This window comes from Oncorhynchus masou, chromosome 9 (genome assembly GCF_036934945.1).
Source record: "Oncorhynchus masou masou isolate Uvic2021 chromosome 9, UVic_Omas_1.1, whole genome shotgun sequence".
NCBI classification, from domain to species: Eukaryota; Metazoa; Chordata; class Actinopteri; order Salmoniformes; family Salmonidae; genus Oncorhynchus; species Oncorhynchus masou.
The window spans coordinates 37,143,503-37,215,591 of record NC_088220.1 but is presented as its reverse complement, the minus strand read 5'-3'; the positions used below and the strand labels follow the sequence as shown (position 1 = coordinate 37,215,591).

Below are 72,089 nucleotides of genomic sequence, written 5' to 3'. Positions count from 1 at the left end.
CCATCCATCCTCCCCTCAATACGGTGCAGTCGTCCTGTCCCCTTTACAGAAAAGCATCCCCAATTAATGATGTTTCCACCTCCATGCTTCACGGTTGGGATGGTATTCTTGGGGTTGTACTCATCCTTTTTCTTCCTCCAAACACGGCGAGTGGAGTTTAGGCCAAAAAGTTATATTTTTGTCTCATTAGACCACACAACCTTCTCCCTTTCCTCCTCTGGATCATCCAGATGGTCATTGGCAAACTTCAGATGGGCCTGGACATGCGCTGGCTTGATCAGGGGGACCTTGCGTGCTGTTGAAGGAATTCTAAATTCCTCTGTTTTAATTCCCAATCAAAATGAAACACACTGTCAATGCATTAAGGGTTTGTATGACCCTCATTTTATAAGAATGGACAGAGCCCCGGTCTTAAAAGTCAGGTAACAGCGTTTAATTCAAGAGAGTACTGCCTTCATACACATTTTACCACAGGTTATAAACTGAAAATGACGTCAGCGTTTTCTAAATGTTCTCTCTCTTCTTGACACTGGTAGAGAGGCCCTATCGTTCTCAAGCCTTCCCTCCTCGCCTAAAGGCAAGGTCAGTCAGTGTAGATAAGCATTCTAGACAGTCTGGAGATAGTCCGTCCCTGCCATCTGGAGATAGTTCATTCATTTGTACCAAGGCATTGTTCTAAACTCCTGACTACATTATATACAATTGGGAATGGCAGCAAGAGAGAAAATTCATACATGTACAGTACATAATAGCATTTGGACTAGTCAGTCCTGATTGAAATGTATACATAATTGGTCATCATTGATAAAAATTCCCTTAACACGTGCGCTGCAGGATTTTAATCAATTCTTTGAGACTGTGGTCCCAGCTCTCTCCCAGCTCGCTGCAGGATTTTAATCAATTCTTTGAGACTGTGGTCCCAGCTCTCTTCAGGTCATTGACCAGGTCCTGTTTTGTAGTTCTTGGGCTGATCCCTCACCTTCCTCATGATCATTGATGCCCCACGAGGTGAGATCTTGTATGGAGCCCCAGACCGAGGGTGATTGACCGTCATCTTGAACTTCTTCCATTTTCTAATAATTGTGCCAACTGTTGTTGCCTTCTCACCAAGCTGCTTGCCTATTGTCCTGTAGCCCATCCCAGCCTTGTGCAGGTCTACAATTGTATCCCTGATGTCCTTACACAGCTCTCTCATCTTGGCCATTGTGGAGAGGTTGGAGTCTGTTTGATTGAGTGTGTGGACAGGTGTATTTTATACAGGTAACAGGTTCAAACAGGTGCAGTTAATACAGGTAATGAGTGGAGAACAGGAGCGCTTCTTAAAGAAAAACTAACAGGTCTGTGAGAGCCGGAATTCTTTCTGGTTGGTAGGTGATCAAATACTTATGTCATGCAATAAAATGCTAATTGATTACTTAAAAATCATGCAATGTGATTTTCTGGATTTTGTTTTAGATTCCGTCTCTCACAGTTGAAGTGTACCTATGATTAAAAAAATTACAGACCTCTACATGCTTTGTAAGTGGGAAAATCTGTAAAATCGGCAGTGTATCAAATACTTGTTCTCCCCACTGGTGGAGTGCTGGAGTGGTTGAAAAACATGTTTTTCAACCACTCCACCAATTTCTTGTTAACAAACTATAGTTTTGGCAAGTTGGTTAGGACATCTGCTTTGTTCATGACACAAGTAATTTTTCCAACAATAGTTTACAGACAGATTATTTAACTTATAGTTCACTGTATCACAATTGCAGTGAGTCAGAAGTTTACATACACTAAGTTGACTGTGTCTTTAAACATCTTGGAAAATTCCAGAAAATTATGTTGTGGCTTTAGAAGCTTCTGATAGGCTAATTGACCTAATTTGAGTCAATTGGAGGTGTACCTGTGGAAGTATTTCAAGGCCTACCTTCCAATTCAATGCCTATTTGGTTGAAATCATGGGAAAATCAAAAATCAAAAAGCCTGGTTCATCCTTGGGAGCAATTTCCAAATGCCTATAGGTACCACATTCAACTGTACAAATAATAGTACGCAAGTATAAACAACGTGGGACCATGCAACTGTCATATTGCTCAGGAAGGAGATGAATGTGCTTTGATACGAAAATTGCATAACAATCCCAGAACAACAGCAAAGGACCTTGTGAAGATGCTGGAGGAAACAGGTACAAAAGTGTCAATATCCACAGTAAAGCGAGTCCTATATCGACAGAACCTGAAAGGCCGCTCAGCAAGGTAGAAGCCACTACTCCAAAACCGCCATAAAAAAGCCAGACTATGGTTTGCAACTGCACATAGGACAAAGATTGTACTTTTTGGAGCAATGTCCTCTGGTCTGATGAAACAATAATAGAACTGTTTGGCCATGATGACCATCGTTATGTTTAGAGGAAAAAGGGGGAGGCTTGCAAGCCGAAGAACCCATGTTGTGGGGGTGCTTTGCTGCAGGAGGAACTGGTGCACTTCACAAAATAAAATTACGTTGATATATTGAAGCAACATCTCCAGACATGTTAAAGCTTGGTCGCAAATGAGTCTTCCAAATAAACAATGACCCCAAGCATACTTCCAAAGTTGTGGCAAAATGGCTTAAGGACATCAAAATCAAGGTATTGGAGTGGCCATTACAAAGCCCTGACCTCAATCCCATAGAAAAGTTGTGTGTAGACCTGAAAAAGTGTGTGCGAGCAAGGAGGCCTACAAACTCAATTACAACAGCTTTGTCAGGAGGAATGGGCCAAAATTCACCCAACTTAATGTGGGAGGCTACCCAAAACGTGTGACCCAAGCAATGCTACCAAATACTAATTGAGTGTATGTAAACTTCTGACCCACTGGGAATGTGATGAAAGAAATAAAAGCTGAAATAAATAATTATCTCTACTATTATTCTGACATTTTACATTCTTAAAATAAAGTGGTGATCCTAACTGACCTAAGACGTGGAATTTGTACTGTAATTAAATGTCAGGAATTGTGAAAAACTGAGTTTAAATGCATTTGGCTAAGGTGTATGTAAACTTCCGACTTCAACTGTAGACTCGTTATTGTTATTTTATTGTTGCTCTTTTATTTTTTTATTTTAGTTTGTTTCATAACTATTTTTCTTATTGTCACGTTCTGACCTTTTTATTTCCTTTGTTTTGTCTTTATTTAGTATGGTCATGGCGTGAGTTGGGGTGGGCAGTCTATGTTTGTTTTTCTATGATTTGGTTATTTCTATGTTTCGGCCTAGTATGGTTCTCAACCAAGACGCAGGTGTCATTAGTTGTCTCTGATTGAGAATCATACTTAAGTAGCCTGGGTTTCACTGTGTGTTTGTGGGTGATTGTTCCTGTCTCTGTGTCTGCACCAGCAACAGCAACAGCAACAGATAGGACTGTTTGGGGTTTTTCACATTTCTTGTTTTTGTAGTCAGTTGTTCATGTGTACCTTTACGTATTAAAAAGGACCATGGACACTTACCATGCCGCATATTGGTCCTCTGATCCTCTTCGGAAGAAGAGGAGGAAATCCCTTACACTCTTATTTCTCTTAAAACTGCATTGTTTTAAAGGCTTATAAGGAAGAATTTAACCTGTTGTATTCGGCACATGTGACTAATACAACTTGATTCGATTTGAAACCAATGTTTCCCACAGTTGTGACAAGTTGGCTTGATGTCCTTTGGGTGGGAAACTGTTGAGAGTGAAAACCCCAGCACCATTGCAGTTCTTGACACACTCAAACCAGTGTGCCTGGCACCAACTACCATACCCTGTTCAAAGGCACTTAAATCTTTTGTCTGGCCCATTTACCCTCTGAATGGCACACATACACAGTCCATGTCTTAATTGTCTCAACAAAAAAATCATTCTTTAACTTGTCTCCTCCCCTTCAGCTCCACTGATTGAAGTGGATTCAACAAATGACATCAATGAGGGATCATACGGGGCTGCCCCCTGGCACAACCCCCATTGCCCCCAGGAAAATTGTCTTGTTTTAAAATACATTTCCTGCAATTCTACGTATTTTGACATGGTTTAGGCCTATGGCCATGGTGGGGAAAAAACACACACAAAATGGTCAGGTGTAGTCAGGATTCTTTTGAACAGTAAATGAACACTCAAAATTTGACGGCTTTGTTACTTTGAGATTTTGGGGGATGGAATTGAAAGTATGCTAATATATTTGTTTAAACTTTTTTTTGTGTGTTTCGAGACTTCATTCAGACAATAATGAATAGATAGGGAGATGGGTAAATGCTAGAAACAGTGGGAAGGTTGGAAGCAGGGATTGATCCCTGTTCTCAGGTGGAAAGTTGTATGCGAGGCTCGGGATCATGGGCACAGGATCATAGATTATAGTCTCCTTGTCCATAAACTGCTTTCAAGTGAAGGAAACAAACATTTTTTTATTTGGATGAACTCTCTTTAAAATAGGGCTGGAAGAAAATCCTGCTTGCTCTCCAGGAGTATTAGCCTCCCTTGATCTATATTTCTTTTTATGAAAATGTATTTCTCAAAATCACCCAACCTTCAAGAAAAATCTAATGAATATCAATATTCAGGTAGTTTATGCCTACTAGTTAAAGATCCTTGCCATCATCTTACTCTACATAGACAAAATGTGATGCCTTTATGAGTTGTGAGTCCCTCTACCATCTCTGCCTAGCGTGTGCACAATACTAAAATGTCAAAAATTATATTTGATTCCAGGAGCATTTCATATCCAATGCTTATTTGTAGGACTTATTCACGGTGGTGTAATGTACTTTAGTAAAAATACTTTAAAGTACTACATAAGTAGATTTGTTTGGGTATCTATACTTTACACTTTATATTTTTTACTACTTCTACGTCGACATTCCTAATGAAAATAATGTACTTTTTACCGCATACATTTTCCCTGGCAGACAAAATTACTCAGGACAGGAAAATGGTCCAATTCATTCACTTATCCCTGATCATCCTGACTACCTTTATAAACATTCTTCATTTATAAATTATGTCTGAGTGTTGGAGTGGGCCCCTGGCAATCCGTAAATTAGGGAAACCAGAAAATGGTTTGCTTAATATAAGGAATTTGACATTTACATTTTTACTTTTACTTTTGATACTAAAGTATATTTAAAACCAAAAACTTTTCTACTTGTACTGAAGTAGTATTTTACTCTGACTTTCACTTTTACTTGAGTCATTTTCTGTTAAGGTATCTTTAATTTTACCCAAGTATCACATGTGGGTACTTTTTCCACCAATGCGTATTCAAAACTGTCCATGAATGGCTACAAAGACACAAGCAGGAATATCAGATTTCAAATATGTTATTACACCGTCAACATTGGGAAGTGGAATAATAAAATACGTTTGGGGAATAACAGCAGTGTTGTTGCTGACAAACACAGTAATTGCTCATTTATTTTAGCCCATTGTTAAGAATGAGAATTGTTCCATTAATCAGACAAAATAAATAGATAATACAATCTCCTGAAGAGAAGATTCCTAATTAATCTGCCCCTACACCCTAACCAATGATTTGTCTATTTATTTCCCCACTCTAGAATCAAACATACACTTTAGGGTTCACAAACTGTTGAAAAATATATATATTTTCATAGTTACAAACAGGTCACCCGACCAAACTTCCCTGCTAAAACAAATGCCAATCACCAAAACAAGGGGACTAATGCAAGTGTGGATTAAATAGAATTCAATACAAAAGGCTGCATTGTACAATATATTAATGGACAGGAGTAACACCAGCCTAATTTTGTTGACAACATTTGACATAAAACAGCGTTACGGTGCTGCTCTATTTACAGTTTTATAAACTCAGCGGAGAACGTTCTCTCTCTCTCCATGCCTCCAATCCCCTTGATCCTTCAATAACTAGACCAATCATATGCTTCAAAGTGACGTAACAAGACAGGACAGAGGTTCTGCTCCTGATCAGCAGTTGCAGGCGCAGATTTAAAACAGATTTGGGACAGTTGAAAAGTAAATGAGCTGACTATACAAGAGACAAAGTAAAATAATGAAAGCGGTAGTTTTCATTGCGTGTGATATAAGAGGTGTGCCATGAGAGCGCGAGAAGAGGGTCAAATGCATGGGTTTCACAGTGTCATGCATAGGTGTAATAGGTGGCAGGGAAGTCAGGCGCAGGAGAGTCAAATGGAGTGTAAAATGGAGTCTTTTAATAAAGTCCACGGAGGATGCTCCATAACACTAAAAGTACATAACAAACAAACATGGGTACAAGGACCCGACACGCACCTATACAACAAACACACTACACTGACAATAAAACAATCTCTGACAAAGACATGAGGGGAAACAGAGGGTTATATACACAACAGGTAATGAATGAGATTGAAAACAGGTGTGTGGAAAATGAAAAAAGGATCAATGATGGCTAGAAGACCGGTGACGTCGAACGCCGAGCACTGCCCGAACAAGGAGAGGCAACGACTTCGGCAGAAGTCGTGACACACAGCCAATGCATGGGAGTTGGCAGTGCTGGTTCATAGCTTTCACCTGGTCAGTCTATGTCCCTCAAACTCAACTCTGAACCTCTAAGCCAGTTCCACTACATTTATTTCATTGTTCCCCTCTGATCAGGGACTGATTTAGACCAGTGACACCAGATGTGTGAAATTAATTACCAGGTAGAACAGAAATAGCAGGCTCCGACTAGTTGAGTTGAGTACACCTGGTCTATGTCATGGAAAGAGCAGGTGATCCGAATGTTTTGTATATAATCTGGTGTGGAATGGGTCATTGTGTGAGAGTAGACCCTGTAGAAGGACAGTGTGCCAATTGGCCAGTCCAGAAACACTCCTAGTCTGGGGGGAAGGAGGACAGGTGTCTCTGGGGTTGAGGGTTGATGAGGCAGGAAGCATATCATACTACTATTTTCATTATTGTGGAGTAATCATCCCATAGGGCAGCAGAACAGACACCAGAACTTGTCATATCCTCCAATGTGACAGGAATGATTCAATTATTTTCTGCCGATGTCTTTACATATGTCATTGCAACTTTAGCCATCCACTCTACCTCCCAGTAACAGCATCCAATCAAACCCTCTCTACACAGCACATTTTCCACTGAATCAAACCTCTCAGGATATGGTTGCTCTCATCTCGCCAACTCAACCTTTCTGTTCCCTTCAGAGAGAGAGAGAGGTTGGGATTTGCTGTGTTTGGGTCCAGTGTGAGATCACAGGCATCTGCAGATGAGAGGACAGGGAATTGACTACTTTGGATCTGAATGTGTGTTTAATGTGTTAATTTGTTGGATGCATTGATCAACGTTGATTGTTTGTAACTGGCACACATACATTTCTTCAGCAGCTGCGGTTCACCCAGGACTCATCCTTATGGTCAGAGAGTGAGTGAACAGACAGAGAGTGAGTGACACACTGGCTGTATGAAGTGAAGCCTAGTCTGAAAGGGTGACAAAGTAAGAGCTCTACTTCATATCAAGACCTTACTGTTCTCAGGCCAACAAGAGAAATCCAATTAATCTGTAATAAATTGGTTAGAAGAGTGTTTCCCATTCTTACTTGGTCAGAAAAAAAAAAGAAAGAAAAAATATTTTCATAGCAGAGAAGCACGGCCTTCATCTGTGACTCCACAGAATGATAGCTTGCAGAGGTCATCATGATTTCATAACAGAACATCTGCCATCTGGTGGTCAACTGAGTTTGAACAAACGTTTCTTATTCAAAGATCCTGTATTGCAGTGCAGTCGTCACTACAATGTTCCCCTGCTGTACTAATGTAAGAAACATATATCAATTAAGGATTTATTTAATCAAATCAGGTGTTCAGGTTAAGACAAGACAGATACAATTTGCACGGTCATTTAGTATTAACTGGATAACTGTATTTGTCACTTTAACAACTGAATTAGTTCCTAAACATTGTTAATCATCTCAAATGTACAGTCAAATTGCAGCACTAATATCCTGCAGTTATCTCACAAGGGTTAAACGTCACAGCAATGTGAGACTGAAATGTAATGACATGTATAACAGTATTTACACAGTATTTACCTTTATACGTGTATATTGAGCCAACTTACCGGCTACTGTAATGACGATGTGCTTTGACACAAAAGTATTAACCTCAGTTTTCCTAGTTCATAGTTTTTATCTCAGGCCAGCAGAGAGGAGCCTCACTCCTGAATCCTGCAGTTCCGGTTCTCTCAGGTGAGGACAGATTAAGCTGAGAGCTGAGGCTAACACTTCACAACATCTCTCTGTCAGATAACGTTTGTTCAGCCTAAACGGGGTGATATATTGTAACGTGATGAGTAACAAGTTGTAAATAAATGTTGGTAAATCCTTTTTTCTTTTTAAGTCGACAAAGTCAAATACACAATTACATTAAACCAGGTTCATCTATTTGGTTCATTTCACGTTATCGACCAAGAACGTCTATATGTCGAGGAACATAAAGCACATGATTCACTACATAAATGTTCTTGGTCTGCTAGTATTAATACCCAGTTATACCTGTAGGTATGTGTCTTTTGACCTAACTTCCAAGTAAAAACAATAATTTAGGAAATATGCATCCGAACATGCTCTACGGGTAACAAGTTGACCCTAACAAACTGTCCAACAACCAGTCATGTGAAGAACCCTTCAAAAGTACTATCCTCCATGTCTCCCGTTCAGTGTGGATGTTTAGTTAGATCACTCAGCATCAGGTTCGGACTGAAATCTAATTGAAGTCTGCTTTCATCCAGACCATCGAAGATGAGCATGACTTTACAGTCGGCATATTTATGTGTGTCGTTTTTTTTGTTGTTGTTCAGGGTGGAAATAATTTATAAGCCCATGAAGACTGTACTGCCTTTATTTAATCTATTTCATATTTTCGGAAAGATGAAATCAACATCCTGATTGGCTTTTCCTTCTGCCCAGTCATGGATAAACTTCTGCACAGAGACTGTTTTTTACGATGCCAGTGATTGCCCTTCATCGTTACGGTTCTGATTGGTCTCTCCATTTCATTCTTCTGTCCAGGTAAGGGTTTCGAGATGTCATGGCAGCGTCTGAGGATGTTTTTCTCCTGGAATTCTCCTCAATGAATTCAATCTGCCAAACCTCATGTTCGTTATTAACCCCTTTACTCTCTCCCTGTGTGATGTAGACCTGTATGTAGCGGCTTTTCACTCAGAAATCCAAACGTCCTCAGACTGGCTTTATGTTCCTCTTTAACTCTCTGTGTGATGTCATCCACTGGAAAGAGCAACTCATTTTAAAACTTGAAAAAGTAAAGCTACAAGAGAACTTTGTGTGTGTGTGTGTGTGTGTGTGTGTGTGCATTTGTATAGTGGAGCTTTTGATCACTGGGGAAATTACAGGGCTTTTATCCTAGTTTTACTTTGTAGTCAAAGGAATCTACTTTGAAACAAAGTATACACCTCACACACATGGTTGTGGCCTTTAAAAAGAAGACACCTATACCATGTCAGACATAGAGTTGAAATGTATTACATTTTGAGTTTGCATCCCAATAAATCACTTTATATAAATCACAGAAGACTGAAATATAACAAAACGTTTGACATTTAAACACCCGATTTCTGACGGGTACCTGAGAGAGACAGAGGAAACACTGGTAACACTGTGTCTGTGCCTGTGTCCTCACCCTGGTGCTACAACATGGAGATACAACTTTTGACGTGAAGCATTTCAGGGCACTCAGTCTCATCTTTGGTCCTGGTACATCACACCACTGTTTAGATTGCTACGCTCTTCTCTCTTCCCTTCAGTGTCCCCCTACTTTATCCCCTCTTCAGTGTCCCCCTACTTAATCCTCTCTTCAGTGTCCCCCTATTTTATCCCCTCTTCAGTGTCTGTCAGGATTTGGCCAGGGTTGTTCCGGGTTTTGGTCACTAGATGCCCCCATCCCTAGTATTCTGTGTATTCTTGTCGATTCCGGTGGATGCTCTTGTGGAATTCTGTTTTTGTTTTTGAGTATCTCTTGAGGCTTTTTTGTGCTATTCCTACCATCTTTTGGATTTGCCATTTTTGTATTGAAGGACTTCTCCTTTTTACTTTATTAAATACACCGTCTTAAGTACTGCTGTGTCTGCCTCATCTTCTGGGTTCTGCTGACTATTCGTGGCTCAGTTGGTTAAGTGACTGTTTCTCACTCCGGCAGACCCAGGTTCGTAACCGGGTCCTGACAGAAACACAGAGCCAAAAATGAACCCAGAGGCAGCCAGTTCCCAGGACCTTTTTGCCATGCTGTCCCACCACCAGGAGACTGTCCAACGCCACGAAGCCGCCCTGGTTCAGCAAGAGGTCTTAATGGCTAGACATTCTCATCTTCTGTCGGAGATGCTGACTTCCATTAAGCAAATATCTGATCGTCTTACCCCGGCAACAGTTCCCGTCCCAGTACCTCAGATTCACGTACCCATGGCAGTTAATCCCCTGGCTGAACCTCGTCTTCCACCTCCCCAACGGTTCTCAGGTGATCCAAGTGCTTGTAAAGGGTTTCTCACCCAATGTTCTCTCTCCTTTGAGCTACAACCCTCGTCGTTTCCCACCGACCGGTCTAAGATCGCTTATATCATCACCCTGCTGTCGGAAAAAGCCCTGGCCTGGGCTACTGCTGTGTGGGATGCCCATAGTTCCTGCTGTGCCAGCTACTCTGCCTTTGCTGAGGAATTCAAACGAGTGTTTCAAGGCCCAAGCAGTGGTTCTGACTCAGCCAAACAGCTCCTGACTCTCCACCAAGGTTGGCGCAGCGTGACGGACTATGCCATCCAGTTCCGCATGGTGGCAGCAGCAAGTGGCTGGAACAACGAGGCGCTCACGGTGTGCTTTCTGAAAGGCCTTTACGACACTATCCAAGATGAACTGGCCACTCGGGAACCACCGGACAATCTCGAGTCCCTGATCAAGTTGGCCTCACGCATTGACCAGCGTCTGAGAGAGAGAGAACTCAACCGTAGACCTCTAGCCCCTATCAGTCCCAGCTCCGAGTCCCCACCTTTATCCTCGCTGGCTCCATCGGAACCCATGCAGATTGGACGCATCTCCCAGGCTGAGAGAGACCGCCGGATGAGGGAGCGACGCTGTCTATATTGCGGCAAACCGGGCCATTTCCGTTCCACGTGTCCCGGGCTCCAGGGAAACGCTCTGTCCCGTACAGACCGGGGGAACTGTAACGGGAAACATAACCTCCTCCCATCCGTCCAACTCCCGTCTGCTCATTCCAGTCACCCTCTCCTGGGACAACCACAAGCTTCACCTTCAAGCCTTGGTAGACTCTGGAGCCGCAGGTAACTTCATGGATGGTGTCTGGGCGAAGGAGAATGGCGTTCCCTCTGAACCTCTAAGTGAACCCATGAGGGTCACTACATTGGATGGAAGCCCTTTGGGATCTGGACTTGTCACTCATGTCACTACCTCCTTGCGACTTTCAGTTTCACAACACCAGGAATTGATGAACTTTCATTTGATCTCCTGTTCCGAGTTCCCTCTCGTCCTTGGATACCCCTGGCTTCACAGCCATAACCCTCACATCGACTGGTCTGTGGGCACTATCAAGCAGTGGGGTCCTACGTGCCAAGCTACTTGTATTTTCCAGAAATCCCCGAGTTCTACTCCCGAGTCTTTAGAATCCATCGACCTGACCCGAGTTCCCGAGTGTTACCATGACCTCAAACTGGTGTTTAGCAAACAGAGGGCCACCATGCTACCACCCCATAGACCTTACGATTGCCCCATCGACCTGTTTCCTGGCACTTGCCCCCCCAGGGGTCGGATCTTTTCCCTATCTCCACCCGAACGAGCTGCTATGGATACCTACATCAAGGACGCTCTGGAAGCAGGCCTCATGCGTCCATCCACCTCCCCGGCGGGAGCAGGGTTTTTCTTTGTGGCCAAGAAAGACGGTGGATTACGTCCTTGCATCGACTACCGGGGACTCAATGCCATAACCGTCCGTAACCGTTACCCGCTACCCCTTATGGCCACAGCCTTCGAGCTGCTCCAGGAAGCAGTTGTTTTCACTAAGCTTGACCTGCGGAACGCATACCATCTTGTGCGGATCAGACCTGGTGACGAGTGGAAGACCGCTTTCAACACGCCTACTGGTCACTATGAATACTTGGTGATGCCCTTCGGCCTGACCAACACCCCAGCGGTGTTCCAAGCGCTCATAAACGATGTGCTTAGGGATATGCTTAACATATTTGTGTTCGTTTACTTGGATGACATCCTCATCTTTTCGAGCTCCCTTCAAGAACACACTAAGCATGTCAGACAAGTACTCAAACGCCTCCTGGACAGCCATCTGTACGTTAAGCCGGAAAAATGTGAATTCCATTCATCCCGAGTACAATTCCTGGGATTTGTAGTGGAACCCGGTCGAGTCCAAATGGACCCCAGGAAGGTAGGGGCGGTAGCGGATTGGCCCACCCCCAAATCCGTTAAGGAAGTTCAGCGTTTCCTGGGCTTCACAAACTTTTACCGCAAGTTCATCAAGAACTTCAGCTTGGTGGCAGCCCCTCTCTCATCTTTAACCAAGGGTGGCAATGCAAGGTTTTTGTGGGGAAGAGAAGCTGAGACGGCCTTCCAAGGACTCAAGCAGCGCGTTCTCTCTGCTCCCATCCTGATACTACCGACTACGGATGAACCATTTGTGGTGGAGGTAGACGCATCAGAGGTTGGTGTTGGAGCTGTCCTGTCTCAGAGGGGTGAAGACAAGAAGCTTCATCCGTGCGCTTTCTTCTCACACCGGCTTACCCCAACTGAGAGGAACTACGATGTGGGGATCGTGAACTCCTAGCGGTTAAGATGGCATTGAAGGAATGGAGACACTGGCTCGAGGGGGCTTCTCACCCGTTTCAAGTGCTTACGGACCACAAAAATCTGGAGTATATCCAGCAGGCGAAGCGGTTGAACTCTAGACAAGCTAGATGGTCTCTTTTCTTCAATCGATTCCAGTTTATCCTCACCTATTGGCCCGGGTCGAAGAATCTCAAACCGGATGCCCTGTCCCGAGTCTACGCTCCTGCCATTCGAGATGACACGGACATGCCTGTCCTTCCTGCTGCTAAGATTGTGGCTCCGATCTCGTGGCAAGTTGAGGATACCGTGAGACGTGCTCAAGCTAGCGAACCGGACCCGAAAGGAGGTCCTGCCAATCGGTTGTTTGTTCCCAAGGCAGTGAGGACTCAGGTCCTTCTGTGGGGGCACTCCTCTCCCCTCACCTGTCATCCGGGCGTAGGTCGCACCTTGGAGTTCATCCAGCGTAAGTTCTGGTGGCCTACCATAAGAGAAGACGTTGCCACTTTCGTCAATGCCTGTCCCGTGTGCTGCCAGGGCAAATCTTCTCACCTCCGCCCTCAAGGACTCCTTCACCCTTTACCTGTTCCCCACAGACCCTGGTCCCATATCTCATTGGACTTTATTACTGGACTTCCTCCATCCCATGGCAATACTACTATCCTAGTCATAATCGACAGGTTTTCAAAGGCGGCCAGGTTCGTCCCTCTGACTAAGTTACCTTCTGCCAAGGAAACGGCTGAGTTGGTAATTAATCATGTGTTCCGAGTCTTCGGCATTCCTCAAGATATGGTTTCTGACAGAGGTCCCCAGTTCACCTCAAGGTTTTGGAAGGCCTTCTGCCAACTCATGGGGGCTTCTGCCAGTCTATCTTCAGGGTACCATCCGGAGTCCAACGGCCAAACAGAGAGGATGAATCAAGAGCTGGAAACCACCCTCCGATGTATGACTCGTGACAACCCGTCCACATGGTCATCCTTTATTGTTTGGGCCGAATACGCGCACAACACCTTGCGCTCCTCTTCCACTGGTATGTCCCCGCACGAGTGTCAGTTTGGCTATGCTCCTCCATTGTTCCCGGACCAGGAGGCAGAAGTCAGAGTGCCTTCAGCCTTGAAGTTCGTCAGACGCTGTCGGCTTATGTGGAGGAAGACCCGTCTTAATCTGATGCGTTCCTCACAGAGGTACCAACAACAAGCCAACAGACGTCGCCGTCCCGGGCCTACCCTGCGCCCCGGCCAGAGAGTCTGGCTCTCCACAAGAGACTTACCTCTACGGGTGGAGTCTCGCAAGCTGTCCCAAAAATACATCGGTCCCTTCAAGGTTGCCAGGAGAGTTAACCCAGTTTCTTATCGCCTACACTTACCCAGATCCCTTAAGATTAATCCCACATTTCACATTTCATTGTTAAAACCTGTTGTTTTTTCTCCCCTTGTCCCGGCAGACAGACCTCCCCCTCCGCCTCGTGTCATTGGAGGCCAGCCGGCTTATACCGTCCATCGGATACTGGATTCCCGCCGGGTGCAGCGGTCCTGGCAGTATCTGGTGGACTGGGAAGGCTACGGTCCCGAGGAGCGCTCCTGGGTTCCTGCCAAAGACATCCTGGACCCTGACCTCATTCGTCAGTTCAGGGCCCTCCACCCTGAGAGAGCTGGTAGGAACGTCAGGAGCCGTTCCTAGGGGGGGATTCTGTCAGGATTTGGCCAGGGTTGTTCTGGGTTTTGGTCACTAGATGCCCCCATTGTGCTTTTTGACCTTATGTTTTTTCCCTTGTTCCCCATTATTATTTGCACCTGTGCCTCGTTTTCCCCTGATTGTATTTAAACCCTTAGTTTCCCTCAGTTCTGTGCTCTGTGTTTGTATGTTAGCACCCAGCCCTAGTATTCTGTGTATTCTTGTCGATTCCGGTGGATGCTCTTGTGGAATTCTGTTTTTGTTTTTGAGTATCTCTTGAGGCTTTTTTGTGCTATTCCTACCACCTTTTGGATTTGCCATTTTTGTATTGAAGGACTTCTCCTTTTTACTTTATTAAATACACCGTCTTAAGTACTGCTGTGTCTGCCTCATCTTCTGGGTTCTGCTGACTATTCGTGGCTCAGTTGGTTAAGTGACTGTTTCTCACTCCGGAGACCCAGGTTCGTAACCGGGTCCTGACAGTGTCCCCCTATTTTATCCTCTCTTCAGTGTCCCCCTATTTTATCCTCTCTTCAGTGTCCCCCTATTTTATCCTCTCTTCAGTGTCCCCCTATTTTATCCTCTCTTCAGTGTCCCCCTATTTTATCCCCTCTTCAGTGTCCCCTATTTTATCCCCTCTTCAGTGTCCCCCTATTTTATCCTCTCTTCAGTGTCCCCCTATTTTATCCTCTCTTCAGTGTCCCCTATTTTATCCCCTCTTCAGTGTCCCCCTATTTTATCCTCTCTTCAGTGTCCCCCTATTTTATCCTCTCTTCAGTGTCCCCCTATTTTATCCTCCCTTCAGTGTCCTCCTATTTTATCATCTCTTCAGTGTCCCCCTATTTTATCCTCTCTTCAGTGTCCCCCTATTTTATCCTCTCTTCAGTGTCCCCCTATTTTATCCTCTCTTCAGTGTCCTCCTATTTTATCCTCCCTTCAGTGTCCCCCTATTTTATCATCTCTTCAGTGTCCCCCTGTTTTATCCCCTCTTCAAAAAAATCTATATACATCGTGTGCAAAAGGCATGAGGAGGTAGGCAATAAATAGGCCATCGGAGTGAATAATTACAATTTAGCAGATTAACACTGGAGTGATAAATGATCAGATGAACATGTGCTGGTAGAGATACTGGTGTGCAAAAGAGCAGAAAAGTAAATAAAATAAAAATAGTATGGGGATGAGGTAGGTAAATTGGGTGGGCTATATACCGATGGACTATGTACAGCTGCAGCGATCGGTTAGCTGCTCAAATAGCAGATGTTTAAAGTTGGTGAGGGAGATAAAAGTCTCCAACTTCAGAGATTTTTGTAATTCGTTCCAAGCGCAGGCAGCAAAGAACTAGAAGGAAAGGCTGCCAAATGAGGTTTTGGCTTTAGGGATGATCAGTGAGATACACCTGCTGGAGCGCGTGCTATGGTTGGGTGTTGCCATCGTGACCAGTGAACTGAGATAAGGCGGAGCTTTACCTAGCATAGACTTGTAGATGTCCTGGAGCCAGTGGGTCTGGCGACGAATATGTAGCGAGGGTCAACCGACTAGAGCATACAGGTCGCAGTGGTGGGTGGTATAAGGTGCTTTAGTAACAAAACGGATGGCACTGTGATAAACTGCATCCAGTTTGCTGAGTAGAGTATTGGAAGATATTTTGTAGATGACATCGCCGAAGTCGAGGATCGGTAGGATAGTCAGTTTTACTAGGGTAAGTTTTGCGGCGTGAGTGAAGGAGGCTTTGTTGCGAAATAGAAAGCCAACTCTAGATTTGATTTTTGATAGGAGATGTTTGATATGAGTCTTGAAGGAGAGTTTGCCGTCTTGCCAGACACCTAGGTACTTATAGATGACCACATATTTTAGGTCGGAATCATCCAGGGTGGTGATGCTAGTCGGGCGTGCGGGTGCAGGCAGCGAACGGTTGAAAAGCATGCATTTGGTTTTATTAGTGTTTAAGAGCAGTTGGAGGCCACGGGTGGAGTGTTGTATGGCATTGAAGCTCGTTTTGAGGTTAAATAGCACAGTGTCCAAGGAAGGGCCAGAAGTATACAGAATGGTGTCGTCTGCGAAGAGGTGGATCAGGGAATCGTCCGCAGCAAGAGCAACATCATTGATATATACAGAGAAAAGAGTCGGCCCGAGAATTGAACCCTGTGGTACCCCCATAGAGACTGCCAGAGGACCGGCCAACATGATTGGCACACCGGAGCTAGTACATGTTTGCACAGCCTTTGGCCTAGATAACTGCTGAGAAAAAGCTTTTTGTAGCCATCATTGCCACCCACTCTTCAGCAGCAACCCAGCAAACATGCACACATTGGCATCATGTGGGCCCAATAATAATTTATGTATTTTATGTAGCACTTTTCATTACAAAGAGAATCTCAAATACACTTTAAAAACTAAACAAAACAAATGTAGGATACTGGCAGTGGCAGGTCTTGACGATGGTCTTCCACAGCTGACAGGGTGCTGAGGCTGTTCAAAAAAAGCAATAGTAATGCAGGGCGTGTCGATGATACAGGGAGGGAGAAGCATCAGTCGGATAGACAGGCCTGGAGCTCTTCATCGGGCATATTCGGCGTATCCTCCTCCTCCTCCTCCGTAGGTTGGCGGGATCATCAACCACTAAAAGTGTAACCTGAAGTTATCTTACAAACTAATATAAAAATAACCTTCAAATGAGTACCACATCCGTGGCTACATTTTGAGGTTACTATAACTATAAATGTCTTATGTAATCATATAAAGCGTGCATGTTCAAGAGAGCATGCATAGGTCGCCGCAGGTCTGTGGAGATCTTCACAATTGCTGTAATAATCTGTGCAGAATCTTGAACGGCATTGGTCACTTGCACCATGTGCTTTAATGTAATCTCAACTGCAATCCAGGTCATTTGGTTCTGCTTGCACAGTGATTTAATATTAAACCTTTGTGTAAATAAACAAAATAGCTGACATTGTATTTCCATTTAAACTTTGCTGTGCTTTTATATGGTTGAAAGCGCAGTGAAAGACATTTGGGTGACAGCTAAACCAAAAATCAGACATTGTTAATCGATAGGAATTTGGTTGTGCTTTTAGATAGTTGAAAGCATAGTGATAACACATTGGAAATTCAACTCACTTTTGGCTGTCTTTTTGAGTGGATTAATATATATTGTAATCTCATTGATCAATGTCACAACCAATTATTACCCAATTTTCCCATGTTGAAATGACGTGCTGTGCCCAATGGGTTGTGACAGAAGTGAGCTTTTCTCTGAGTTGTGGCTTCAGTCAAACTTTGACTCTCTGCCTTACTGTCACTGAGAGGAACAGGAAGTCGGTCAGTGATGGTTTCAGCAACACATTTCGAAGAAGCAGAGAGAAAGAGTAATAATAATATTCTGAAAAACGCTTTCATCAAAAATCTAAAAGAGTTATAGGGTTGGGGTTCATTTAAATGTCAGTTTACTCCTATTCTTTCCAGGTTAATTTAAATGTTAGTTTACTCCTCTTCTTTCCATACCATTTAACCTCCTGTCCAGTGCTGAATTTAACCTGAAAATATTGGTGGGGCAAAGTCAATCAACAAAGCTAATTTGCATTAAAACTAGTACACTGCACTGGCTACACATAGAATGCACTAATAATTCATCTCAAAAACTTATTTGGAGCCACACACACAAACGTTATAACATTTGAGTTATGATCAGTTTATGGCTACGTCCCATATCTTCAGCTCTTATTGCACGAAAGACCACGGTAGTCGAGCATACTTTTATAGAGTTAACTAACTAGTAATCGGTCTGTAATATTGTGACACAAAGGGGCCTGGTTAATTAACAATATGCAATGTTTGTAACACTATTCCCTCACCTTCATATATTGCACAGTTACAGTTCCATCAAAGACATTTATAACTAATCCTTCTTCTACATATGCTTCCATCGGTATTACAGTCTGCCATCAAACATCAACAATAGCCATTGCTCTATGATCCACCACCAACCACTCGGCTAGAATCCTCTTTTCCAGCTTGCTTTATTTTGAATGATAACCTTATTTAGGTGGCTAATTAGCACCAATACATTTTATCTCTACATTTCCTTTATAACACTATGTTTGAAAATCTTTGCTCTGAATTAGCTAAGCTAGTAAACATGTTTCAACTAGCTAAGATACCTAACTTGAAGACGTGGTAACAGTGTGTGGTAAACAACTAGCTAGCTATGAAGTTGACAAAGTTACCGGGCATTAGATGTTGATTTATCTGTGGCCAATGACAATGGGCCTTCTTGGATGGGTACTTCTACTGTAAATCAATGGAGCACCGAAGAGGGGCTTTTGCTAGCTAGCTCTCCCAGCAGGTGCTGTGGTGATGTAGTGTCCCCGTGAATGACAGCACCCTGAGCAAATCACACACAACCAGAGAAGATCAAAGACACCTACGCTCTGTACTTTCTCTGTCTGCTGCTCCACCACATAAAGCACTGAGCGAGGTTGAAACAGCTGCATTTTGGAGCTGCCTTACTCAACAAAAATTGACCAAAACAACAACCGACCACGTATGCTTTATTAGGTCAATCATTTTTTGCAGAAAATGTAATTGTTTTCTAACGCTAAGTTTGTTATTCCTCTGTACTTGGAATAGATGCCTGCCCTCAGTGCCTATGCTTCACTGCTCCTGCCATCTCTGCACCACTAGTTTCCATATTAGTCCCTTCGAAGGGACTGTTTAGCTAGCACATCTACTTCCTCGTTCCCTTCCACCTCCACCTGGGCTCGACATTGCCTTACTGGCTGCGCTAAATTTGTTTGGTTTTAGTTGTGTAGAGTAACACATGCTCAGAATATTAGGTTGTTTAGTGCACTGGAAAAATGTGTCCTGAACACAAGTTGCGCAGCCACGCCGTTGTTTTTATTGAGACAAAAATATGAAAAAATCCAAAACGGAGGCTCAGATACAAAAATACACATTATTTATTAGGAATGATTTATGATGTATTTATTTTGTTGTTAATACCCCAAAAGTACCAACATATTTTGACCCCTAAATGCACCAACATGGGTCATTTTTGACCCCAAATTGGAAATGATGGCAAAATTACATTTTCTGTCAAACAGTAACACTTGTTCTTTTATTAACGTTTTGTAACAAGCTAATGGTTTAAATTCCCCAAAATATGCATATATTTTTACATTTTCACACATTTATAGTCAAATTTAATGTTTAAAATTTTTAAAAATTGTCACGCCCTGACCTTAGTATTCTTTTTTTCTTTATTATTTTGGTTAGGTCAGGGTTTTCTTTATTATTTTGGTTAGGTCAGGGTGTGACGATGGTGGTATGTGTGTTTTATCTTGTCTAGAGTTTTTGTAAATCTATGGGGTTTTGGTATGTCTAGGTATATGTAGGTCTATGGTGGCCTGAATTGGTTCCCAATCAGAGACAGCTGTTTATCGTTGTCTCTGATTGGGGATCCTATTTAGGTTGCCATTTTACATTTTGGTTTTGTGGATTATTGTCTATGTGTAGTTGCATGGCGTCACAGTTGTTTAAGTGTTTTTCCTTAATTAAAGAAGAATGTATTCTTATCACGCTGCGCCTTGGTCTCATCATTACGACGAACCTGACAATTTTAGTATGTTTTTCATGTTTTAAACAGTTATTTTGATCAATAGAAGTTTAATTTCAAATTTTCAGAAATGTTGGTAAATTAGCTTTTATTGTCTAAAGAACTTATTCAAGAGATGGGTGTTTTTTCCACTGTCTAGTCATGGTACAGGGTTGTTATTTGTTTTAAATCTATCATGTTTTTTTCACAAAGTTTACTATTGAGTACACATTGTCAGATGAGCCACGTACAACTAGTATACAAAAAGAGTATATATATATGTGTATATATATATATATATACCACAGAAATGATATACTAACACAGAAATCATTGTCTATTTTCAAGTCTGTAACTAGTTGCATAAAAGGATTTATAAAAAATTATGAATTTACCCCTGATGCTTATAGGGTTCATGTAAAACTTTATTCCAGAAATGTGCAGCATGCATGTATTTTATACTGTAATAAAAATGTTTATAATAATAAGCAAATTATTATTTTTAAACACAGTAAGCCCATCTATTGGCCAATGATTACAATCATGTTATTGGTTGATTGAGAGACCAAAAGGGACTCCATTAGAAGAACTTGGTGGGGTCAGACTTGTCACACATCTGGACGTGGACGTGAGAAGTGATCCCTGGGTAGACACTTTGCATGGTCAACATGGTCCCAATCCTCTGGCCCTTCTTCACCATCCCAGAGTACTTGTCAGGCTTTACGTAGAACAGCTTAAAGCACAGACCTAGAAAACAGAGACAACCACAGTGTCAGTCAATCAATCAATTAGACAATTGGTTCAACCATTACCCAATTATATGCCACATATTCTTCCAGTATCCATTCCGCCATGTGACATATTAGTATACCTGAGCTTGTATACCTCAGTGACACAACAGAGCCAGAATATTGTGTTATGGGACAGCCTAAAAACACGCCACTTCAATACAGCCATGATCAAAAGTGGTTAGTGGTTCGGAGAACTTACACAGCAGGTAAGGAGATGTAATGAAGCAGGTTAGGAGAATGAAGTTAAAGTTAAGAAAAGAAAAGGAGTAGCAAATGCTTTCCTAACCTGTTACGACAATCACAGAGTGAAGTGGTTGGTTTTTAGGGAGTTCCATCGGAATACAGTGCATATTTACAAGCATAGCATTAACTTAACTATTTATCTTGGTTATTTAAAAAAAAAAATATTCAGGATAGACACTGACCCTCTCCACTGAGGTTTATCCCATCGTTGATGGCTGCCTTCTTCGGGTCTGTGTACACGATCACTTTCCCGTTGAGTTCCACGTCAAATGGAGCATACACTGTGGCCCCATCATTACACACAATGTCCAGACCCTGATGCGTACGGCCTCCTCTGGACATAGATAGGAAAGGGTATTAAAGCTGGGGGGTTCACAAAGTATTCAGAGAGTATCTCAATCGCAACACTATGGTATGTTTTCATTCTTGTACTGTATACAGTAAGAGCATTAATATTGAATGAATGGGTTTTTAGATTTCAATCATTGTCATGGAATGTGGTTAACATCTTATCAACTAAAGTATGAGGTAAATTGCGGACAGTAAAATAATACCAAACCAAACTGATATATCAAAATACCACATGATACATCAAATGCCACAAATACTACAGACACACACCCTTGCCATACCTGCTTGCGCCGTGGTGTCCTTGTCCCCATCTGTCCCCTGTCCTCCTCCTGTTACTGGAGTTGTCGCTGCACAGCTGACCAAACTTGACCATCTCACACTCTGACAACACAGCTAGAGATGGGATGAACCACAGATATATTGACTGAGGAGGAAAACCTGTTATGCTGATATTTTCTACTAAACTATTTAAGTGTATTTATATTAAAATGCCAAAATTATATTGAACACAAACTGCATCCAGAACCAACCAAATTGCATGTGCGAGCTGGACAGCTACTTGATTTGATATTGCATTGGATTGACCTAATAGTTGAATGAATATATGTCATTTTTGGTTATTCTTACCTATGAGCACCACAGTAAACAAAAGAACAGCAGTCTTCATGGTAAAGCCTTAGATGATGCGTTCACTCAAAGAGAAAATCTACAAGAAATTCTTGCTCAGCTTCCATCTGTGTTTCTGACTGCATAATGTCTGTGCTTAAATACCTGTTGAAGTTCAACTTTCCCACATTGCACACCCTTGTTTCACACTCTTTCATCAGAGTAGAAAACCCTGAATTTGGAAATACTTTGTTTACTTTGTGAAATCCAGAAGAAAAAAAAAAATTGGTAGAACAAAATGGTGGACAGCAGGGTAAACAAGTGGTGTTATGCTAAAATGTTTATTCTATTATTCTGGGTAATTTACTTTATGTTCAAAATTCTTATATTTTATAATGTTTTATTGTGGTTGCATTGTCGGGAAGGAACCTCCAAGAAAGCATTTCTTTGGACTTGAAACTTGAAGCCTGTCCCTGACCTTCACCAGTTTCTTGGCAAATAAGGTTTGTTCAGAATACTCTGATTGGGTTAAAAAAAAAGTACATAAAAAGGTGACATTTGGGTCAACTATCACTTTAAGCAATGAATATACTCCAATAGAGAATAAATGTAAATTTTATAACAGAAAAAGTGCCTAACACATGGTGTACATTATACAATAATACCAAATTATAATAAAGAAAAACACATAATGGCCGTCTTTGACCTGTTAATGTTCAAGTGTATTAGTTAGTATGTAAAGCACCTGGTTATAAGAAACCATCAAAGGTATCCCAAATCAGTTTTACATAATTGACCCTTTTGACCCTTGACCCTTGAAAAAAATCCTCATGGTTTCTATGGGCTACAGGCAGGGATACTTTTCCTTTCTCTGCTACAAGTGAACAGAAAATGGTAAAACGGTGTGCCTGGGGCACATGTAATACTGACAGTCTGTACCTGGAGAGATAAGAGAGTGGTGTCTTTTTTTATACCCTTTCCAAAACCCAAATCTAACGGAGAGAAGTGAAGGTTGTGGATAAAGCTTTGTGGTCATTCACAGTTGAACACAAGCAAGATAACGAAGGACACATACTTTTGCTCCAAGGTAAGCAACTAAGTGAAGTTAACCTTTTGCATAATGTGTAATATCTCAACATATTACAAAGAGAAAAAAGAAGCCAGCTACCACCTGGTTGAAGGGAAATTTCACAATTTTTCAACTTCATAAGATCAGTGTTCCCAATGACATAATGAACCAATTAGTAGACAATTTGTGGGCAATTCCACCGTCCAGGACACATACAGCACCGGATGTCACAGGGAGGCCAAATATGCCACTTTGTTTACATACTCATCTCATATGTATATACTGTATATACTGTACTCGATACCATCTACTGCATCTTGCCTATGCCGCTCTGTACCATCACTCATTCATATATCTTTATGTACATATTCTTTATCCCTTTACACTTATGTGTATAAGGTAGTAGTTTTGGAATTGTTAGCTTGATTACTCGTTGGTTATTACTGCATTGTCGGAACTAGAAGCACAAGCATTTCACTACACTCGCATTAACATCTGCTAACTATGTGTATGTGACAAATAAAATTTGATTTGATTTAGATCATCAAGGATATCAACTACCTGAGCCACTGCTTGTTCACCCCGGTATCATCCAGAAGGCGAGGTCAGTACAGGTGCATCAAAGCTGGGACCGAGAGACTGAAAAACAGCTTCTATCTCAAGGCCATCAGACTGTTAAACAGCCATCACTAGAACATTAGAGGCTGCTGCCTAGACATATACTAGAAATCACTGGCCACTTTAAAGACTGGAACACTAGTCACTTTAATAATGTTTACATATCTGGCATTACTCATCTTATTTATATAGTATTCTATACTATTCTACGGTATCTTAGTCACTTAATGATGTTTACATGTCTTGCGTTACTCAGCTCATATGTACTGTATATACTGTATTCTGTTAGGACCGACGCCTGGGATGAGAAGCAGGTACGGGGAGTCAAGCACTTTATCAGGAACAGACAAAACAAGACAGGAACAGAGCCAGCACATGGGTATACAAGGACATATGACAATCAATGCAGAAGAAGGGAACAGAGCGGGGAAACAGACAGATATAGGGAAGGTAATGACAAAAGGTGATTGAGTCCAATAATCGCTGATGCGCATGACGGGGGGAAGTGCGTAATGATGATAGCAGGAGTGTGGAATGCTGGAGAGGGGAAGAGCGGGAGCAGGCGTGACATTCTACGGTATCTTAGTCACTTAATGTTTACTTATCTGGCATTAGTAATCTCATATGTATATATTGTTTTCTGTACTATTCTATGGTTTCTCATTCCCTTAATAATGTTTACATGCCGTTGAAGTCGGAAGTTTACATACACTTAGGTTGGAGTCATTAAAATTTGTTTATCAACCACCACAAATTTCTTGTTAACAAACTATAGTTTTGGCACGTCGGTTAGGACATCTACATTGTGCATGACACAAGTCATTTTTCCAACAATTGTTTACAGACATATTATTTAATTTAGAATTCCCTGTATCACAATTTCAGTGGGTCAGAAGTTTACATAAACTAATCTGACAGTGCCTTTAAACAGCTTGGAAAATTCCATGAAATTATGTAATGTCTTTAGAAGCTTCTGATAGGCTAATTGAAATCATTTGAGTCAAATGGAGGTGTACCTGTGAATGTATTTCAAGGCCTACCTTCAAACTCAGCGCGTCTTTGCTTGACATCATGGGAAAATCAAAAGAAATCAGCCAAGACCTCAGAAAATAAATTGTACACCTCCACAAGTCTGGTTCATCCTTTTGAGCAATTTCCAAACACCTGAAGGTACCACATTATGTACCTTATGTACCATTATGTAGCTCATCTGTACAAACAATAGTATGCAAGAATAAACACCATGGGACCACCTAGCCATCATACCGCTCAGGAAGGAGATGTGTACACTCTCTTAGAGAGTACAACAGCAAAGCAGCTATTGAAGATGCTGGAGGAAACAGGTACAAAAGTATCTATATCCACAGTAAAACGAGTCCTATAACTACATAACCTGAAAGGCCGCTCAGCAAGGAAGAAGCCACTGCTCCAAAACCGCCATAAAAAACTTTATGTAAACTTCTGACCCACTGGGAATGTGATGAAAGAAATAAAAGCTGAAATAAATCATTCTCTCTACTAATTTTCTGACAATTCACATTCTTAAAATAAAGTGGTGATCCTAACTGATCTAAAACAGGGAAGTTTTAGGATTAAATATCAGGAATTGTGAAAACTTTTGGCTATTTGGCTAAGGTGTCTGTAAACCTCCGACTACAACTGTATCCTCCATTACTCATCTCATATGTATATAGTATATTCTATACCATTCTAATGTATCTAATGCTCTCTGTAGAGCCCTGATCGATTGTACCCTGATGCTCACAGGCCAGTCATGACAATCAATTATAAGAACTTACATAACTCATACATAACTACACAACTTAGTGCAATCACAAGTACAACGTTAGCAACAGAAGTCTGATTTACATATAATTTGACCCAGGAGACCTCAAAAAATATAACCTTAACAGTAAATGAATAACTGAATGAATAACACACTACATGTATCATCACTTTGCAATGTCCAACCTACAAATGCCAGAACTAGATTTTGAGATGACAATTGTGAAGCACAGGGTGCACGTGAAAAGCACAAAAAACAAACTAAGAAGTTTAAAATAGTACCTCTCAAGATCCCTAATTCCAGATTAGGAAACATAAACCGGATATGGTTTGTGGTTAAAAATACTTAAGGCTAGGCATAATACTGCCCCCTTTGGATGAATCTATAATTTCTCCGGACATTTTTGAACATGGCGTCAATGTAAACGGAGATTTATGGATATAAATTGCATATTATTGAAAAAAAACATAAATGTACTGTGTAACATGTCCTATTACTGTCATCTGATGAAGATTTTCAAAAGGTTAGTGAATTATTTTTCTTTTAATCCTGCGTTTGTGATTGCATCTTTTGTTCGACAAAATGGCTGCATATCGTCTGTGTCTTTGTGGTGGTTTGACATAAATATGTGCTATGTTTTTGCCGTAAAACATTTTAGAAATCTGACACACTGGGTAGATGAACAAGGTGTTTATCTTTCATTTGAGCTATTGGACTTGTTAATGTGTGGAGGTTAAATATTTCTAAGAATATTTTTGCATTCTGTGCGCCACCGTTTGAGTTGAGCGGGGGTGTTGGTCCCGCTGGGGCACCTGTACCGTTAACAAGTTTTTAACATGCTCAAGTCAAATTAAACTTTCTTTGTCACATGCGCCGAATACAACAAGTGTCGACCTAACCAACAGTGCAGTTCAAGAAAGAGTTAAGAAAATGTTTACCAAATAAATTAAAGTAACATAATAAAATAATGAGGCTATATACAGGGGGCACTGGTACCGAGTCAATGTGCAGGGGTACAGGTTAGTCGAGGTAATTTGTACATGGAGGTTAGGGTGAAGTGACTATGCATAGATAATAAACAGCAAGTAGCAGCAGTGTACATAACAAATGGTGGGGGGGCATTTGATTAATTGTTCAGTAGACTTATGGCTTGGGGGTAGAAGCTGTTAAGGAGCCTTTTGGTCCTAGACCTGGCGTGCAGCAGAGAAAACAGTCTATGACTTGGGTGACTGGAGTCTGCTGTCCAACTTCCAGCCACACATTCTTATTATAGGCTAGTCCTCACACACCCATGCACACAGACAGAAATCTGTATGGGTATTCTCAACCTGGTGTCAGAGAATTTCGTATTATTATCTGTGTAAGTCCGATACACTCCTTTAAGTATGATATATTACGTTTCGTATGGTATGTAATCATTTGTGGATGGCCATCAACCATTTTCTATGATTTGTTACAAATTACAATTTGTATTACTATATATGTTATGAATTTGCGAAACATATGTGTCACACCCTGTTTCACCTGTCTTGTGCTTGTCTTCATCCCCCACCAGGTGTCTCCCATTTGTTCCCGTTATTCCCTGTGTATTTCTACCGGTGTCTTCTGTCTGTCTGTTGCCAGTTCGTCAAGTCAAGTAGTGTGTTTTTCCGTGCTCCTGTTTTTCCTAGTCTCTGTTTTTCTAGTCCTCCCGGTTCTGACCCTTTGCCTGCCCTGACACTGTACCCGCCTGCCTGACCATTCAGCCTGACCTCCAGGACTCTGACCTGGTTTATGAACTTATGCTTGTCTTCGACCAGCCTCTTGTCTGCCCCTTGTTCTTCAATAAATATCAGAGACTCGAACCATTTGCCTCTGGTGTCTGTATCTGCGTCTCGCCCTGTGTCGTTATGATATGTTACGAAATCTAGCTAGGTGGCTGGGTGGCTAACGTTAGCTATCTGGCTAATGTTAACTAGGCTCGGGGTTAGGATTATGATTACATGTTAGCTTAAAGAGTAAAGGTTTGGGTTAGGGTTAGCTAAAAAGGTTCATGTTAGGGTAAGCTAAAAGTGTCACGACTTGGTCATTGTATTTTGTGTTTTCGTTATATATTTGGTTAGACCAGGGTGTGACATGGGTTATTGTATTGTATTTTCATATTGGGGTTTTGTAGTAGTTGGGATTGTAGCTGATTAGGGGTGTGTGTGTGTGTTAATTAGGTTGGCTGCCTGAGGCGGTTCTCAATCAGAGTCAGGTGCTTCTTGTTGTCGCTGATTGGGAACCGTATTTAGGTAGCCTGTTTTTCGCTTTGCATTTCGTGGGTGATTGTTCCTGTCTCTGTGTTAGTTTCACCAGTCAGGCTGTAATAGGTTTACGTTCTGTTTGTTGTTTTTTTGTATTTATTAAGTTATTTCATGTATAGTTCGTTTGTTTGTTTTCACATTAAACATGAGTAACTTACACGCTGCATTTCGGTCCGACTTTCATTCAACAAAAGAAGAACGCCGTTACAAAAAGAGTTAAAGTTAGGGTTAGGGGAAGAGTTAGCTAGCATACTTAGTATTTGAAAAGTAACTAAAATGTAGTAAGCAGTTGACAAGTTGCTAATTAGCTAAAATGCGCAAGTTGTCTGTAATGATAATCAAATTTGCAAACTTCGGGTTGCTAGACGTTCACGTTATACGCCCACCCATCTTCATCTGTTACTTCTGACAATGTCCTGAGAACATAAACATACAACCATGGAGGTGGAAACATTTGATGACATTTGTTTATGGATACCATACTGTTTCTGCTGCTAACCATAGATTTGTGCCTATACAGTAAGTACCTGCCCATATGTAAAACATGGGTTTCTTTGATACGTAAAAGTTGAAGATATAATGGACTTGCAACTGTGATAAAAAAATATCCTCTTGTGGTTGAATTGGTTATTACATGCATTAGATGTAAACAATGCATTCACGTGTAGCTCACCAGTCAAAGTTATAACTGCAGTAGACTTCTCTTCCAGCTTACTTTTGCCCTTGTCTCCAAGACCGCTGGAATAGGCTTGTCATCAATCTTCTTGCTCTTGGCTTGTGCCACTGTTGTGTTTCTATGTCCTGAGCATGCATTGAGGTAATCCTACCTGGCCTGCTGCATACAAATATAGGAAGTACCCATTTGGCAATGTAGGATTTCTGATTTCTGTCTTAATTCAACAGGTCCACCACTAATAAACTGAGCAGCTCAGTCACACATTGTAAATTAAGTGTTTGTTTACATCCATTGCAAAAAGATAGTTCCTCAGTATTTGAAAAATCTTTCCAACACTCCCGGCCTCGTAAATCACCAAGCCTCGGTGTGGAAGAGAAAAATATCATGATCTGATGATCCCATATATCCAGTTGGAAACAGCTGTCTGTCCTGAGCTGTCTGTCCCGAGCTCACTGGCCCGGGAAACTCCGAGGGCAGGTGAATAAGCTACTTGATACAATGTTGCAAGTTTGCTTGCAACTGCTTCGGTCCAGATCCAGTTTTGTATTTAATTTAACCTTTATTTAACTAGGCAAGTCACTTCACTAGCAATAGCTCAAGTCAAGACAGATAGAAACGGAGGCAGATAGGCGGAGTAGAGTGATGAATGTGATTGAAAGAAATTTTCATCATATTTTCTACTGTTTTTATTTGTTGGCTTTAGGCCTATGTATTTACTTAGTCGACGATGGAAGTTCTAGGCCTACTGCTGCATTTAATCACATAGGAAGTTCCATGACAAAAACGTGCCAACCTATACATATCAAAGGCCAAACGAGAGGTATGGCTGTGGTGGAAAATAGGAAACCACTAGACTTGTTTTTAGACGGAGTGAATTATGGATCAATGCTACTTGGGAAATCCATTTAGCATCTTCGAGGAAATTCTGGAATGAGTTGTAGGAAAGTGTGGAGTCGGTGAGAGTCACTGTCATGCCCTGACCATAGTTTGCTTTGTATGTTTCTATGCTTTGTTTGGTCAGGGTGTGATCTGAGTGGGCATTCTATATTGGATGTCTAGTTTGTCTGTTAATTGTTTGGCCTGATATGGTTCTCAATCAGAGGCAGGTGTTAGTCGTTGTCTCTGATTGGAAACCATATTTAGGTAGCCTGTTTTGTCATTGTGGGTTGTGGGTGATTGTCTATTTTAGTTGCTTGTGTCAGCACAGTTCTTATTATAGCTTCACGGTCGTTATTTGTTTATTGTTTTGTATAGTTTGTTCAAGTGTTCTCTGTTCATTAAATTCACGATGATCACATACCACGCTGCATTTTGGTCCTCCGATCCTTCCAACTACTCCTCCTCAGAGGAGGAGGACGACGATTGTGACAGCCACAAGAAGTGGTCATATTTCGATTTTTTTGTATGTCTGCTGAGCAGAATAAACGTGTTTTAAAAATCAAAAATATATCGGAGTGGAATGTTTCCTGTATGGATTTTCGTGGCAGGGCACCTATCAAGGGGGTTATTTCTGGGGTGTCGCAAGAAAAAAAGGCAGAGGATATTACTGAAGACATCGATGGAGTGGTTGGTGCACGTCAACTGACCTGTATGGTGGATGGAGAAAATACATTTGCTTCATCCATACTACGGTTCTTTGCCAAGGGCTAAAATAGAAGTCATTTCTATTTCTGACGCAGATTGCGCTGCAAGTCCTGCCTCTCCCATCTCCTCATTGGTTTATAGAAGCAGGTACCCACGTGCCATCTCCTCATTGCTTATACCCACGTGGGTGATTGAAAGACGAACTGTTTTGCCGGTCATCATGATAATACTATGAAAGTTTAGATGCCAATCACCATATAAGTTAAGAGATGAAAAATCCTGGAAGGAGTAGAGATGACTAGAAACTATTCGGTTGACCGTTTTATGTGTGGGTTAATTGTCGGAGGAGAGGACCTTGTGCATTTCAGGTAAAATAACAACTCAATGTTTATATCCCAGGACAAAATTAGATAGCAACAGCAAGCTAGCTAAATAGGACAAATTAGCTAGCAAGTGCAAGCTAAATTGCCATAAATGTTTCATGCTTTTCGACCTGTCCCCAAATTAATGTCATTGGTTCTTTACGTCCGTCGTTAAAGGAAGACCAAGGTGCAGTGTGGTAGGCGTACATTTTCTTTAATTTAAATGTTCCACTAAAAACAATAAACAACTCAACGAACGTAAAGCTATGAGTGCACACATGCAACACAAAAATACAATATTCCACAACAGAAAGTGGGTAAAAGGGCTGCCTAAGTATGATCCCCAATCAGAGACAACGACAGACAGCTGCCTCTGATTGGGAACCATACTGGGCCAAAAACAAAGAAATAGACAACATAGAATGCCCACCCCAAATCACACCCTGACCTTACCAAATAGAGAAATAAAACGGCTCTCTAAGGTCAGGGCGTGGCAGGTTCAGATTTTGTTTTGATATTTTAACCTGCATGTCGTGACCGCGTTTGGTGTAGGGGGACAAAATAAATGTATGCACGATGGCGTAAGCGCGGCCTGTTTGGGTTCCGTGTTAGGGTGAAGGAGAATGAGGTGGGAAGGGTAAGGAGTGTCCAATGTGTCTCCTATCTGGAGGAGATGTGAAAATTCGAAGGAACGGGTGGTGGGGAAGAAACATCAACCGAGGGATAATGAACTGCTTCATGTTAAAAAATGTGGAATTTGTATTATTTATTGCAATGATCACTAACTGTACAGCACAAGCAGAGAATACGTTTTTTTTTTAAATGGAATCATTGTGAATGCAGCTGAATTTCGTTGGAATCTTTGTGATTTCACAGCCAAGTCTGTGCAAGAAATCCTGTCGGTGGATGTTTCGCCTTCACAGGCCCCTGAGCCTGTGTAGAGAGGTATTTTGGAGTGGACTGGGATTGAAGAAGTGGATGGGTTTTGTGAATTGGTTTGTTTAATTTTGTTTTTTCCTGCAATGTTTGAATACCCTGTTCAGCTGGTGGCTATAATTCACAATAACATTGGATTCCAACCGCCATTAAACCCTATCAAATAAGAAGAATACATCAAAGGCCCGTCCAACTGATTAGTTTGGGCACCAACCCTTGAGGTGGCAAGCTTGTAGTGGACATTTCACCTTGGGCTCTCCAGAGTTCCATTGAAGGCCTTTTTGTCTGCTTCTATATGAGTATAATTGAGGTTTGTCTCAAAGTTACTGAGTACCTATTTTGGGAGTTCCCTTAGCATTATTACTGTGTGTTTCTCCATGTTCGCAGGAAGATAAAAGTCTAAGCTTGTCCGAGTTAACAACAGTAACCAAGGGGGGTTATTTTGTGAAGGGTTAATTACTGTAACAATACTGTGAGAATAATTTCACTGCTTCTAAATCTATTTTTCATGACATAAATCAGTATTACTTAATCAAACACCTTGTAGTTTAGGTTGTTGTTTTGGTTTAACAATACATATTTGAATGAAATGTGAATGCTGTTCAAAACATATCATATTTGCAGCATATACCTGCCGACATATAACACAGACAAATTTCATCAAGGAGTAAACTTTTGAAAGCGTGCTGTCCAGTTTAAGTTTAAGATTTCTAACTTACAGTGTTCACGTCCGTTTCATCATCACCCTCCTCCTCTTCCTCAGTGACATCTGTCTTTCTCTGGCTGGACACAAGAAAAGAGACAAACCACACATTAGAGACTTGAGTGCAGCTTCGATAAAATAAGGGAGTGACTATTTTCACAGACACGTATTGTTAGGCATATGACACCTAGACTGTGGAAAGCTGGAAACGTTTCAGTCAGACGATCAGAATAAAGTGGAACCACTATTGGAGCTTCAACTTGCAGTGTAACCTAGGCCTAACTTTACCCCGTTTCAGGATGCCCTGGGGGAGGATTAGGGGACTTCCTGCTGTCTTGCTCTTTGACATTGGTCTACTTGACCATGCTTGCCCTCGTCATGGTCCTTTGTCGGTAAACAGTGACCACTGCTCGGAGAGTGACCAGAGCACCAGCCATCACTGCAGTGGATATGGCTAAAGGGAGATGAGGTAGGACTTAGTACAAATTTCTACTTTGTTTGTCATGTTTTAGAGTGTTATGTGCTTAACTTTAGACAAATCGTCCGTGTCTGCGACCTCAGAATATGTGAACTCTTAGCCTTCTCTCACCGCCACTCATTGCGTCAAGATCCATTGTGCCGTCAAACAGTGCAAGTGTTTGGGGACTAGTGTCACCTGCGAAGGCTGCAATAGGTAAAAATGACAGGTAAGTCACAACGTCTTAACAGAGAGTCACATGATACATAACTTTACGACAAAGTGAAACTAAATGACACACACTGGATTTTTGTTGCATGACCAACGCTAAGGTTTATCTCCGTTTTTCAGTGAATGCATCAATAGCAGTGTCATCCTCCATAACAGAGTTATAGCAATAGTAATAACATAGGAAAGTACAAAAGGGAATCTGATCTTAAGTTGAACATATGACATCAGCTCTTTGCAGCCATATTCACGTCAGTAGGACTAAACACAGACCTGGCCTATGCTCAGGGCCCTGAATATGATCAAAATGTGCTGAATCTCAACTTCTCCACTAGATGTCAGGCTACACCACTTTTGTTTCTGGCATGTATTGGTTCTTCACCTCATTTCACCAATTAGCTAGATATTTGAACTACAACCAGTCAAACCAACTACAACCAATGACCAGTATTGTTTCTGTTACTCACATTATATTGCACAAATACTTACATAAGGGCCCGTGTTCATGATTTAGTGACAGAGAATTTGAGATGACATGACAGTTTAGATGTTCCGTTTGTATTACCACTCATTTCTCTACAATTGTATTTTGAGTCTCACTGACCACCACAAACAATGCATTTGTTTTCCTGAGTATACTGCATGTGTCACCAAACATATTTCACCTCAACAACCCTTACAATAGATCAAAACCTCATCCAAATGTCATTCAGGTTTCAGTTTAGGTTCCTGTGTTCAGACGCTGGGTTCTCTGACGGTTATTCTATTTTTCTAATAATCTTCATGAGAAAATAAATTACCTTTCAGAGCCTCTTTGGAGAATCAATTGAAATTACGTGGGGGAGTTACTCTGGGGGTGCTGTGAATTGCTAAACCTGATTGTCTGTGTTTTAATGGCCACACTAAGGCTTTCCAGACCATTAGAGGAAGAAACCATTAGCCTCACAGGTCATTCAGCCTCCATTTTGTCAGCCTACTATGAGGCTGGTAGTGTCTGTTATGGGTTTGCCAAAGCTAACCCTGTTGACATGGAGAAAGTCCATTGATTGGTCTAGTAGTTAAGTGTGTGCATCCCAATTGCTCTAATGCACATGCACACACACACGTACACACACAGCATGCATACGCAAAAACATAGAGGAACACTCACAAACATAGAGGTATGAATGTGTGTTTCTTTGTCCTATACATACTGTACAGAAAGTGCCCACACCGACATTCATACTCTTTCTCCCTCCCATTTAGTTACTGAGTACAATTAATAATTATTTGGCATTTGAACCAAACTTAACTATTTTGGGAAGCTCAAATGGGGCCATTACTTTTATAGATTTTTCAGATTTGCATTGTCTCACATCTATAGCTACCCTTCTCATCTTCCGTCCAGCTTCAGGAGACTGTAAAGATTTGGCATGAGTCCTCAGATCCTCAAAAGGTTCTACAGCTGCACCATCTAGAGCATGGTTGCATCACTGCCTGGTATGGCAACTGCTCGGCCTCCGACCGCAAGGCACTTCAGAGGGTAGTGCGAACGGCCCAGTACATCACTGGGGCCAAGCTTCCTGCCATCCAGGACCTCTATGCCAGGCAGTGTCAGAAGAAGGCCCTAGCAATTGTCAAAGACTCCAACCACCCTAGCCATACACTGTTCTCTCTGCTACCGCATGGCAAGCAGTATCGGAGCGCCAAGTCTAGGTCCAAGAGGCTTCTAAACAGTTTCTACCCCCAATCCATAAGACTCCTGAACATCTAATAAAATGGCTATCCAGACTATTTGCATTGCCCCCCCCCCCCTCCCCCTCTTTTACGCTGCTGCTTTGATTTTTGATTTGATTTTATTGCTGCTACTCTCTGTTATTATCTATGCATAGTCACTTTAATAACTCTATCTACATGTACATATTACCTCAATTACCTTGACTAACCGGTCCCCCCTGCATATAATCTCGCTATTGCTATTTTACTGCTGCTCTTTAAATACTTGTTCCTTTTATTTCTTATTCTTTATTCATATTTTTTTTAACTGCATTGTTGGTTGAGTAAGCATTTCACTGTAAGGTCTACACCTGTTGCATTCGGCGCATGTGACTAATAACATATGATGAGATGTGATTTGATGCTCAGCAATTGGAGAGGAAATAATGTCATGCTGAAGAGAAGTTTCTAATCTAATGTAGTTCATCTCATAGGTTCAACCGGTATGGCTGGTCTGAATGGATAGCTCGCTTTGCTTCTTTCAGTAAGCACAATACAATTCACATTGCTTCCTCTTCTATGTGCATAATGGGAATGTATGTTAGTGTTTAAAAAATATTAACATCATCAGCATAGCATCGTGTCTCTCTTGCTGTTTTCCATTATCAACGTACGGAATGTCATTCACCTATTTGAATAATGCAAATTCCTTACGCTTGCTGTTTAACCAATGGGCACACTCTTATCACATTCCTCTCCCTCAACCAAAGGGCATAAATCTTGGGATATGTTTGTATGTCAAACTTACCCATGTTTTCATACTTGCTGTGTCACAGCAAAAGTTACCGACAACCCTCCACCTCCCCACCATCACCACCTAAAACCTGTCATTGGAACCTCTCAATCCCCGAGGGGGAGATTTCAATACCAACTGCCCCGCATTAGGGCTCCCTGCCATCAAAGGATCAGGCTCTGAGGATCATCCCTCAGAGACGAGGCCTTTCCCCAAACTATTTTAAGAAGGGTTTATACTTGTATTTTGTCTCTGTTGTTCATTGAGCTCAACCTTAATCTCGATTGAATTAACCAAATCCAGGAAAAGGAGAACTTGGCACATTGCAAAAGTGACAGATGTCTAACCAAGCTATTTTCAAACGTACACTTACAGTGTTTCAGATGCCAAAGCCTTTGTGTATTTATTTTATTTTATTTTTAACAAATGGTTTTCTTTGCATGTCAGACTACGTCGTAAATTCAAATATTCCTTTATACACATGCAGATATTGTTATCAATATCGGTATTTTCAAAGTTTATGAACAAAAAACAACGTACCTAGTCAAATGTATTGGAATCCCAATGAAGACGAAGGTTATTATCCTGGTTTAGACCCACCCAACAGACGCTTCAACTGGTCATGAGTGTCACTCACTTATCCCCCCCCCCAAGACTGCTATGCCATGATACGCCTTATCACTCCACACATTTGGCAAAACGAAGGCGTTGGATCCACTGCTTGCTGGCACTTGATTACACACTCATAGGCTTTGTCTACTTGGTGTTACATTGATATTAATCCCTTTGTTTAAATAAGTGCACATATATAAACGTTGGTATTGTTGTTGAAAGATTAATTGTTCTTGATAGAGTGGTTTGGTGTTTCAATGTGTTTTGAGCGCCCAGATAAACAACCATTTACATGGTTGATAGTGGGAGCTAGTATTGATTTACTGCCACTGTGGAATGTTCCACAGCGAAGGCAAGTGCACTGTGTATGTCTTGGCTCCGGAATTGACGAGGAAACTTCCTTCTGTGTTTTGTTTTGGAAAAAAAAAACATTGTCAGTAGTTAAGCAAAGAACACATTTGTTTTCCACTCAAATGATGTCAGTGAAGTTTGAGAGAGTGTGAAAAAATACATTTGGGGTGATATATGTGTGCTTCAGCATATTATATGATATAACTCCCATTCCCCCCAAAAATTATAGCACTTTATTTTAGTGATTTCTTTCAATCTGTGAATATAAGTACAATAATAATACAACATACTTTCTTAGTAAATGCCAGCTGAATAAATACCAGTGGAAACAATATTGTAAAATACCAGGCCACCAGTTCAAGTATTCAAGTATAAACCAGCCTAATGTACATCAAAATCATTATTAATGGCTAAATTAAGGGTATATAATCCTGACGAAACCACATTATGATGTTTTGCTGACTCTATGCTTTACCTTAAAAACCCTCCATGATATACAATTTTTGAGGGAAATATCCAAAACTTGAATGTGTTCCAGACAAGCAGTCACAGCATGGTATGAACAAAAATCCATTCCAGACGCCGTAACCCATTTTCACATGGACATGCCTAAATTTGGCCAACACGTCTAAATGGGAAAAAAAAGTATGGCATCACTTAGAACGGCTTAATGTAAAATGCTGTTGTTGACCTCTAGGTACAAACTGTTCAGCTATTCCACGGACAATTGAAACATTTACCACAGAGCTGTAAGCTATGGAATAGGTCACCCTACCTGAAGGAATGTACCCCTGGATATTTGAGATAATACAATGAAAACAAATGTGTAATACTGTGTAGTAATGCTGATTCCATACTATGAGATATTTGTATCAATACATGTAGACAATGAAAGGGTTATACCCACACTGTATAGGCATTTCACCAAGACCAGGTATCCTCAAACTGGGGGTACGCGCAATGCCGTAAATATATATACACTACCGTTCAAAAGTTTGGGGTCACCTAGAAATGTCCTTGTTTTTGAAAGAAAAGCACATTTTTTGTCCATTAAAATAACTTCAAGTTGATCAGACATACAGTGTAGACATTTAATGTTGTAAATGACCATTGTTGCAGGAAAAGGCAGATTTTTTATGGAATATATACGTAGGCGTACAGAGGCCCATTATCAGCAACCATCACTCATGTGCTCCAATGGCACGTTGTGCTAGCTAATCCAGGTTTATCATTTTAAAAGGCTTATTGATCAATTATGTTTGCACAGTTGAAACCATTGTTCTGATTAAAAAAGCAATATAACAGACCTTCTTCAGACTAGTTGAGTATCTGGAGCGTCAGTATTTGTGGGTTCGATTACAGGCTCAAAATGGCCAGAAACAAATAACTTTCTTCTGAAACTCGTCTGTCTATTCTTGTTCTGGGAAATGAAGGCTATTCCATGCGAGAAATTGCCAAGAAACTGAATATCCTGTACAACGCTGTGAACTACTCCCTTCACAGAACAGTGCAAACTGTCCCTAACCAGAACAGAAAGAGGAGTGGGAGGCCCCGGTGCACAACTGAGCAAGAGGACAAGCATTTGCTGCCAGTTGAGGACTTGTGAGGCATCTGTTTCTCAAACTAGACACTCTAATGTACTTGTCCTCTTGCTCAGTTGTGCACCGGGGCCTCCCACTCCACTTTCTAGAGGGAGAACTAAGGTGACTTTTGAGTAGTAAGACATGTATAAAAGCAACAGATACCATTAATAAGAAGGGGTTAGAGGCGTCTTATATGGTGAGCTACCGAGTGGCTAGGACAGGCAAGCCCCATACTATTGTGGAGGACTTAATTCTTCCTGCTGCCGCAGATATGGCTGGGACAATGCTAGGGGAAAAGGCCAAAAAATTATACAGACAATGTCTTCATCAAACAACACTGTTTCACAATGCATCAGTGACACGGCAGGAGATGTTTTGAAACAATTACTGCTTCGCATACAAGCCAGTGAATTATATGGGTTACTGACCATAATTTTCACTTGTCTGATCACTTGCATGATGACGAGTTTCTCACACGACTGGCCAATCTGGGTGATGTTTTTTCTCACCTGAATGAACTGAATCTAGGATTACAGGGACTCTCTGCAACTATATTCAATGTGCGGGACAAAATGTAGGCTATGACTAAGAAGTTGAAGCTCTTCTCTTTCTGCATTAACAAGGGTAACACATAGGTCTTTCCATCATTGTATGATTGTTTTGTGTGCAAATGAACTCAAGCTTACGGACAATGTAAAAGGTGATATAGCAAAGCACCTGAGTGAGTTGGGTGCGCAATTACGTAGGTACTTTCCAGTTGTTTGTTTCATCAGTTTCAGAAAAGTACCTACGTAATTGAAAGTTATCCCTTTCATGCCCTGCCTTCAGTCCACTTACCGATATCTGAACAAGAGAGCCTCATCGAAATTGCAACAAGCGGTTCTGTGAAAATTTTATTTAATCAGAAGCCACTGCCAGATGTCTGGATTGGGATGCGCTCTGACTATCCTGCTTTGGCAAATCATGCTGTTAAGACACTGATGCCCTTTGCAACCATGTACCTGTTTGAGAGTGGATTCTCAGCCCTCACTAGCATGAAAACTAAATACAGGCACGGACTGTGTGTGGGAAATGATTTAAGAATTTATCCAATACAACCCAACATTGCAGAGTTATGTGCATCATTTTAAGCACACCCTTCTCATTAACCTGTGGTGAGTTATTCACAATTTTCGATGTACAAATAAGATTTCATATGTAAGATGGTTAAATAAAGAACAAAATTATTGATTATTATTATATTATTATGATTATTATATATTATTAACATTTGAGGGTGCACTGACCCTGGTACTAGAGGGGGTATGCAGCTGGAGGTTGAATGTTTGAAGGGGTATGGGACTATAAAAAGTTTGGGAACCACTGACCTAGACCGAAGAATAGGGACAACACACCCTGCAACTGTATTTTTCCCATTTTGTCAGATTTATAAAAGACAGTCCATTAATATAGATTGACTGTGTAATCCTGTATAACTCTAACGATACAAACCCTCATCTCGAAAACCAGACCATAGGCAACAAATGAAGAGCATTTGAAAATTGTGGGAGGCAAAGTGGATTTCTAAAGAGACTATTGTATCCCTGTATGATGATGATTCCTAAACACCTCCCTCCATTGACTGCATGTTTATGGAAATTGCACAGAATTTGCCATCCATTTTTTGTTATTCACAATATACGATAAAAGTCATTGGCTGTATAAATGAGAGTCTCACATAAACCAGAGGAACAACACAAGATTGAGTCTTCGTCTGATCCTAGTGCCTACACGTCTAGTTCTCTAATACCTATCTGCATGCTACCTCCCCCTCTGACGTCACCGGGCTCCGACTAGACTTGGACAGTAGTGTCACCTTTGACCTTTGCGTCCCCTTTGAGGTGGACGAATAGGACACCTGGTTCCCCGTTGTCGAGTCTCTCCCGTTGTCGTCGCGGCAACACAGCACCGTCCTGACCTTTTCCCTGAAGTCGTCAGAGACGTAGTAGAAGATGAAGGGGTCGATGCAGCTGTTCAACGTGCTAACAGCTAGGCTAACCATGTACGGCACGTACAGGTCCTCCCCGTCATCCACCAGGTAGGAGTCGGAGTAGTGCAAGAGAAGGAGGACGTTGCTGGGTAGCAGGCAGCCAACGAACACTACCAGCACTAGCACAGTGACGCGCACAGCGTGGGCGTAGCGCTGGCCTCCCGCCACTAGGGTGCGTATCACAGAGCCGTAGCAGTAGAGGACGACCAGCAGGGGGAGCAGGAAGCAGAGAAAGAAGAGTGTAAGAAAGTAGGGCAGGAAGTAGTTCTCATGCTCCTCCTCAGGCAACGCGTCGTGGCACGTGGTTATGCTCGGCTCGTCCAGCTTGTAGGACTGGCGGGAGACGAGGAGAGGCACCATGGCGGCCAGCGCCACCACCCACACGCCCAGGCTCATGTAAAGGGAGGTGCGGAAGCTGCGGAGGGTTTTGGCCCGAACGGGTGCACCAATGCCACGTAGCGGTCGACTGCAATGAACGCCAGGCACAGCACCGAGCCATACATGTTGCCGTAGAAGAGCGCCGTGACCACGCGACAGAAGGGCTCGCCGAAGACCCAGTCGTTGCCCTGGAAGTGATAGACTATGCGGAAGGGGAGCACCATCAGTATCATGAGGTCGGTGGTGGTGAGGTTGATGAGGAGGATGGTGGATGGCATCTTCTTGGTACGGAACAGAAGGACCCACAGGGCTAGGAGGTTAGCTGGCAGGCCCACAGTGAAGGCTACCAGGTAGAGCATGGGCACGTAGAGCACAGTGGTGGGAGCCTGCACCTCCTGGATCTGTTTGTCTTTCAGAGTGGTGAAGCTGCAGTTGGACACCAGCTTGAAGGAGCGCAGCCCTGTCAAGGTAGAAACAGAAGAGATTTGATGATTCGTGAGAGGTTCTGCATGAAATTATTTTCAGTATAAATGCATTCATATAGTGATATTGTACCTAGAAAAAGCTGTGCATCCTAGTTAAGCATTCAGATAAGGCATACCCCTAACTTGAAATGTGTAGGTGATACAAACTTCTAATAACATCAATGTGTGATATACACAAAGGATGGAGATATGCCTGCATTTTTCAAGTTAGGATTCAGCCTAATGCGAAAAGCTTGCAGGACTTTCACATCCGTAGTCGAAAGGACATTTTGGGTGAAAACTTGAGTTACATGATGTGGATCTCAAACTAGGATTCAGAACATTAAGAACAAAGTGATCTCATCAGCTTCAAAATAACCTATGGTCATGGGAGGGGTCTGGCAATACCATTGAAGTGGTCTGTGGTACTGTATGTCTGAAGGTGTGCAAAGTTGCTGGATATTGGCGGGAACTGGAACACGCTGTCGTACGCGTCGTTCCAGAGTATCCCAAACATGGATGATATGTCAATGGATGAAATGTCTGGTGAGTAAGCAGGCCATTGAAGAACTAGGGCATGTTCAGTTTCCAGGAATTGTGTACAGATCATTGCGACATTGTCTGCCATCTGTCCCAGAACAGTTGAAATCAGGATTAATCTGTGAAGAGCACACTTCTCCAGTGTGCCAGTGGCCATCGAAGGTGAGCATTTTCCTACGGAAGCCGGTTATGACGCAGAACTGCAGTCAGGTCAAGACCCTGGTGAGGACGACGAACACGCAGATCAGCTTCCCTGAGGCGGTTTCTGACAGTTTGTGTAGTTTGTTCTTCGGTAGTGCAAACCCACAGTTTCATCAGCTGTCCAGGTGGCTGGTCTCTGGCAACAGCACTGGTGGACATTCCTGCAGTCAGCATGCCTATTCCATGCTCCCTCAAAACATGAGACATCTGTGGCACTGTGTTGTGTGACAAAACTGCACATTTTAGAGTGTCCTTTTATTGTCCCCAGCACAAGACGCACCTGTGTAATGATCATGCTGTTTAATCAGCTTCTTGATATGTTACACCTGTCAGGTGGATAGATTTTCGTGGAAAATTTGAAATTCTCACTAACAGGGATGTAAAGACATTTGTGCACAAGCTTTTATGGAAAATGTCTGGGATATTTTATTTCAGCTCATGAAACACTTTACATGTTGCCTTTATATTTTTGTTCAGTATATTTATCACATTTGAAATGCAGATAGACTGAAGCTCGTTTAGCTCCTACACATTTAGAAAAAAGCGTTCCACAAGGGTTCTTCGGCTGTTCCCATAGTATAAATGTTTTGGGCTCCAGGTAGAACCCTTTTGGGTTCAAGGTAGAACCCTTTACATAGAGGGTTCTAAGTGGAACCCAAAAGAGTTCTATCTGGAAACAAAAATCACAGGATTCTTCTATGGGGACAGACAAAGAACCCTTGTTGGTTCTAGATAGTACCTTTTTTCTAAGAAGGTTACCTCTCTTGTTCAGTACCTTGCCTGTTCGTGTAGTGCCTCTGCATTGTGAACACTTTTTCAATCACCAATTATATTTACATCCCATGTTGTTTTAGCCATTACAGTTAAATGGGAGGCTATAGTAACAGTTCCCAGAGAGCTCAGGCTCATTTCAGCGAATGGTTTAACTTACAGGAAATAGCTGGCCCGGTATATGGCAATAATGTACATAAACTACCCTATAGAGAACACATTCCTACTCAGTAGATAAGAGGCAGTTGATTAGCTTGCATGCCAGTATATCTTCAAAATCACAGGAAACATGAGCTTCCTCAACTGAAATGACCACATCCAAGCTTCTTACTGTTGTACATGAACACCTACCAAAATTAAAATTAAAATTCACACAATGAAACCCAAACGAAGGGTTTCATTAAGCAAACCATTAGTCTGTGGTTTGCTTAATGAAAGTGACCTGAAGGAGTTTGGATCGAAAGAAGAAGAAAGAAAGATGCACCAACTTACGGACGCCCATGCCAGTGCACTCCTCCGTGGTGGGAGAGGAGGAAAAGCCATGGAGGAGAGCAGAGAGAGAGAGCAGCAATAGCAGAGTCCCGGCTGGAGTCCCGGCTGGAGTCCCGGCTGGAGCAAAGAGACTCATGGTGCTGCAGAGGATCCGTGCTCCCTCACAGCGAAAGCTATAATTTATGGTCAGGCGCTACTTCCACAAGCCGAGAGAGCTGCCTCTCCCTTCCTTCCTTTCACTGCTTCGTGTAACGCAGCCCCTGTGTCCCAAGTCCTGTGATGATAATACAGTGAAGTCTAAAATGGTTATCTCCTTTGCCACAGTATCACCCTTCAAATCACTGTGTTCCTGCCAAAGTTTGTCAAGAGTCTCAGCTGTGTCTCAGATGAGTTCAGCAGCTTGACTTCAACAGACTACACCGGTCTCTTCTACACTGTACTCCTATCCTCTATTCTAATATGGTCCAGCTGTGTGTCTAGTTCTGCCTCTGGGGGAGGTGCATGTTTGGTGGTGGGGGCATGACATTGTTCTTCTCATGCTGTGATTCATATGAGGAGAGAGCGGTGAGTTGATCTTCCCCACGCTTTGAGAAACAGGAAATATGGTAATTTCACCTCTGGGGCCATAGTAAGGCATGCATTATTCCAGACAGACATCCACTCACACCCAATGACCCAAAGAGCATACAACAACAAACACACACATACTTCATAAGTAAGTGTCATTGTGCTCAAGAGTTCCATGTTCTGACATTCATTGAAAATATCCTGTCCTAAACAACAGCCGTATGTTCCCAATCCCCCTCTCCCTTGCAGCAATCTTTGTTGTCCATACTGGACTCAATCGTGCATCCTCTGATGCCATTTAAAACACAACCCACAAAAAACTTCAGGTCTTGACGCCAGAGGGTATTACATTCCTGCCGTTCTTAGGAGGACAAGCCGTTGTCAAATAAGCATCAATAATCCTCCACTGGGCAGAGAGGCTGTGCTTTCCACCCAAATACTCTCTAGTTGTATAAATATCCAACCATTTGTTTTATATGAGACCTCTATTTTTCACGTAGCTCGGTTTATTTGCTCCTCCTGTCTTGGCAGTCTGTCCTTCCGCACACATATACCAAGCAACCCTACTCAGACACACACAAATAAACATGACAAACACACAGTCTATCAAGCTGGATAAGCACATGTCCTGTGTCCCCAGTATGGTGACTGTGAGGAGAGAGGTAGAGGCCTGCATGAGGAGCAGTCACTTCCGTCAGAGAAGAACAGGGGCATATCAAGGCAATGGACTTGAAAGGACTAATAGCAAAGTCAAATAGGGTCTGCAACACATCAGCATTACAGTCCTTGTCCCTTCTTGCACAGGGCAAGTGGATTGAGAGGGACTTCAACTCGCTAGCTAATGTTAGCTAATGTTATGCTGATGTGTTTTCATGTGAATTACTGACATCTCACAGGAAACGATAGGATCTTAGCTGACGGAAATTAGGGATCACGGATGTAGGGGAAGTGTGTGTGCGTTCCACCCTGGGGTTTATATATTCAGCCTCAATAGGCTATTACTGATAATGTGTTTCTGTAATTTTCTTATTGCATCTGGCAAAGTGTTACCAAACGCATTTACTCAAAGAACTTTGAGTAACTACGGTGAAATCTCTTCTTTTTTTTTATGTGACCACATTGTCTAAAAACTCCAATTAAGATTCAAAGAGGTCTGCAGAAACAATGGGGTGTTAGCCATGATATAACACCTTGAGTTTGAAAACATTATTGGTTATTGAACTACAGTAAGTTAAGTGGATTAACGGCCATAAAATAATGATGGTAAAAGAATGACATCATGGGTCCCTGATCTGTACTATACAGAAATGCATAATTATTCATGTCATTCTCTTCACGGTGATGTATCCTGAATAGGTACACAAAGGTAAAAAATGTAGTATCTCCCTTTGCATGTCTGGGTATTATTATACACACTGTCTATTATTCTAATAGTTACAAATTCGAACAAAATTGTAATTACTTTTCAATGTCCGACGTCTGGTGTTGGTTGGTGCTCAGTGGGAATGAGGGTTCTCATAATAAAATTATAATTTGGTGGGTGCTTATATTGGTCCTATTTCACACATGTAGATGTGTGTATTAATACATGTGTGAATTTCAAATGTGTTTTTATGCATATGCCAACTCTCCCTGAGAGTCTGGTCATGGTAAGGGGTCTGCCATTATTGACAGTGACCGTGGAGGAATAAGGGTTAAATGCCATGCTCATGGACAGATTTTTCACATTATTAACTCTGGGATTGAAAAAATTTGGCATGGGTCCTCAGATCCTCAAAAGGTTCTACAGCTGCACCATCGAGAGCATCCTGACTGGTTGCATCACTGCCTGGTATGGCAACTGCCCGGGCTCCAACCGCAAGGCACTACAGAGGGGAGTGAGAACAGCCCAGTACTGGGGCCAAGCTTCCTGCCATCCAGGACCTCTATACCAGGCAGGGTCAGAGGAAGGCTCTAAAAATTGCCAAAGACTCCAGCCACCCCAGTCATAGACTGTTCTCTCTGCTACAACATGGCAAGTGGTACTGGAACGCCAAGTATCTAGGTCCAACAGGCTTCTAAACAGCTTCTATCCCCAACATCTAGTCAAATGGCTACCCAGACTATTTGCATTGCCCCCCCCCCTCTCCCCTCTCCACACCACTGCCACTCTCTATGCATAGTCACTTTAATAACTCTACCTACATGTGCATACTACCTCAAATGACCCCGCACATTGACTCGGTACCGGTACCTCCTGTATATATTGTTATTTTTTACTGCTGCACTTTATATTTACTTGTTACTTTTATTTCTTATTCTTATCCGTGTTTTTTGGAAACTGCACTAATGGTTAGGGGCTCGCAAGCAAGCATTTCACTCTCTACACCTGTTGTATTCGGCACATGTGACTAGTACAATTTGATCTGATTTGATTTTGATTTGATCTGAACTAGCAACCTTTCAGTTACTGACCCATAACGCTAACTGCTAGGTTACCTACCACTCATGGGTGGGTATCCATAAGAACCGGGAGCGGTGACATTAACTGAAGAGAGAAAGAAGAGAAGTGAGCGAGAGGGAGGGGTTGTCCAGCTTGTTTTCACACTCTTGCTTTGACTACCACGTAACAGAAAGAGAAAGAAAAAAGTTACAAGCTGAACAAAACAGTATGCCAGTGGAAGGGAGGACAGTAGCACGTGACTGAACTGTGGTTTGTGACTAGTTTGAATTCTCATTGTCACCAATTCAGTTGCAGTCAGTCTGTTACGGATTTTTTGGTCAAATTGTTACCGATTTGGTAACAGGATAAAGAGTTTTAATCACTTAATAAATAAATATTTAAAAAATGTTTCCGGCTGGCGCTGAGGCCCAAGTGTCAAACGCATGTTAGTTTGAAATTTTGTCACGTAAAAACTGCCACATTGGCATTTTCCAGCCCTAATACCAGAATCGGCAATTTACCTGTTCTAACCTCAGCTCGTTTGCACTGAGATGGGAGGGGTGGCAATAATTTAGCTTTGTCCTTTAAAAACGAGCACAAAAGTTTCAATTTCATGCATTGCTAATGGAAAGTTTTAAGACCCACAAAAAGCAGGTCATAACCAGTGATGTAGTGGTAAAAAAAAATAGGTGGGTAAACTCTGATAACCAGTTGTGCAGAAAAAAGCAATGCTTCCTATACTTTCAATGCAGTTTTCTGCAAAAGGTGTCTTTTTTTTGGTCCCGTCTCTATGGCCTTGCAAAAGCCTCACAAGTAGACCATTTAGAAACCTTTTATGGATAGGCTACTTATGCATGGCCAGGATTTTTTTAAAGACACCAGACGCATTACTATGGAACCAGCTTTTGTCAAAGTAGGGTAAGGGTTTTTTAATTAATCAAACAAGAAAACAAGAAATTGCTAGAGGAAAATAACTTAAATGTTTCAAAATAGGAGTGTCACCAGATGATCTCATCTCTCCTACCATGATGAGCATATAGCCTACATATAGTTTTTTTTATGTACATCCAAAATAATAACAGGAACTGGCTAAAATATCGTAATAGCCTACGTAGATAAAAAGGGGATGTCCACTCACTGTTTTGCTGCTGACAAACTTTTAAATAAAGCTTTGTTGATTAACATCTATTTTAAAGCGGTATCGTGTGCCAAACCCGATAGTCTTGTCTACTTGGTGAAACGCACTGGGCATGATAAAAAAACTGTCTTCATTGAGAGGAGGGGAGGTTATTAATCAAATTAAACAAAAAGGACTTGAAGAAAAAACAACATACCTAGTCAAATGTATTGTAATGAAGACAAAGGTTATTATCCTGATTTAGACCCACCTAACTTACGACTTCGACTGGTCAAGAGTGTCACTCACTTATTCCCCCCTGTGTTGTTCGCTCTATAACCTGTTCATTAATGTGCCCTGCGACCATTATATATAGACCTCAATGCATAGACAATAAGAAGACAGTGACAGAGTAAATTCAAACACACATTTGTTTTATCTCCAAACCGGATAGCAACCTCTGTCCAATGAAGTCCAGAATGCATGTGTGTATAACAGGCAGTTACATGACCTACAGCATTGACAAGCAAGTTGTTTCCAACATTTTTGGACCACTAAAGAGCCACAGAGAGTTACCGCAATTCGTAAAGAAAACAGGAGCTGCCTCCACTATTCCAGCACCATTTCACCAACAACATCAAATCACCTCTGCTTCGTCTAATTCAGTGACAATTAAAAGAGACCAAAAACAATTTAGTCCTTGTAGAGAAAAGCCAATGCCATCCTCCTCTCTTTCATTTTGACGAAACTGTTATGAACTTGAGTGAAGACCCAAAAGCGGTTTTAACAGAAAACAGAGTTCTTTAATGAAAAAACAGGAATGGCATAAATCCTCTTCCAACGTTGTCAGCGGAACAAAAAGAACGTTAGTATAGTGCAGGTGGCACCTGCCAGGCAGACTCCGACAGGACAGGACAAGGTGGAAGCAAACGAGACGACAGCTTGCTTCTGGCATCAAAAAACACAAACAAGAATCAGACACTGAAAGTAGCAGGAACAGAGAAAGAAATAGAGACCTAATCAGAGGGGGAAGAGAGAACAGGTGTGAAAGAGTGAATGAGCTAGTTAGAGGAGATGTAGAACAGCTGAAGAATGAGAGACAGAGAAGGTAACCTAAAAAGACCAGCAGAGAGAGAGAGTGAAGAGAAAGGACAGGAACAGACATAACAAGACATGACAGAAACGGTCTGTCACTCTATCATACATGATGTTTGGATCAGAATCGCCATTATAATCAAAGTAGAATCTCAATTCAACGGCTCAGACACAAGAGGCATGTGGCAGGGTCTACAGTCTATCACGGACTACAGGAAGAAATCCAGCCCAGTCACGGACCAGGATGTCTTGCTCCTAGGCAGACTAAATAACTTTTTTGCCCGCTTTGAGGACAATACAGTGCCACTGACACGGCCTGCAATGGAAACATGCGGTCTCTCCTTCACTGCAGCCGAGGTGAGTAAAACATTTAAACGTGTTAACCCTCGCAAGGCTGCAGGCCCAGACGGCATCCCCAGCCGCGCCCTCAGAGCATGCGCAGACCAGCTGGCTGGTGTGTTTACGGACATATTCAATCAATCCCTATACCAGTCTGTTGTTCCCACATGCTTCAAGAGGGCCACCATTGTTCCTGTTCCCAAGAAAGCTAAGGTAACTGAGCTAAACGACTACCGCCCCGTAGCACTCACTTCCGTCATCATGAAGTGCTTTGAGAGACTAGTCAAGGACCATATCACCTCCACCCTACCTGACACCCTAGACCCACTCCAATTTGCTTACCGCCCAAATAGGTCCACAGACGATGCAATCTCAACCACACTGCATACTGCCCTAACCCATCTGGACAAGAGGAATAGCTATGTGAGAATGCTGTTCATCGACTACAGCTCGGCATTCAACACCATAGTACCCTCCAAGCTCGTCATCAAGCCCGAGACCCTGGGTCTCGACCCCGCGCTGTGCAACTGGGTACTGGACTTCCTGACGGGCCGCCCCCAGGTGGTGAGGGTAGGTAACAACATCTCCTCCCCGCTGATCCTCAACACTGGGGCCCCACAAGGGTGTGTTCTGAGCCCTCTCCTGTACTCCCTGTTCACCCACGACTGCGTGGCCACGCACGCCTCCAACTCAATCATCAAGTTTGAGGACGACACAACAGTGGTAGGCTTGATTACCAACAACGACGAGAGGGCCTACAGGGAGGAGGTGTGGGCCCTCGGAGTGTGGTGTCAGAAAAATAACCTCACACTCAACGTCAACAAAACTAAGAAGATGATTGTGGACTTCAGGAAACAGCAAAGGGAACACCCCCCTATCCACATCGATGGAACAGTAGTGGAGAGAGTAGCAAGTTTTAAGTTCCTCGGCATACACATCACAGACAAACTGAATTGGTCCACTCACACAGACAGCATCGTGAAGAAGGCGCAGCTGCGCCTCTTCAACCTCAGGAGGCTGAAGAAATTTGGCTTGTCACCAAAAGCACTCACAAACTTCTACAGATGCACAATCGAGAGCATCCTGGCGGGCTGTATCACCGCCTGGTACGGCAACTGCTCCGCCCTCAACCGTAAGGCTCTCCAGAGGGTAGTGAGGTCTGCACAACGCATCACCGGGGGCAAACTACCTGCCCTCCAGGACACCTATACCACCTGATGTTACAGGAAGGCCATAAAGATCATCAAGGACATCAACCACCCGAGCCACTGCCTGTTCACCCCGCTATCATCCAGAAGGCGAGGTCAGTACAGGTCTATCAAAGCTGGGACCGAGAGACTGAAAAACAGCTTCTATCTCAAGGCCATCAGACTGTTAAACAGCCACCACTAACATTGAGTGGCTGCTGCCAACACACTGACACTGACTCAACTCCAGCCACTTTAATAATGGGAATTGATGGGAAATGATGTAAATATATCACTAGCCATTCATCTCATATGCATACGTATATACTGTACTCTATATCATCGACTGCATCCTTATGTAATACATGTATCACTAGCCACTTTAACTATGCCACTTTGTTTACATACTCATCTCATATGTATATACTGTACTTGATACCATCTACTGTATCTTGCCTATGCTGCTCTGTACCATCACTCATTCATATATCCTTATGTACATATTCTTTATCCCCTTACACTGTGTATAAGACAGTAGTTTAGGAATTGTTAGTTAGATTACTTGTTGGTTATTACTGCATTGTCGGAACTAGAAGCACAAGCATTTCGCTACACTCGCATTAACATCTGCTAACCATGTGTATGTGACAAATAAAATTTGATTTGATTTTATTTGATTTTATTTGGCCAGTACGGAGAATTAAGTAAAACCACAAGTCCAAATCCCTATCTCCATCCATGGCTAATTTTGGAAAAGGACAATTTTAGCTAGCTAGCTAGCCACCGGAGGACAACAACAACACAATGAGATGCAACAATTCAAGTTTTTCTGTCATTGATGGGATGATCTCAATGGGATATAATAGGAGTTACCACCAACTGTACATTTCGACCAGAAGTGAACTGCCACTTGACAACTCTTCACTCCAAAAGATCAGACTCAATGATCAAACCCAAATTCAACTTATCAAACCCAATGAGTTGATAATAATGTGTATTATTGCTGGGCTGGAATAGAAGTCTGCTCACCCAGCAGATCAGGGAGTGGAGCAAGGTTGGCCACCTGTTGAACGCAGAACGAGGGAGAGATCGGTTTGTTGCATTGGAATGTTTGTTGTTTTGAAAGTGTATTGAAAAGTTTCTTAGTAGCTAGCTAACTTTGTAGTTTGGATCCCGCAACACAGTTGGCATCAGTTGTTGGGACTGCTACTCTCTGTCCAGATATCCTGGCGACCAAGGCCAAGTCTGAGGAGCTATTTGGCGTAGCAGCTAGACAGCTAGCTAGCAGCTAGGCTATCAAGCTAGCAGGGTTTTCTTGAGTGCTTGAACGTATTCCGCGACGCGGTTAGCCATTGTGGCTGGGACCACGGATTGTCCCGGGTTTGTGGCTGTCTAGATCCCTGCTGTTTGTTGTTTTCAATCTTCCCTGTGACCTGTCCTGTCTAGAACTGCGAGGAGTAACAGCGTAACCTACATTGCTAACTACCATGACAAAGACCAAAGCTTGAGGACAGTGGTGTCTCTCTATCACAGGTAAAGGGTCTTTCAAACGAATAAAAATAGTTCAACAAGCAATTGTTACAAAAACAAGAAAATAGCTTGAATAGCGTGACTCTATAGCCACTCCTATCTGTCATATATTTAATCTGAGACGAGAGGAAAGTCTTTCTCCTCAGGCCTGGAGGGAAGCCAAAGCTGCTACCCCAAGAGTGGTAAAGTGGCCTTTACTGGTTCTAACAGCAGACCCATCAGCTTGCTGCCAGCTCTTAGCAAACCCCCAAAAATGTGTTTGACCAAATACGGTATATTGCTAATTCTCTTTAAACAAATTAACAACATACTTTCAGCATACTTATAGAGAAGGGCACTCAACATGTACTGCACTGCCACAAATGACCGATGATTGGTTGAAAGAAATTGATAATAAGAAGATTGTGGGAGCTGTACTGTTAGATTTCAGTGCAGCCTTTGATATTATTGACCATAGCCTGTTGTTTAAAAAACATGTGTTATGGCTTTTCAACCACTGCCATATTTTGGATTCAGAGCTATCTATCTAATAGAACTCAAAGGGTTTTCTTTAATAGAAGCTTATCTAATGTCAAACATGAAAATAGTGGTGTACCTCAGGGCAGCTCTCTAGGCCCTCTACTCTTATATTTTTACCAATGGCCTGCCACTGGCATTGAACACGGCATATGTGTCAATGTATGCTGCTGATTTAACCATATACACATCCACAACCACAGCAAATTAAGTCACTGAAACCCTTAACGACGAGTTGCTGTCTGTTTTGGAATGGGTGGCCAGTAATAAATTGGTCCTGAACATCTCTAACCCTAACCCTAAAAGTTCATGACCTCAGCTGAATCTGGTAATGAATGGTGTCGCTGTTGAACAAGCTGAGGAGACTAAATTTAAGAACACTTAAGAACTTAAAAAAATAAAATTTAAGAACAAGGGTTTTTCTTTATTTTTTAACTATTTTCTACATTGTAGAATAATAGTGAAGACATCAAAACTATGAAATGCCACCTAAAGAATCATGTAGTAACCAAAAAAGTGTTTATAAAATAAAATCAATTCAAATAGCTACCCTTGATGTCAGCTTTGCACACTCTTGGCATTCTCTCAACCAGATTCATGAGGTAGTCACCTGGAATGCATTTCAATTAACAGGTGTACCTTCTTAACTTCTTGCGTCGAGCAATCCCGGATCCGGGATCCTATTTATAGCCTCAAGCTCATTAGTATAACGCAACATTAACTATTCATGAAAATCGCAAATGAAATGAAATAAATATATTTGCTCTCAAGCTTAGACTTTTGTTAACAACACTGTCATCTCAGATTTTCAAAATATGCTTTTCAACCATAGCTAAACAAGCATTTGTGTAAGAGTATTGATAGCTAGCATAGCTATAAGCCTAGAATTCAGCCAGCAACATTTTCACAAAAACAAGAAAAGCATTCAAATAAAATCATTTACCTTTGAAGAACTTCAGATGTTTTCAATGAGGAGACTCTCAGTTAGATAGCAAATGTTCAGTTTTTCAAAAAAATATTATTTGTGTAGGACAAATCGCTCCGTTTTGTTCACGTTTGGCTATGAAAAAAACCTGTATCCAGTTATAGCCTCAAGCTCATTAGCATAACGTAACGTTAACTATTTATGAAAATCGCAAATGAAATCTCTTCATTGATATATCGTTCGTGGAAGTCTACTTTCTCCTCTGAATCCCATGGAAAAATACTTGCAGCTGAAGATGACGCACCAATTTCGATGGAGGACACCGGGCGGACACCTGGCAAATGTAGTCTCTTATGGTCAATCTTCCAATGATATGCCAACAAATACGTCACAATGCTGCAGACACCTTGGGGAAACGGCAGAAATTGTGGGCTCATTCAGAAATTGTGGGCTCATTCCTGTCGCATTCACAGCCATATAAGGAGACATTGGAAAACAGAGCTTCAAAAATTTTGCTCATTTCCTGTTTGAAGTTTCATCTTCGTTTCGCCTGTAGCATCAGTTCTGGGGCACTCACAGATACTATCTTTGCAGTTTTGGAAACGTCAGAGTGTTTTCTTTCCAAAGCTGTCAATTATATGCATAGTCGAGCATCTTTTTGTGACAAAATATTGCGCTTAAAACGAGCACGTATTTTTATCCAATAATGAAATAGCGCCCCTATAGATTCAAGATGTTAAAAGTGATTTTGTGGAATTTCTTTCCTTCTTAATGCACAACACAATCAGATGTGTTGTGACAGTGTAGGGGGGTATACAGAATATAGCCCTATTTGGTAAAAGACCACGTCTGTATTATGGCAAGAACAGCTCAAACAAGCAAATAGAAACAACAGTCCATCATAACTTTAAGACATGAAGGTCAGTCAATACGGAGCATTTCAAGAACTTTGATAGTTTCTTCCAGTGCGGTTACAAAAACCATCATGCGCTATGATGAAACTGGCTCTCATGAATACCGCCACAGGAAAGAAAGACCCAGAGTTACCGCTGCTGCAGAAGATAAGTTCATTAGAGTTAACAGCCTCAGAAATTGCAGCCCAAATAAATGCTTCATAGGGTTCAAGTAACAGACACATCACATTGACTATTCAGACGAGACTGGGTGAATCATGCCTTCATGGTCGAATTACTGCAAAGAAACCACCACTAAAGGACACCAATTATAAGAAGAGACATGCTTGGGCCAAGAAGCATGAACAATGGACATTAGACTGGTGGAAATTTGTCCTTTGGTCTGGAATCCAAATTGGAGATTTGTATTCCAACCGCCGTGTCTTTGTGAGATGCAGTGTGGGTGAACGGATTATCTTCGCATGTGTATTTCCCACCGTAAAGCATAGAGGAGAAGGTGTTATGGTGTGGAGGTGCTTTGCTGGTGACACTGTCTGTGATTTATTTAGAATTCAAGACACACTTAATCATCATGGCGACCACAGAATTCGGCAGCAATATGCCATCCCATCTGGTTTGGGCTTAGTGGGACTAGCATTTGTTTTTCAACAGGACAATGATACAACACCACTCCAGGCTGTGTAAGGAGAGTGATGGAGGGCTGCATCAGATGACCTGGCTTCCACAATCCCCCGACCTCAACCAAAATGAGATGGTTTGGGATGAGTTGGACCGCAGAGCGAAGTAAAAGCAGCCAACAAGTGCTCAGCATATGTGGACACTCCTTCAAGACTGTTGGAAAAGCATTTGAGGTGAAGCTGGTATAGAGAATGCCAAGAGTCTATAAAGCTGTCATCAAGGCAGCGGGTGGCTATTTGAAGAATCTCAAACCTGAAATATATTTTGATTTTTTTGGTTACTACATGATTCCATATGTGTTATTTCATAGTTTTGATATCTTCACTATTATTCTACATTGTAGAAAATAGTAAAAATAAAGAAATACCCTTGAATGAGTAGGTGTTCTAAAACATTTAACCAGTAGTGTAAATTCAATGGTTGGAAAGATTTGACGAGGTCTGTCCATAATAAAGAGATTCTAATAAAGAGAAGCAAGTACTTTTGTCTTATCTTGATTATTGTCCAGTTGTGTGGTTGAGTGCTGCAAGGAAAAACCTAGTTAAGATGCAGCTGGGCCAGAACAGAGCGGCATGTCTTGCTCTTCATTGTAATCAGAGGGCTGATATAAATACTATGCATGCCAGTCTCTCTTGATGAGTACCTGACTGCACCACTTCTTCTCTTTATAAGAAATGTGTTGCAAATCCCAAAACAGCTCTGACACACAGACTTACCCCACCAGGCATGCCACCAGGGGTCTTTTCAAAACCCCCAAAGCCAGAACAAATTCAAGAACATGTACAATATTATATAGAGCAATTATTGCATGGAAATGAACAGCAAACCTGGTTTCAAAAAACAGATAAAGCAACACCTCACGGCACAATGCCTCTCCCCTATTTGACCTAAATCATTTGTGTGTATGTATTGATATGTTGAGTACGTGTGCCTTCAAAACAAAATGTATGTAGTTCTGTCCTTGAGCTGTTCTTGTCTATTAATGTTCTGTATTATATCTTGTTTCATGTTTTGTGTGGACCCCAGGAAGAGTAGCTGCTGCTTTTGCAATAGCTAATGGGGATCCTAATAAAATACCCCAAAAATACCTCCGGTATGGACTTTTTTGTTCTGACGAAATTATGCTTTGGTGATAATAGCCTACTTACTAACATTTAATAACAAGTTAGATTATTTGTACATTAATTCAAAGTTGTTAAACTTACAGAAGACAAATAATGTATGCAAAATTAAATATAAATGTTGATATTGGTTGGCAGCAATGTTCCCTCGTGCGGGCAGCTCACCTCGGACTGCTGTGCAGAAGAAATACTGAAATTGAACTTCACTCAACTTTCTGCAGTTAGTTAACACCATCAACTTTTGTTCTACTGTGGCAATTGTGATCGAATCAACGCAACATTTGCCACTTTCAATGTAACATACCGAAACAAAACGAACTATGCAAGATTTAATATGCAAAACTAACTGTACAAGGGATTTTCCTGAAGGCAGAGCGCGTTGGAGTAGGATTTTTTTGCATTGACAGGCATTACTCAGGCTGTATTCTACACATACCAGTGCGCCATAACTAATCGGAGCTGCAGTAGGTCTATATGCATTTGCCATATTTGGATCTGTGCCATTCACTTTGAACTGGACTGTGTTTAGACTACATGTCACGTTCTGACCTTTATTTCCTTTGTTTTGTCTTTATTTAGTATGGTCAGGGCGTGAGTTGGGGTGGGCAGTCTGTTAGTTTTCTATATTTTCTATTTCTGTGTTTGGCCTGATATGGTTCTCAATCAGAGGCAGCTGTCTATTGTTGTCCCTGATTGAGAACCATATTTACGTAGCCTGTTTTCCTTTGTGTTTTGTGGGTGGTTATTTTCAGTCTTTGTGTGTCTGCACCAGATAGAACTGTTTTGGTTGTCACTTTGTTGTTTTGTATTTGTTTTGTGTTCAGTTTCTTAAAAAGATGACCACTAACCACGCTGCGCTTTGGTCCAATCCTTCTTCCACCCAAGACAACCTTGACAGAACCAACCACCAAAGAAGGACCAAGCCGCCAGAGTCTCCCGTCTGTCCGGAGCCGCCAGAGTCTCCCGTCTGTCCCGAGCCGCCAGAGTCTTCCGTCTGTCCCGAGCCGCCAGAGTCTCCCGCCTGCCCCGAGCCGCCAGAATCTCCCGCCTGCCCCGAGCCGCCAGAGTCTCCCGCCTGCCCCGAGCCGCCAGAGTCTCCCGCCTGCCCCGAGCCGCCAGAGTCTCCCGCCTGTCCCGAGCCGCCAGAGTCTCCCGCCTGTCCCGAGCCGCCAGAGTCTCCCGCCTGTCCCGAGCCGCCAGAGTCTCCCGCCTGTCCCGAGCCGCCAGAGTCTCCCGCCTGTCCCGAGCCGCCAGAGTCTCCCGCCTGTCCCGAGCCGCCAGAGTCTTCCGCCTGTCCCGAGCCGCCAGAGTCTCCCGCCTGTCCCGAGCCGCCAGAGTCTCCCGCCTGTCCCGAGCCGCCAGAGTCTCCCGCCTGTCCCGAGCCGCCAGAGTCTCCCGCCTGTCCCGAGACGCCAGAGTCTCCCGCCTGTCCCGAGCCGCCAGAGTCTCCCGCCTGTCCAGAGCCGCCAGAGCCGCCAGTCTGCCAGGATCCGCCAGAGCCGCCAGTCTGCCAGGATCCGCCAGAGCCGCCAGTCAGCCAGGATCCTCCAGAGCCGCCAGTCAGCCAGGATCTTCCAGAGCCGCCAGTCAGCCAGGATCTTCCAGAGCCGCCAGTCAGCCAGGATCTTCCAGAGCCGCCAGTCAGCCAGGATCTTCCAGAGCCGCCAGTCAGCCAGGAACTTCCAGAGCCGCCAGTCAGCCAGGATCTGCCAGAGCCGCCAGGTTCTGCCAGAGCCGCCATTCAGCCAGGATCCTCCAGAGCCGCCAGTCAGCCAGGATCCGCCAGAGCCGCCATTCAGCCAGGATCCGCAAGAGCCGTCAACCAGCCTGAGGTATCTCTCAGTCCTGAGCTGAGCTAAGTCTCAGTCCTGAGCTACGTCTCATTTCTTCACAAACTGTCAGAAACTGTCACAGGGAAGCTCATCTGCGTGCTCGTCGTCCTCATCAGGGTTCTGAACTAACTGTAGTTTGGCGTCGTGACCGACTTCAGTAAGCACATGCTCACCTTTGATGGTCACTGGCATGCCGGAGAAGTGTGCTCTTCAGATTAATCCTGGTTTCACAGTCCCATGTTGCATGGATCTGTACACAATTCCTAGAAGCTAAAAAAGATCCAGTTCTTCCATGGCCTGCGTACTCACCAGACATGTCACCCATTGAGCATGTTTGGGATGCTCTGGATTGATGTGTAGGACAGCGTGTTCCAGTTCCCACCAATATCCAGCAACTTCGCACAGAAACATACCATAGGCCACAATGAACAATCTGATCAACTCTATGCAAAGGAGATGTGTGGCGCTGCACGAGGCAAATGGTGGTCACACCAGATACCTTTTTTTAATGTATCTGTTACCAACAAATGTCAATTTGTATTCCAAGACATGTGAACTCCATAGACTAGGGCCTAATTTATTTATTTCAATTGTCTGATGTCCTTATATGAACTGTACTCAGTAAAATCTTTGAAATTGTTGCATGTTGTGTTAATATTTTTGTTCAGTGTAAAATGAAACAGGAAATTACAAGACACAAAATGTGCTGTGCTTTTTCCAGACTGTTCACTGTTACCTACTTCAACCACCAGAGGTCAGTCTTGACAAACAGAAGTAAAAAATCTAAACCTGTTCTTTACTGAGGAAATATGTGGGTGGAATTTGGAAAATGCTCTGATGCCTGCACTCAGTCTCTGATTTATCAGAACATCAGCAAGACAGCAACAGTGGTATGTATGAATATTGGCCATCTCAAGCCTAACTGCACTACTGATGAGAGAGAGCAGAAGAAGCAAAAGAGCCCCACATAAAAACAAATGACAGGCACTGTCAAGGATTCTAAGGCCAAATTGTATCTTTCATATCACAGAGACAGCACTGACACGTGTATTTACTTTAATTAAAGCGAACAGTATGTTGCCCCCCCCTTAGTTCATCTGTCATATCAGGAGGGACTCATCAGAGATCCTGTGGTTACCCGGACCATCTTTCGTAATTTACTGTAATTTCAACCGCCCACGAAAGCCTCTGTGATTAAGTGCAAGGTCACATACACATACATGTTTATTGTACTATCACAACAACTCAGCCATCTCTCTATCGTCTTTATTGTCCTACAGTGCATTCTGAAATTATTCAAACCTCTTGACTTTTTCCACATTTTGTTACATTACAGCCTTATTCTAAAATGTATTAAATTGTTTTTGCCCTCATCAATCTACACACAATACCCTATATTACAGCCTTGAGTGTTCTTAGGCATGACTCTCCAAGCTTGGCACACCTGTATGTTGGAAGTTTCTTCCATTCTTCTTTGCAGTTCCTGTCAAACTGCTTGATGGGGTTCAGGTCTGGGCTCTGGCTGGGCCACTCAAGGACAATCAGAGACTTGTACTGAAGCCACCCCTTCATTGTCTTGGCTGTGTGCTTGGAGTCGTTGTCCTGTTGGAAGGTGAACCTTCGTCCCAGTCTGATGTCCTGAGCACTCTGGAGCAGGCTTTCATCAAGGATCTCTCTCTCTACTTTGCGCTGTTCATCTTTGCCTCGATCCTGACTAGTCTCCCAGTCCCTGCTGCTGACTAGTCTCCCAGTCCCTGCTGCCACCACCATGCTTCACAGTAGGGATGGTGCCAGGTTTCTTCCAGATGTCACGCTTGGCATTCAGGCAAAAGCATTCGATCTTGGTTTCTTAAGACCAGAGAATCTTGTTTCTCGTGGTCTGAGAGTACTTCGGGTGCCTTTTGGTAACCTTAAAGTGGGCTGTTATGTGCCTTTTACTGAGGAGTGGCTTCTGTCTGGCCACTCTACCATTAAGGCCTGATTGGTGAAGTGTTGCAGAAATGGTTGTCCTTCTGGACGATTCTCCCATCTCCGCAGAGGAACTCTGGAGCTCTGTCAGAGTGACCAGCGGGTTCTTGGTCACCTCCCCGCCCTTCTCCACCGATTGTTCAGTTTGGCCGGGTGGCCAGCTCTAGGAAGAGTATTGGTGGTTCCAAACTTCTTCCGTTTAAGAATGATGGAGGCCACTGTGTTCTTGGGAACCTTCAATGCTGAAGAAATGTTTTGGTACCCTCCCCCAGAACTGTGCTATTCATTCAACATCATGACATGGTTTTTGCTCTGACATGCACTGTCACCTGTGGGATATTATATAGACATGTGTACCTTTCCAAATCATGTCCAATCAATTGAATTTACCACAGGTGGACTCCAGTCAAGTTGTAGAAACATCTCAAGGATGATAAATGGAAACAGGATGCACCTGAGCTCAATTTCGAGTCTCATAGCAAAGGGTCTGAATACTTATGTGTCAGGACCTGGTTACGAACCTGGGTCTCCGGAGTGAGAAACAGTCACTTAACCAACTGAGCCACGAATAGTCAGCAGAACCCAGAAGATGAGGCAGACACAGCAGTACTTAAGACGGTGTATTTAATAAAGTTAAAAAAAGGAGAAGTCCTTCAATACAAAAAATGGCAAATCCAAAAGGTGGTAGGAATAGCACAAAAAAGCCTCAAGAGATACTCAAAAACAAAACAGAATTCCACAAGAGCATCCACCGGAAACGACAAGAATACACAGAACACTAGGGCTGGGTGCTAACATACAAACACAGACCACAGAACTGAGGGAAACTAAGGGTTTAAATACAATCAGGGGAAACGAGGCACAGGTGCAAATAATAATGGGGAACAAGGGAAAAAACATGAGGTCAAAAAGCACAATGGGGGCATCTAGTGACCAAAACCCGGAACAACCCTGGCCAAATCCTGACACTTATGTAAATAAGGTATTTTTGTTTTTGCTTTGTAATTATGGGGTATTGTGTGTCAATTTCATACATTTTAGAATAAGACTGTAACTTAACAAAATGTGGAAATAGTCAAGGGATCTGAATACTTTCTGGATGCACTGTATTTGTCCCCCAAGTTCCGCCTCTCTGATCTTTACTGCACTGCTCCATTGAGAATTAAATGTAAGCCGATCCCTCAATGTAGCGGCCTGCCTGGTCTAAGGGGAGCCAATTTACTGTCTCCTCTCCTCCTCCACTGCACTCTCTCCTTTCCTCATCTCCTCCTCAGCCAGACTCCCCCTGTCCTCTCTTCCTCCACTGCTCCCCTTGTCCTCCTTCACAACAATTCCTATTCTCCTCCCCATCATTCCCCCACTCCTATCTTTTTCTACCAGAATCCCTCTCTCCTCTCCTCTCCTCTGCTCTCCTCCACATTCCCACTCTCTTTCATCCTCCCATGGCCTTCCTCCTAGTCATCCATGTTTTTAATAATGGCTAAAAGTCTGTACACTGGCCATGCTCTGGAGACTCATCTCAAACTCCCCCGTCTCTTCTTATGGCTACTGTTGGCTGTTAGTCTAAATTCAACTGGCTTTTGTGCAGAGCACAGCAAAGGTGGGAAAATACAAGAATCTGTCAACAATGGTTAGAGGGGGTCGAGACGGTATAGTGACAAATGGACAAAGATGTGGAACACCAGGGGAAGCTATTTTTATGTGTTCAGGTTGAAAGAGTGTTACACACACTGTGTAAGAAGGGGAAGGACATAAGCACATATTTAATTTTTTTTGTCTGGATGTGTGTGAAGCCTTATTTTCCCATTTCCCTGAAATTTCCCTTTGTGAAAACACTATCATAAAATCCACAAATTCACAAGCAACATTGAATAGGCTACATAAAGAGCTTAGCTTAGTTAGATTTTTCTAGCATATACCTGTCACTGCAGGATAGTGACATATTGCTTGCCCTTATCAATAACAGACTATAGGCTACCAGTATAGAACATGGGTCCAGCTGACACATTTTTTCATAATTAGCTGCATAGAAAAGGTGCTATCTAGAAGTGGTGGAAAAAGTACCCAATTGTCATAAGTGATGAAAGATATCTTAATAGAAAATGACTCAAGTAATTGCTCAAATATGCTTAAGTATTAAACGTATACATCATTTCACATACTTAATATTAAGCAAACCAAATGGCACAATTTGCTTCTTCTTTTCTTTTTAACCTAAAAAAAACAACTAAAACCTTAACGTCCCTTGTCTGCCACCAATGTTGAATAAAATTATATTTGAACTTACTCTACCAATTGTCAATGAGATTGGTTGTTATATAGGGTGGAATGTGAGACAAAATACCCAAAGGAACGTAGTATTAAACAGACCTCTCAAACTTGGGTCTCAAGCCACTTCCTCCCAACTTTCTTTCTGTCAAAATAAAAGTCCTGCACATGCGCCATGTATGCACAAACAAGCTATAACATGTTGGGGATCTTTATTGTGACATGAAGAAAGCAGAGAGGATGTGAGTCAACAACAGATTCATGTTTGGAAAGTCTGTTAAATAATTTCCTGCAGTACGTTGGTGCCTTTGGATATTTTGTCTCAAATTCCCCCATACTGTATATTAGGGTGGCAGGTAGCCTAGTGGTTAGAGCGTTGGGCCAGTGACCGAAAGATTGATAGATCGAATCCCGAGCTGACAAGGTAAAAATCTGTAATTTTGCCCAGGAAAAAGGCAGTTAACCCACTGTTCCTAGGCTGTCCTTGTAAATAAGAAGTTGTTCTTAACTGACTTGCCTAGTTAAATAAAATATGAGAAGCAACCCCAAAGACAATTAGTAGAATAAGTTCAAATATAATTTTATTTAATATTGGTAACAGACAATGGACCCTGTAAGTAGAGTTTAATTCAGTAGAGTACTGTACTGTTCAGTTCAGTAGAGTAGAGAATGTTAGAATAAAGGAGAATACAGTACATTATACTGTACTCTATTTTACTGAACTATACTTTGGGATATTACATCCAAATTATAACACAGTACATGGGATCATGACACACATCATCAATACATATCAGCCATCATAATTAGGTGCCAGATTACATTTAAACCAAGTATTTTTCTGCATATCTAACCACACATCTTGAGCTATCTGTATCCTCCTGACTGGTGGTTATTTTATTTATTAACGAAACAAAATATTAGTCGCATCTCTGCTAAAATCTGGGTAAAAATATTGAAAGGAAGGTGGGTGGCTAGTACCACAGAGAAACAACCCCCCAAAAATCGTTGTATTTATTAATCAAGAAGGACTCAATACCCTATAGCTTGATCAAAGCTCTGTGCCTGGTCCATTCAACTCAAAAATATAAAAAAGGATAAAAATGAGGGGGCACGTGCCCATATGGGCCCTTTCGGGAACCCTTTTTTTCTACAAGTGTATATGTTCTTACAATTGGATATGAGGGACACTGTGGAACCAAAACGATATATCAGTATTCCTAGGCTCTGTAATGTATTCATTAATGTCGACTGGTGAAGTAAGGCTGATTTAAGGTTACAGGTGGGCGACCCTTTAGATAACGAACGGTTGTATACTGTCGTGAAAGTACACCCGCCGCTCTCGCCCCCTTCTATGTGCGCGAGTTTTGTGTGTGCTCACGTCGCGCTTGCGCTGTGGAACCAGAAGAGCCAGAAGAAAAAGACGAGAGAGTGGATTCGATTTAATAAAGCAAGGCAAGAGATTTTGTGTCAATATCGTTTTGGTTCGACGAAATGGAGAAGGTAGGTTGCGCATCATGGCTTTCGGAGGTGCGAGTTAATACGAAATGCGTACATTAATGGCTCCGATCAAGCATAGCGCGCTATCATTGGCACGCTATTGTGAACAAAAAGCAACGATGACAGCTGTTCACTTGTGGCAATAATGCACATCTGTAAAAACAAATAATTGTCCTTAGAAAGACATTGCCACTATTGAAAATAATTACATTCCTAAATTAAGAAGTGTATCTCATTTTAATGTCAAGGCTTTGTATTTTGGGATATATTCGGGATAGCCTACTAAATAATCGAACGATATAAATGCGCATTATAGTTGACATTTAATATAGAGCTTATTATTTTCAAATAATGGGCACTCCTTAGGCTGTCATGCGATAAAAGGTTACACGGCTTGTGTTGTACGATTAAGCCATTTACAGCAAATAGGCAACCCATAACATCTTAAGTATATAGCCTACACCTCTCTAAAGCCATTTGATTTGATTCAATTATTATTTCAGCTTTTCATTCTACAGTTCTAATGTGCGGGTTTTTGTTCGTTCCAAAGGCAGCGTAGGCAACATGTATTGGAATAAGAAAACGATGTGAAGAGCACAGAATGTTTTTATGACGGGACGCCGCAGGGAAGACGCCGAGCCCCCGTCAGTTTATTTGGGGGAAAATCGTTGGAGTGGTTCAATTCCCTGAATAACAGCTTGGATGTAAAGGGGACGTTACAGTAAGACATTCCAAAGATGCCAAAGAGGTGGACCGCAGCAACGCCATGCAGCTATCTCCCTCTCGTCTTGTTGGTGATCGTTCTGCCCAGGTGTATACTGTCGATCCGTGCTGACAAAACCATCAGCAAGGAAGACCATGTTACTGCTACGGTCAATGCCACCGTACTTGACTCCAAAGGCAATCCAAAGCAAATTTTAACCAAGGACGATGGCACCTACGGCCAGAATTCACCGAAAGTGGACGCGAAAGGAATCGTGATTGGACCTGCACCGAATCATGGAGGTAGGTCATATATCATTTATCAGCATTGATGTATAGTTGCATTCAGGGGTAAATACATGGTGTTAATGCATGCGTGATGTTTTAAGTAGCTTACTCCATTAATGCAATTGTTTGAATGATATTGAGGAATTGCTTTGTAGGCTACTTAAGATGTCAATAATACTACTACCAGCATGCAAACTGTGCTTGAAAATGGCAAGTGAAAGCTGTTCCCATAATATTTTCTAGTTCCAGACATTGCTTCTGTGTAATCATCAAGAGGGGCACATACTGTGTGGGTAGGTTGGGGTGTACATAAAAATGGCACCCAGGAGTTCACCTGACTGGGGAAGTAGACATAACATCTAAGATAACACTTGTCAGAAATAATAGGGGTCAATGTATGGTTTTCTTCAGGCAATTGTATCTATAAAAAACATCTGAACTATTTGCCAGGCTCTGCAGGTGACACACGCCGCACACAGTAACAAGACAAATGCAGTGTCTCTCCAAATGATACACAGTAACAAACTACTGGGATATTTGCAATCCAGTTTGAAGGGCCTTCTACCAAACTGTTGCTGTATTAATAAATACACAATTGTTTAGGCATTATTTTCCTGTTATTCCAAGATGCTATATTTTCTTTCTTCAGTAGTCGCATTTCCCCTTTCGGCCCTTGTCATTTTCTGTTATGGGGCCACATATTGGAAATAGCTCATGTTTCTGCAAAGCCAAGCTGATTTCTGGTCACTTCTCAAAATATCAAAGGGAATCTCTGACATACTTTCTGGACATTGTCATTTACATGCTATTTTGTTCAAAATCGAGCACTACTTCCTTTTCAGGATTTGCAAACAGTGGTAACTTTTCAAATCATGAAAAAAGGACGCTCTTCTAATTCTACCCATTAGTTATTATCTATTTTCTGTATTTTTACCCCGCTTTTTCTCCCCAATTTTGATCTTGTCTCATTGCTTCAATTCCCTAATGGGCTCAGGAGGCAAAAGTCGAGTCGTGAATCCTCCAAAACATGACCCGCCAAACAGCGTTTCTTAACGCCCGCCCACTTAATCCGGAAGCCAGTCGCACCAATGTGTCGGAGGAAACACTGTTCAATTGACAACGTGGTCAGCCTGCATGCGCCCGGCCCACCACAAGGAGTCGCTAGAGCGCAATGAGCCAAGTAAAGATGCCAAACCCTCCCCTAACCCGGACGACGCTGGGCCAATTGTGCACTGCCCTATGGGACTCCCGATCACGGCCAGTTGTGATACAGACTGGAATAGAACCCAGATCTGTATTGACGCCTCTAGCACTGCGATGCTGCTCCACTTGGGAGGCCCTAACCATTTTTTTCATTGGACTTCGGGACCTCCTTGCTGTGTAAACTCATATTTACCCCATTTCCCTAAGCCCCTTGTTTGAGTGCCTTCGGGCTAATCTGTAAACAGACTGGATGGGCTGAATACACATTGCAACTGCAGCTGTCCTGTATCTCTCCCCTCAGCTTTCGATGAACACTTAACAGCAGTGTCCCCAAAACACTCTTCCCCAGGGTTTATGTAATCGTTCTGAGGGAGGCCCTGGCTGACTTGTGAGGGCTTGGCTTGGTAAGGACTCTGAAGAACACTCAGAAGGGGGTTGAGGGCCATTTCGCATGCTTGTTATTTACAACCACAACATCATGTTCCACCCACCCCTTACATACATCTGGTGTGCACTGTGCATTCACCACAGACTGTGTGTGATGAATTTGAATGTGTCCATGATTTTTTGTGTGACTGTATTACTGAGTGTAATTTCATCCTTTAGCTATGAACATTGTGTGCTAGTACACTCTTGGTCCACTTTTTCCCTACTCCAACAAACATTTAAAAAAAATTAACCTGGTCTCTAAGCTTCTGTAGTAGAACATTACATAATGGATCACTTAAACATGTTTTGGCTGAATCATTCTGGCCCTGAGATGTATTGCAATGATAGGCCAAGGTGATGGGGCCATATCATCTTCCCGGCATCGGAGGCGTGAACCCTCGTCTCTCTGCTCTGGTCGCTAGCTTTGTTCAGGATACAAGATGCACAAAACAAAGCATGAAATTGAGAGAAAGTGTAAATGAGGTCAAACATCTTCACCGAGCCAGTCCCTCCAGGATTCTGCGATGGCAATGTTTTTGGCAAAATCAACAATTCCCCACATATTATGCAAGGGCTTGCAAATTTCAACATTCACCGCACTATTAGCTGTGAAATCATTGCAATATTATAGCATAAAACTGACCAATCACTGCAGTACAAAAAGAGGGCTCACAATTTCAACCAATCACACATTTACCACATAATCTGGTTCAATCAAGCCAAACATCCACATTTCCCTCATCACTGCATTTTTGCCACAAATTGGACAAAATTATTGCATATTGCCATGCAAAATGTCAGAATTGCCGCAGCAACATCTGGCATTTTTGCCCTCAAATGTATATAAAAAAATCCTGCAAAATCATGGAGTGACAGCATATCCTGTACTTCTGTCAAAGGAAGAGCGAGGATACAAGCAAACAGTCAGTTTCAATTTTCCTACCTCTCTTTGTTCTTAGCATAAGGATTCTTTGTTCTGAACAGTTCTTTGTCTTCCTTGTTCACAAAGAACAAAATGATACCCTTTTTGTAAAGGTTTTACTTGATATAGAACATGATAGGTGTACAGTTGCTATGGAAACTGAAATGGCCAGAAAAGTAATACCACTGTTTCCATTTCTGTGGTGGGCAGAAGGTACCTTTTGAATCATTTAAGTGTATATTCAAACTTCAGTATGGACTGCCTAAAATAGTTACAAAACCCCTGTTCTTGTGGTGTCCAAAAGTATGATAGAGAATTTCATTGGTTGAAATCTGATTTGACGTACAGTGCCTTCAGAAAGTATTCACACCCCTTGACTTTTGCCACATTTTGTTGTGTAACTGGCCTACACCTAATAGCCCATAATGGTGTTTTTAGATTTTTTTTTTTACAAATGATTAAAAATTAAAAGCTGAGATGTCTTAAGTCAATAAGTATTCAACCCCTTTGTTATGGCAAGCCTAAATAAGTTCAGGAGTAAAAGTTTGCTTAACAAGTCACGTAATAAGTTGCATTGTCTCACTCTGTGTGTAATAATCGTGTTTAACATTGACTTTTGAATACTTCCTCATCTCTGTACCTCACACATACAATTATCTGTAAGGTCCCTCATTCGAGCAGTGAATTTCAAACACAGATCCAACCACGAAGACCAGGGAGGTTTTCTAATACTACAAAGATACAGGGATCCTTCCTAACTCAGCTGCCAGAGATGAAGGAAACTGCTCAGAGATTTCACTATGAGGCCAATGGTGACTTTAAAACAGTTACAGAGATTAATTGCTGTGATATGGGAACTGAGGATGGATCAACAACATTGTGGTTACTCCACAATACTAACCTAAATGGCAGAGTGAAAAGAAGAAAGCCTGTACAGAATACAAATATTCCAAAACATGCATCTTGTTTGCAATAAGGTACTAAAGTAAAACTGCAAAAAGCTTTATGTCCTGAATACAAAGGGTTATGCTTGGGGCAAATCCAACACAACAAATCACTGAGTACCACTTTTCATATTGTTAAGCATGGTGGTGGCTGCATCATATTATGGGTATGCTTGTCATCGGCAGGGACTAGGGAGTTTTTCTTCAGGATGCAAATAAATGGAATAGCGCTAAGCACAGGCAAAATTCTCCCAGAAAGACACTGGGATACAAATTCACCTTTCAGCTGGACAATAACCTGAAACACAAGGCCAAATATACACTGGAGTTGCTTACCAAGAAGACATTGAATGTTCCTGAGTGGCCTAGTTACAATTTTGACTTGGCTTGGCTTGAACATCTATGGCAAGACTGTAAAATGGCTGTCAAGCAATGACCAACGACCAACTTGACAGAGCTTGAATAATTTAAAAATAATAATGTGCAAATATTGTACAATCCAGGTGTGCAAAGCTCTTAGACTTACCCAGAAAGATTCACAGCTGCAATCGCTACCAAATGTGATTGTAACATGTATTGACTCAGGGGTGTGAATATTTATGTACATTTGATATTTCTGTATTTAACATTCAATACATTTTTTTTTTAAATCAAAAAACATGTTTTTCATTATGGGTTATTGTGTGTAGATGGGTGGTTAAAAAACATATTTAATCCATTTTGAATTCAGGCTGTAACACAACAACGTGGAATAAGTCAAGATGTATGAATACTTTCTGAAGGCACTGTAGATTAGCCTTGAGTCCTAGACTAGGACTTGTTTTTGGTGTCACTCAGGTTGACTGCCAAAGGCCTAGTTACCATCATCTGCTGATCGCACCATGGTGGCAGTTCGGCCTGGGTGGCGTGAGCTGTGCCATAACCCTTCCAGCAAACCACCAACCCCAAACTCGGGTCAGGCAAAGTGGAACATCAACAGCATGTTAGTAGGCATATGACCAAGGGAAGGGTGAAAAAACATACTTGGAATAATGTTCAACAAAGTAACAAAAGAACGAGTTTGTATGTCTTGGGTCATAGTTACTTAGGAGACCTCTGTTGTTTGGTATCACATCGACACTAATGTCCATTTACCGTACTCAACGGGTATTGCTATTACTGTTCTTCTGTTGAAGGGGTTACTTAACTGGGCTAGAACTGGTTTTCCCACTGCCTACACTGCCTACCTACACAGGATTCCATTACTCTGCTGAGGGTCAGTCAAGGCCATCGCGTCTGTAACTTGGCGAGCAGGAACACTTCCCTGTGCTGGTCTTTCTTCAGTTCAATAGGTCTGCCAGAAATCAATTTCATAGCACCACACATGAACCTGACTCAATGGAATTATCACCAGCACTCAATTTCAAGGAAGTCACATGCCTGTTGAATTCTTCGGCCTTGGCAGTTACCTGCATTCCACTTGACACTTATGTGTTCGTATACCTGAGGGAATGAGAGACATTTGATTTCAATACAGCCTTTTCCTCAGAGGTGTAGGTATGAGACTAACACGGAACCCAAACCGGCTGCGCGCATGCGCCATCGTGCATAAATGTATTTTGTCCCCCTACACCAAACGCGATCACGACACGCAGGTTAAAATATCAAAACAAACTCTGAACAAATGACATTAATTTGGGGATAGGTTGAAAAGCATGAAACATTTATGGAAATTTAGCTAGTTAGCTTGCACTTGCTAGCTAATTTGACCTATTTAGCTAGCTTGCTGTTGCTAGCTAATTTGGCCTGGGATGTAAACATTAGGTTGTTATTTTACCTGAAATGCACAAGGTCCTCCACTCCGACAATTAATCCACACATAAAACGGTCAACCGAATCGTTTCTAGTCATCTCTCCTCCTTACAGGCTTTTTCATCGTTGAACTTATATGGCGATTGGCATCTAAACTTTCATAGTATTACCACGACAACCGGCAACACAGTTTGTCTTTCAATCACCCACGTGTGTATAACTAATGAGGAGATGGCACGTGGGTACCTGCTTCTATAAACCAATGAGGAGATGGGAGAGGCAGGACTTACAGAGCAATCTGTGTCAGAAATAGAAAGGACTTCTATTTTAGCCCTTGGCAACGCAGACACAATAATTTAATAACATACATTTCTATATTTATTTTGCAATGCTCGCATACGCACAGTGTAATCAGGGTATTTAAATATATATATATTTTTTTCTTTTATTTAACTAGGCAAGTCAGTTAAGAACAAATTCTTATTTTCAATGACAAACAGTGGGTTAACTGCCTGTTCAGGGGCAGAACAACAGATTTGTACCTTGTCAGCTCGGGGATTTGAACTTGTAACCTTTCAGTAGTTCAACGCTCTAACCACTAGGCTACCCTGTCGGCACAATCCTCTTTGTCCACTGTCTGTTATCAGTCCAACAATTCATCCACCTGATTTTGCAGAGTCAATGGAGCTAGGTGTGTGTGGCAGGTCAGAGATCAGCCCAAGGCATGCCCACATGCAAGGGCACCTTGAACTGCAGTCCGCAATCACACACTATATTTAACTAGGCAAGTCAGTTAAGAACAAATTCTTATTTTACAAGGACGACCTAGCCCGGCCAAACCCTCCCCTAACCGGGACAACGCTGGGCCAATTGTGCGCCTCCCTATGTGACTCCCAATCACAGCCGGTTATGATAAAGCCCGGGATCGAACCAGGGTCTGTAGTGATGACTCTAGCACTGAGATACAGTTCCTTAGACTGCTGAGACATTCGGGAGCTCGTTAAAGTACTGTGTTCTAAATTTGGTGACTGCTATTATTACAAAGCTAACACGTTCTCCACGAGGAACAAATATTGTATAAATACAGTTCAAGACATTGGATCACGTCAATACTGCGGTCATTCATCAGTTGACAGCCTTGGTGGACCACTGCTCTGTTCTACATCTTGGATTTTCCCTCACACTTTTAGAAGTTAAATAATAATAATCAGGACTTCATAAAAATGGCAACTATGTTGCTGCGGTGGCTGCCAGCTGTCACTTCTATGGAGGCCATGAATAGAAACAGAAACAAAATCTTGGCTTCATCAAACTGGTTTACTCTGGAGTCTTGGCAGAGATATAGAAGGTATCAGAGCACCTATAAAGTACAACAACTCTCTTCGCAGAGCGCCTTGACCTTTCTTTGTATGTACCCTTTGAACCTTGACCCTTAGTTGTGCCTAGGACATTTCAATCAAACCCACTTCGCTCTGCTGATTTTGAACTCTGTCTGTGGTCTGTTTAGTGAGGTGTCAAACTGATCGTATTCATTTAATTCAGTTCTCTTTTATGTTAATGGAAGGTTTATCTTGTAACATCCTCACATAACCTTTTCAATAGCCCCTGAATTAAATATGATTTGTTATACAGAGTGTGAGTACTGGTAGTACTTCAGGAGAGAAGTTTACATTTCTGAAAGCCATTCTAAACACAGTCCACAGCCTCCAGATCTCTTGGAACATAAACCTGTTGATTTATCGCTTCCTGTTTTGAGTCGTGAAGCATTAGAATTTTGTCCTCGGGCCATTCTGCTTTACCATCTCTATCTCTCTGCGTCTCTGGCTGCCCAACCGTAGGACTGAGGCGGTCTCCAAGGGCATAGGACATATGGTGGCGAGATCAAACGATCGAAGCCCAAGCTGCTCTGCCTTCGCTAGAGCCATAAAGAAGAGCAGTCACTCGGATAAATGTTCTTCTTTCCCCTCCTCGCCTCCGCTCCATTCACTTTGCCCAGTCTCTCCTCACCAGCCAGTGCCAGCACCTTAGGCCTAGAAATCATAGTTTAGGAATGAGAAATCATTCCAAAACCAAGACAAGCTATCAAGACAGTACTACCCAATCAGAAGTCAGACCCAGAGCAGCCAGAGTAACCAACCTTGTCAGATGGATGGAAGCCTGTCCGTATAGAGTATTTGGCCAGTAAGACCGTGTGTCAATGGAAACCCTGTTGTGCCGTTGCGTAGTTGCCGAGACAGGTGATTTGGGAAGCTCGAGTGAGCCCACATGGCGATAAATGACCCTAGCATGGCATGGCTCGTTGGGGGGATGTAGGCTAATTAGCCTCACCCCAGGCCATGGATGACCAACACTCCCTCACTACCGGGAAGAAATATCGGCTTGCAGTAGGTAGGGAGTAGGGATACTGAGGTTGCTGCTGTACCCCCTGAAAAATCTGAATAAAAAATGAATTTTAATAAAAGATGTATAATAAATTCTCAAAAGTAGTGCACTGGGTCTTTACGAGTATTAGCGGGCCGATATACACGTCTGTAGCGCAGGCAAAAACATTTTTTAAGCATCTCCGCTTTGGCAAAAAGGTAGTTGTATAATTAAGAACAGTGTCTTTCAGGATTTAATAGTTGGAATTGGAAGAGTTTTTGCCCTGTCCTTTTCTCTACAATTGTCCTTCTAATGGAATCCAGAAAGAACAAAACCATGTCCACAAACATTTACATCAAAAAGTTCTGGGCAGAGACACAAAACATCCACATGTTGATCAAATAACATGGAAAACAACCACTTTTTGTGCAGTATTACTTTACCATCCTTACAAACCACTTAATGTACATTAGTGTATTGTAAATAGGCTGGTCATCTAGGTTTATACCTGTAGACTTTCCATCACCATGAAGAGAAACAATGCATAACACAGTAATTGAGTACATTGAGACATCAAGTGTTTTGATGCTGTGATGTTGGGGCTCAGTTGGTAGAGCATGGTGCTTGCAATGTTAGGGTTGTGGGTTCGATTCCCACGGGGGACCAGTTTTTTTTTAAGTATGAAAATGTATGCACTCACTTAAGTAAGTTGCTCTAGATAAGAGTGTCTACTAAAATGGAAAATAACTGAAATTGTCAATTCATTAATCACATAGAAATAAGTTGCATTTGCAAGATATTT

General features: G+C 42.2%; 3 protein-coding genes, 1 long non-coding RNA gene and 1 pseudogene across 9 annotated transcripts in view; 2 read left to right on the top strand and 3 right to left on the bottom strand.

Moving 5' to 3' along the window:
* LOC135544999 (myeloid protein 1-like) overlaps positions 1-3,477 on the bottom strand; it is a 16,528-nt pseudogene extending 13,051 nt beyond the window's left edge.
* Positions 3,478-20,468: 16,991 nt separating this feature from the next.
* Positions 20,469-22,227, bottom strand: LOC135545971 (leukocyte cell-derived chemotaxin-2-like). The gene is made up of 4 exons (XM_064973990.1): positions 22,077-22,227; positions 21,731-21,842; positions 21,281-21,432; positions 20,469-20,811 (listed from the first exon to the last, which is right to left on the bottom strand). Exons 1-4 carry the CDS (start codon positions 22,114-22,116, stop codon positions 20,645-20,647), a joined length of 471 nt encoding a protein of 156 aa, XP_064830062.1. The 5' UTR covers positions 22,117-22,227; the 3' UTR covers positions 20,469-20,644.
* A 725-nt stretch (positions 22,228-22,952) lies between these two features.
* On the top strand, positions 22,953-24,896 carry LOC135545972 (uncharacterized). The gene is made up of 3 exons (XR_010456528.1): positions 22,953-23,142; positions 23,665-23,728; positions 24,032-24,896. It is a non-coding gene; the product is annotated as an uncharacterized LOC135545972 (long non-coding RNA).
* Positions 24,897-36,422: 11,526 nt separating this feature from the next.
* On the bottom strand, positions 36,423-43,454 carry LOC135545970 (proteinase-activated receptor 4-like). The gene is given in 3 exon segments (XM_064973989.1): positions 36,423-40,253; positions 40,256-40,660; positions 42,669-43,454. Coding segments are annotated over 3 exon segments (1,212 nt in total). The 5' UTR covers positions 42,805-43,454; the 3' UTR covers positions 36,423-39,582.
* A 19,046-nt stretch (positions 43,455-62,500) lies between these two features.
* Positions 62,501-72,089, top strand: part of rnf130 (ring finger protein 130) — a 72,935-nt gene continuing 63,346 nt past the window's right edge. For 2 of the 6 annotated variants that reach the window (XM_064973984.1, XM_064973985.1), the window contains exons 1-2: positions 62,514-62,650; positions 63,198-63,652. In XM_064973984.1, the coding sequence (XP_064830056.1) occupies positions 63,385-63,652 (268 nt within the window). In that variant the 5' untranslated portion in view covers positions 62,514-62,650; positions 63,198-63,384. Of the gene's footprint in view, positions 62,651-63,197; positions 63,653-72,089 lie in introns of all 6 variants that reach the window. The other 4 variants (XM_064973983.1, XM_064973986.1, XM_064973982.1 and 1 more) reach the window with 4 other exon arrangements.

Excerpts from the sequence above, each read along its gene's own strand:
- LOC135545971 (XM_064973990.1), bottom strand. The coding sequence starts at position 22,116 with ATGAAGACTGCTGTTCTTTTGTTTACTGTGGTGCTCATAG. Across the intron at positions 21,843-22,076 it reads GTTTACTGTGGTGCTCATAG|CTGTGTTGTCAGAGTGTGAG; the intron begins GTAAGAATAACC and ends TCCCATCTCTAG. Across the intron at positions 20,812-21,280 it reads GATAAACCTCAGTGGAGAGG|GTCTGTGCTTTAAGCTGTTC; the intron begins GTCAGTGTCTAT and ends TCTGTTTTCTAG.